Source organism: Condylostylus longicornis, unplaced genomic scaffold, assembly GCF_029603195.1.
Source record: "Condylostylus longicornis isolate FDR11 unplaced genomic scaffold, ASM2960319v2 ptg000024l, whole genome shotgun sequence".
Lineage (NCBI taxonomy): Eukaryota > Metazoa > Arthropoda > Insecta > Diptera > Dolichopodidae > Condylostylus > Condylostylus longicornis.
In genome coordinates, this window is record NW_026577993.1 from 71,784 (window position 1) to 143,872 (window position 72,089).

At 29.8% G+C, this 72,089-nt stretch overlaps 2 protein-coding genes across 2 annotated transcripts; both read left to right on the top strand.

The window, feature by feature from the left end:
• The first annotated feature begins 16,478 nt into the window (after nt 1-16,478).
• Nucleotides 16,479-23,042, top strand: LOC129607001 (uncharacterized). Its single transcript, XM_055517684.1, has 2 exons — nt 16,479-16,616; nt 22,680-23,042. Exons 1-2 carry the CDS (start codon nt 16,479-16,481, stop codon nt 23,040-23,042), a joined length of 501 nt encoding a protein of 166 aa, XP_055373659.1.
• Nucleotides 23,043-51,906: 28,864 nt separating this feature from the next.
• LOC129606997 (tRNA-dihydrouridine(20) synthase [NAD(P)+]-like) lies at nt 51,907-70,257 on the top strand. The gene is made up of 8 exons (XM_055517677.1): nt 51,907-51,996; nt 52,388-52,565; nt 52,619-52,919; nt 52,979-53,100; nt 53,159-53,329; nt 53,391-53,559; nt 53,626-53,834; nt 69,955-70,257. Exons 1-8 carry the CDS (start codon nt 51,922-51,924, stop codon nt 70,203-70,205), a joined length of 1,476 nt encoding a protein of 491 aa, XP_055373652.1. The 5' UTR covers nt 51,907-51,921; the 3' UTR covers nt 70,206-70,257.
• Nucleotides 70,258-72,089: the final 1,832 nt, after the last annotated feature.

Below are 72,089 nucleotides of genomic sequence, written 5' to 3' on the forward strand. Positions count from 1 at the left end.
GGGTTCTTAAGGCATAACAAAGTGGGTGGTTGTCCTGAGAAAGGACGACCCCAAGTGTGAAATTGCAAGCGTCGGTTGTCAAAATAAACTTTTTGAGTAATCAGAATATGCTAAAATAGGATCAGTAGAAATTAATAATTTTAAATTATTGAACGCATTTTGATATTCTATGTTCTTAATATCAATATGTATTCCTTTCTTTAAACAACTGGTTATCGGTTTTGGCAAAATTTTAATAAATTTAAACAGTAAAATTCAACTTCAATCATTTCAAATAATTAATCATAGAGGAAAAAAGAGCTTATAACAGATTGTGCCAATATATGAAAGTAGGCTGTAGCAAATATATAATTTTATGTTTTATTGTTTTGATACGAAATCAAAAGACGTTTTTTTATTTTTATTTATTCTAAATTTTATTTTGATTTATTAAAACAGTTTTACAATCTTTTTAATTTCTCAAAATTCAATTAATCACAAGTTACACTTTGAACAAAAACAAGATTCATTTTTTAACAGAATGATCTTTTACTTTTTACTTCCTAAAACGAACTGTACTTTTTATAATTTCATGATTAATAATTTTGATTCTTACTTAAACTTATTTCTAAAACGACAAACGTTACAACGACAAACGTTTTACAACAACAAATATCACGTTCGCCATTGACCTACTTATAATTACTAAATTTCAATTTAATTTTGTTGTTCTAATGTTTCAAGCAAAAAACAAAGTTCATTCGTCTTTTCGCTTGAAACATGAAGCTTTAAAAAATAAAAAAAAAAAAAGATGTTGCATTGCAATTTTAATAAAAAAAAAATAAAAAATAATAACTTTAAATGAATAAAAGGTAATTACGAAATAATTATTAGAAAGGTGAATTAAGTGCAACTTGGTTGGGTTGGCACGTGCGTTGTCTTGTTAATATAACACCTCCGCCATTAGGATTCGACTCCCGGCGATTTACAATCTCCTCCGATTGTATAAAAATATTAGGTGACTTTAATTTAAATTTTATAAAAACGAAAGTGAAAATAATGAATAAGACTGTAGTTATAATTAAATCTAATATTAAATTTGTGTTCCAGCTTTTATGATCATTGAATTTCAAGTCTTCGATGTATTTTGTATTATTTATTTGTGTGTAATACAAATCATCTACATGAAATAGATTTGAAATTTTCGCGACAGTTATGTTGCGGCCAATATATGGTGAAATTCTATGATGATATTCTTCTTCGGAATTTTCTAATTGGAAAGTTCCGAGAGAAATTTCACAATTGGTAAATTTTATCAAGTTATTTGCTCTAATCATTATATCACTTTTCTTGCCACAGTTATTATAAAAGGAAGTTCCTTTAAGTTTTCAGTTATTACGATATTTCTTGATATTAGCTTTAATTCTATTAGTAAATTTTGTTTGTAATGGCAAGTCATCAAATTCCTAGTTAGTAAATTTGAAACACATTCACCCTCAATTAGTTAGGGATAAGGTTTATTACTTTCTACATTTTTAAAATTTTTTTTTTACAACTTATAACTTTATTATAATTAGTATCTAGTTCTGAATTATTGTCTTTATTTAGTACTTTAACAATTATATTTCTATAGCAGTTTTCTTTAAGAAAGTTAGGTAGCAAAATTACAAAAACAATAATTGTATCATTAAAAAATACAGAATTTCTTATGAATAATAAAGTTTCTGCGCTTACATTATGGTTACTGATTTCTTTATTTGAAAGTACATCTTTTGGTAAACTTTCTAATCTGTCTAACAATATCATTTCTTTAATATTTTCTATTTGTTTTAATAAAATCTTTATATTCTCACTAATTTCGTTTTTTATCATAAAAAAATTCAATTTCTTTTCAAAAATTTCAATTTCTACTATACAATTACTAAAATTATTAATAGTTTCACTTATATTTCTTTGCACTAAATTTACATGTTTAGTAATTGCTTCGACTTGATCAGATATTTCTTTATTAATTGTAATTTGAGCGTTTAAATTTTCTATAGCTTTTTTGTTGTTAGTATCTATTACCTTAAAATGTTCTTCTATTTCTTCGCCTTCGTCATTATCCATGACTCCTGTAAGAAATCGAAGACCACTTCCAATCAAATTTACTAAACCTCGTTTCGTAACGTGATGGGGAATAATACTATTGAATTCGTCTTTCAAATGGTTAAAATTGTTTAAAGGTGTAGTTGGGTTGTCAGTTTTTTCGAGTAATTTGTTTATGTTGAATTCTATTTTAGTTATACTTTCTTCGTATTTTGGTAAATCTATTATATGAAAAAATTTCTTGTAATTGTATATGATCTTCAATTCTTGTTCTTGAAACAAAATGTATCCGTTACCGGACACCAATTCCGTAATTTCTATAGATAATTTTAGTGGACATGGACATAACAAGAGTAATAAAAGGATGATTGCTGAAAAAAAAGAAGGGAAATCTTAATGATTTTGGAATTTATACTTCTTTTTAAATTGATTGCTGTAGTGAGGATGAACTTCTTTATTAATTTTATAATGATCTTCGCCAGCCTGCACCGTTTCCACTTTCTTATGATATGGCTGCATTTTGGTCACTCTATTCAATTTTAGATAGCCAGATGACTTTCCGAAGTTCCTCCTTTTGTTTAAGGAATTTATGGTTTTTTTTTCAATTTGTTTTAAACGATTATGAATTTTCGAGTATTCTTCTGCGGAAATTTTTCCGTTAAGGAATTCTATTGGCCTTTTACCGGTCGAACTATAAATTGTATCATTGTACACTCGCATGCTTTTTATAAATGGGTCTTCGCCTGAGGGTAATCTCTGCTCTTTTTCGATAACCCCTAAAATTCTAAGGTGTTCATTTAGCGTGTTATGAAACCTCTCGATGTCAGCATTACTACTATGATTGTTGGGAATAGTAAAATGAACATCTATTTCTTCGTTCTCTAAATAATTTTTAAAATTAAGACTGTCAAATCCCTTTTCTTTTTCTCTGTCTGTGACAATTTTTCCGAGTTTTCCGAATGAAGCTATATATTGCATTAAACCGTTTTAAAGCGGGATAACGTTTGCATGCTTAGTAAATTTATCTATAAAGGTTAAAAAAGGATTTCCTTTACTTTGAAACTAGATGTCCATATGAACTATTTGTAAAGGCCTACAGGGTGTCTCAGTTATTTTAAACGGTAATCTTAAAGGATTTCTTTCATATTTCGCGCTATTGCAAATGTGACAACAGTTAATTATTTTTTGTATTTCCTCTGTCATTTTAGGGAAATAATATCTTTGTTTTAAATTTAAATAGACGTCGTTAATACCACGGTGGTTAGTTTGTCGGTGCTGATCTAAAATAAACTCTTGGACTTCATTACGATATACAAAGTCGTCCACCAAGCGAGAACATTTTTTTAATTTTAAAAGTTTATTTCTACAGAAATGTTTCAGATATGTGTTTTGGAATATGGTGTAAATCTTTATATTATCAAACATGACACCTACAGTTCCCTTGTGTAGAATATGTTCTCTAAAAATGTTAATAAAATATTCTTCGTCAGGGTTTGTATAAAAGATAGTTTTTCTTGTTCTTCCATAAAACTTTTCTATTTTAATTTTTGTAGTTGGCCCTGTTTTAAAAATTAATTGAGTTTTATAAAGATTAATTGGACCTTCTGATATTGGGATATGTTCAATTTTATCTTCGTTAGCAGAATGTATTGTTGCATTATTTGACCATGTATCGGCGTGTTCTATACATCATTTGTGTTGATATGGATTCGAGAAAGGACATCTGCGACCTTATTCTCTTTTCCAGAAAGATATTCTATGTCGAAATTAAATTCTTCCAATTTGATTTTCCATCTTTGCAATTTGGAGTTGGGCTCCCTTAAATTATGGAGCCACTGCAAAGGCTTACAGTCGGTTCTGATTGTAAATTTCCGACCAAACAGATAAGGGCGAAAATACTTTCTTGCCCATACTATAGCATGCAGTTCTTTTTCTATAGTCGAAAATTTTCACTCATGTTCATTGAGGGTTCTTAAGGCATAACAAAGTGGGTGGTTGTCCTGAGAAAGGACGACCCCAAGTGTGAAATTGCAAGCGTCGGTTGTCAAAATAAACTTTTTGAGTAATCAGAATATGCTAAAATAGGATCAGTAGAAATTAATAATTTTAAATTATTGAACGCATTTTGATATTCTATGTTCTTAATATCAATATGTATTCCTTTCTTTAAACAACTGGTTATCGGTTTTGGCAAAATTTTAATAAATTTACGATAGTATCCGATAAGACCTAAGAACGATTTTATTTCTTTTTGTGTTCTTGGAATCGGAAATTGGTTTATGGCATCTAATTTGTTGGGATTTGGCTTAATACCATTAAGTTGTTACAATATGGCCCAAAAATTCTGTCTCCTATTTCATGAACTCGCTTTTATTTAACTGAATTTTCAAATTAGCACTAAATAGCATCTTTGTAAAATTTTATGTAAAGTATCAAAGTGTTCCTCTTTACTAGTGATAAATGCAATAATATCGTCTAAATAGACATAACAGCTTTTGCCGATGAAATCTTTTAAAACAGAATTCATCAGCCTTTGGAAAGTGGCAGGAGCGTTTTTGAGACCAAACGGCATCCTGACAAATTCAAAATGGCCATTGTTCGTACTAAAAGTTGTTTTTTTATATCGTCTTCGGCTACCTCTATTTGGTGAAAACCTTTCGCCAAATCTACAGTAGTGAAATACATTGATCTACCCAATTTGTCTAAAATATCCTTCTATGTTTGGGATAGGATATTTATCGTCAATTGTGATATTGTTTAATTTACCATAATCGATCACGACTCTCCATTTTTGTTTGCCCGATACGTCTTGTTTCTTTGGGACGACCCATAATGGCGCGGAATAAGGAGAATCACTATGTCTGATAATACCTTGTTTTAACATGTCATGAATTTTATCGTTATCTTCTTGACGATGTACTTCGGGGTACCAATAAGATTTTGTACAAATGATTCACTCATGCTTAATAGCATGAGTGAATGTAAGATCGTCGCTGTTATAATATGCATTGAATATAAATAATATAATCTAGTACAATTCTAGTACTATTTCATGTACTGTACATAATATTAAGTCTGTTATATGAATAAATAGAATAAAGTCTTTAGTCTTGATATACCTACCAAACCTGTAGTTTAAAATCATAACATGGTGTCAGAAGTTAAAAAGTAAAACTTAAAAAAAAAAAAAAAATAAAAAAAAAAAATAAAAATAAAAAGGCCAAAATAATAAAAGTAATGTCTAAATCGGAAGATTTGAAAAATTTAGAAAAACAAAGTAATAATTTACAAATAAATAAAAATTCAAGAAAAATTAGTGAATTTAAACTAAATAATAATACTCATATGGATTTTCCATCCACAAATTTGTCAGACACGTGCAAATGTTGGATTCTACAATTTCAAATATTCTTGACTGCTTCAGATTTAAATGGGAAATCTGATACTAGAAAAGTAGCAATGTTTTTACACTCTCTAGGACCAGATGCCATTCCAGTATTTAATTCATTTGGTTTAAATTTGGAAACAACAAAATATGACGAAATAGTCAAAAAATTTGATGAATATTGTTCACCGAAGAAAAATATTGCTATGGAAATACATAAATTTTTCACGCGGACGCAGCAACCGGGTGAAACTGTAACTGAATTCATTACAAATTTAAAAAATTTAAGCAAATCTTGTGAGCTACGAAGTTTACAAAATGATATAGTAAAGAATATATTCATTTGTGGGCTTAATATTGGACATCAGAAAATACGCGATAAACTATTGCAGGATGGTAATATTACTTGTGATAAAGCATTGGAAATTGCAGTTTTAATGGAGCATACAAAAAGCCAGGTCAAGCAGTTGGAAAATAGTTCAACTTTAAATATATCAAAACTTACAAAAAAGCCATATAGGTCTACAGCACAACCACAATACTACAAAACTACAAATTCGAACAATTATTATAAAAAAGGTAATTTCAACGGTTCTTCAAAGTCACATGAAAGTCAGCAACGATATGGTGAAAATGCAGAAACAAGAAAAAATTGTCAAAGATGTGGTCAAAAACATACTCATAAGTGTCCATCAGAGGGAGTGAAATGCAGGAAATGTGGTAAACTAAATCATTTTGCTATGATGTGTAAAAGTAAGTTACAAGTAAAAATTTTATCCAAAGAAGAAAATTCACAATTATTTTTAGGTTCATTATACTTAAATTTTGTTTCAAATAAATTAAATAATTTATGGACAGAAAAAATATTTATTAATAACAAATTTGTTGAATGTTTATTGGACACAGGTGCTCAAGCTAATATTTTACCTTTGAATATTATCGAAATTTTGAAATTAAATAAAAAACTAATTGAAAAGACTAATCAAAAAATTATTTCTTTTACGGGTGAAAATATTAAAATATTAGGAAAATGTAAATTAAGTTGCAAAATAGCTAAAAATAAACATTCAATTGAATTTTATATAGTAGAAAAACAAAATTGCTTACCAATTATTGGTTTAAAAACATGTATTGAACTAAATTTAATTAAAAAAGTATACACAATTAATGAGAAAATGCATAGTAAAAAGCATATTGTTTTAAATAGATTTGTTGATGTTTTCTCAGGTTTAGGTAGGTTGCCAGAAAAAGTTCATTTAAAAATAAATCCAAACGTAAAACCAAAAATAGATTCACCACGAAAAGTTCCTTTCAAACTTCTGGACAGATATCAAGCTGAATTAGAAAGAATGGAAAATCTTAAAGTTATAACAAAAGTTTCTGAACCAACAGAATGGGTAAATTCAGTAGTTCTAGTAGAAAAACCCAATAAAACTCTAAGAGTTTGTTTAGATCCTAGAAATCTAAATGAAGCAATAATGCGTCCACATTTTGAAATACCAAACTTCGATTATATAAGGTCAAAATTAGCAGGTTCGAAATACTTCAGTTTATTAGATGCAAATTCTGGTTTTTGGATGTTAGAATTAGATAAAGAAAGTTCCTTTTTATGTACTTTTAATACTCCATTTGGAAGGTATAGATTTTTAAGGTTGCCATATGGTATAAATGCCGCATCTGAAATCTTTCATGGATATATGATTCGCTTATTTAGTGATATGCCGAATTTATTAATTTATATTGACGATTTTCTAGTTTATGGTTCAAACAAAGAAGAACACGATAAAACTCTTAATAAATTATTAGAACGGGCAAAATTTTTAGGATTAAAATTTAATAAAGAAAAATGTAAAATTTGTACTACTAGTATTAAATATTTAGGTCATATTTTTTCATCGCATGGTATTTCATCAGATCCAACCAAAATTGATGCGATAAAAAATATGTCGACTCCTAAATGTGTGAAGGATCTCCAAAGGTAAAAAGGTTTTTTAGGCATGGTAAATTACCTTGGTCCCTATATAAAAAATTTGTCAATTGAGACTTCTAATTTTATCGTTATTGAAAAAAGAAACTGTTTGGAACTGGAATAGTTCACATGAAAGTGAATTTAATAAAATTAAAAGTTTATTATGTAATTCTCCAATTCTGGTTTATTTTGATCCAAAAAAGGCTCTTACACTTTCAGTAGACTCGTCAAAAGACGGAATGGGTGCAGTTTTAATGCATGATAAAAATGCAATTGCTTATGCTTCAACAACTTTGAATGACGCACAAAAGAATTATTCCCAAATAGAAAAAGAATTGTTAGCAATCAAAAATGGTTGGCCTGAAAGAAGTAGTTTAGCTCATGTAGAAGCTCAAACATATTTTCATTTTAGAGGTGAAATTTCAATAAATAATAATTTATTGTTTAAAAATAACAGCTTGATAATTCCCAAAAAATTAAGAAAAAGTATTTTAAATATAATTCATGAAGGTCATTTTGGTATAGAAAAGTGTTTAAATCAGGCTAGAAATATTGTTTTTTGGCCTAATATGAAAAACGATATAAAAAATGTAGTTTTTTCTTGTAAATATTGTCAGAAATATCGTCAATCAAATGCAAAAGAACCTTTAACAACACATCCAAATTCTGATTTACCATGGGAAAAAATAGGTATAGATTTATTCTCTTTCAATAATGATACTTACTTAATAGTGGTAGATTATTATTCAAAATTTATAGAAATAGCTAATTTACATAAAAATTATACTGCAAAAAATGTCATTCTACACTTAAAGTCTATTTTTGCTAGGCATGGAATCTGAAAAATATTAATTTCAGACAATGGACCTCCATTTAATTCAGTTGAATTTAAAAATTTTTTAAATAATTGGGATGTAAAATGTATAACGTCTAATCCTCATTACCCTAGGTCAAATGGTCTTGTTGAAAGAAGTATCAAAACAATTAAAAATATTTTAATTAAATGTTCAGAAAGTGGTACAGATCCATATTTAGGACTCCTTCAATACCGAAATACAAAAAAGGGTCAATTTGAGTCTCCTGCACAACTCTTAATGTCACGAACTTTACGTTCATTATTAGCAATAAACTTAAAACCAAAAGTTGTCAATCGTAGGCTTCATAAACAAAAAACTGAAAAATATCAGGAAAATATGAAACAATATGAAACAATATGAAACAATGAGCACAGGACATGTTGTAGACACTCCTAGAGAACCTAGTTCTTTCATAATACAGGATTCAGAAAATGAATCACAATATAGACGAAACCGTCAACACATTTTATTTAATGATTCATTAAATTCCCAGTCTATTAAAAATGAAAATGATTCGATTGATACTGCCGAGAATTTTGAGGAAATTTCTAATAATGTTTTAACACCTGGCAACCCTACTAAAGAACAAATATCATCTAATAATGAAAATAAAATATATTATAAAACTAGATATGATAGAAAAGTAAAGCAAACAAATAAATTTGTATCAAATTGAATTTACCTGAAAATATAGCTATTAATATTATACACTTTGCTTAAACATAAATTAAATACATACATAAAATGTACATGAAATACTACTAAAGAACAAATATCATCTAATAATGAAAATAAAATATATTATAAAACTAGATATGGTAGAAAAGTAAAGCAAACAAATAAATTTGTATCAAATTGAATTTACCTGAAAATATAGCTATTAATATTATACACTTTGCTTAAACATAAATTAAATACATACATAAAATGTACATGAACTTTATTTTCATATTTGATATGAATTTTGATAATTAAAAATGTCACATGGATTATATACATATTGTAAAAAGAAACAGGTATAAAAAAAAAAAAAAAAAAAAAAAATTAAGAAAGAGAGATGTTATAATATGCATTGAATATAAATAATATAATCTAGTACAATTCTAGTACTATTACATGTACTGTACATAATATTAAGTCTTTTATATGAATAAATAAAATAAAGTCTTTAGTCTTGATATACCTACCAAACCTGTAGTTTAAAATCATAACAGTCGCCTTCGTGGTAAAAGGCATTATCAAATTTTTTATCAAGTTTAAAAGCTCTTTCTTCGTACTTGCGTCTAAATGACCTCATCTGATTTGATTTTCTGCCAAGAATATTTCCTGGTGAAACAATTGTAATTATTCAGTTGGGAATGGAGTGTAGTAGTCTTTTTCTTCATTTTCGTTGAAGAAAAGTGGAATCACATTGCCGGTGTTTAATTTTAGGGTGTTTTCAACTCCCAGTTCGCGTAAAATATTATTTCCTATGATTCCATAAAACTTGTCATGAAAATCCAATTCAAGGAAATTCATTTTATTGTTGGAATCAAATTCAACAAAAGAATCAATATTAGCTATTATATCGCAAATTGTTGAATTCGTCAAGGTTGTAATGGTCGTCGATTTAATTTTTTTGCGTGTATTGGGTTATATATTCCCGTATTTATAATGCTCATTGACGCACCCGTGTCAATGATGAATATTAAAGGCCTAGTTTTTGATTGTACTTTTATATAAGGATTGTTGTCCGAGGCTTGTAGATGAAAATTTTGAATTCGATTTCTGTTACTAATTCTAGAGTTAGTTGAAGGATCTGCTTCCATCGGTTCATAAAATGGGGTACTGTTATTATTGTTATTATTATTATGATTATTATTACTATTACCATTATTGTTGTTATAAAAACTATTACCGAATCTATTATTATGGTTAGAATTATTATTTCTATTATTAGTATTTCTGTTAAAATTATTGTTAGTATTTCTATTAATTGTTACTATTATTAGGTTGTAAATAACTATTACGACTATGTCGGTTATTAGTTCTATTATTTATTTCTGAAGGATTATAATATGTATAATTTCCTTCATGTAAAATATCTAAAGCCTCTTTAAGAGTTGAAGGGTTTCTACTAAAATTTATCGAACGCATTGGTTCGGGTAATTTATTTTTAAAAATTTCTAACGCAGTTTTTATATTTGCGTCTACATTAAAACTAGAATTAGGTTTTTCTTTTAGTTTATTATTAAGCTTTCTTAAAATGTTTTTGATATTATTGTACAATTCTACACTATTCGACCTAAACGTTACGTCCAGTAGTTCATTATAAATTTGGAGTGAACTTTTCTTTTCTCCAAAATTTTTTAATAAAACTTCGCGTATTTCAGACCAAGTCTTAGCATTGTTATTTATTTCTATTATTGCCCTAGAACTATTAGTTAATTAACTTTTAATTCTACTAAACAAAATATTTTGACTACTTATATCATATTTAATTATTGCTGGTATATTTAATTCTACTAGTTCTATAAAATTGTTTAAATCATTACCTTTCCCTTCGAATTCCGGTAACCTTTCGATGTACCTTTCGTTAAGGGATCGATCTGCAATGTGATTGTTAGTTCTTGTTCAACAGACATTTCGACAGCTTCCTCTTCTTCTTCTTGAATTTTCTAGTAAAATCTGTCTATTTTCTTTTTTTCTCTACGTAACTTTTCGTAAGTGTAACTTTTGTTGAATGTTATTCTTTAATGCGTCATTAAAAGATTTTAAAATTTAAGTGTAAAAAAATTTTCACAATTTTAATTGAACTAATTTTTTATTATTACACTTTTAGAGTTTTTATTTTTCTAAACAAATTTATTTAACATAAATTTTTATTTATTACACTCGTGTAATGTTTTTACAAAATTGTCAATTTAAACTTTTATTGTTATTACACTTGACGCATCCTACTGAATGCGCCAATTTTATGTTTTACTGTTTTGATACGAAATTAAAAGACGTTTTTTTATTTTTATTTATTCTAAATTTTATTTTGATTTATTAAAACAGTTTTACGATCTTTTTAATTTCTCAAAATTCAATTAATCACAAGTTACACTTTGAACAAAAACAAGATTCATTTTTTAACAGAATGATCTTTTACTTTTTACTTCCTAAAACGAACTGTACTTTTTATAATTACATGATTAATAATTTTGATTCTTACTTAAACTTATTTCTAAAACGACAAACGTTACAAAGACAAACGTTTTACAACAACAAGTATCACGTTTGCCATTGACCTACTTATAATTACGAAATTTTAATTTAATTTTGTTGCTTTCAAATTTACTTACTAACTTAATGCGTTCTAATGTTTCAAGCAAAAAACAAAGTTCATTCGTCTTTTCGCTTGAAACATGAAGCTTTTAAAAACAAAAAAAAAACAGATGTTACATTGCAATTTTAATAAAAAAAAAAATAAAAAATAATAACTTTAAATGAAAAAGTAGTTACGAAATAATTATTGGGAAGGTGAATTAAGTGCAACTTGGTTGGGTTGTGTTGTTACTAATTATTAATAAACATAATTACAATATTTTTGGAGATATTTAAAAAAATCTTTTGGGAAACTTTAAACGTGTTTTCTGGCTAAACTAGAAGAGATAAACGATTGTAAGTATTTTTCGTGATCACTGGGATTCCACAGACTCTGCCAATATATGATAATAGGTTGTAGCAAAAATATTTTGGAGCTATTTATTGTCTTCCAGGAAAATTCATTAACATGACTGATGATATGCTAATATATCTTAGTACAGGAGACTGTGCTTTAGTATGTAATGGTTTAAATAATGATGGAACGCAGATCTACAATTCTTAAGTTCTAAAGAGATAACATTTAATTCAAATGATTATGATATAACAAATTATGTACTATAAATTATGTTAATAAAAATATATAAATGCATTAAATAAGAAATAAGAAATTAAAAAAATAAATAATAAAAAAGAAATCAAAAAAATATATAAATGCAATTTGTTTTGTTATAATTTTTATGATAAATAACTAACCCCCTTCCCATAGAATTATTACATTCTTCAGAAATAAACAAAAGTAAATTAAAAAGAAATTATCTTTCAATATCTTGTTTATTGAAAAAATGAGTAAAAGAGAGGTTGTTGAGGATTTGCTTAAGCCTGCGAGAAGAAATTTTCCAAGACGAAAAGTAGTCATTGAAGGTATTGATGATCTGTGGTTAGCTGATTTAATTGAAATGGGAACTTATGCTAGAGAAAATGATGGTTACAAATTTCTATTAAATTTGATTGATACCTTCTCAAAATATGTATGGGCTATCCCAATAAAGAATAAAACTTCAAATAGCGTCATGCAATGCAATCAATTTTTAAACATTCCAAACGTCAACCAAAAAATTTTCAAATAGATGATGGACAGGAGTTCTTCAACAAGATTTTTAAAAATTTAATGATGAAGTATCAAATAAATCATTACTCACCATTTAGCTGATTGAAAGCCTCAATCGTGGAACGCTTTAATCGAACTTTAAAAGAAAAAAGGTGGAAAGAGTTCAGCTTCAATGGAAATTACAAATGGATAGACATAATAAGGAAATTAGCCAGCCAATACAATAATACAAAACATCGAACCATTCAAAGAAAACCTGCTGATGTAAACAAAAATAATGTTAAAGAGCTGTTGTCAAGTGCATATAATCATATTAAAATTTCACCACCAACAAAATTTAAAGTTGGTGACTCAGTTCGCTTAAGCAAATACAAACATGTTTTCGAGAAAGCAAACCCCATTACATACTTATTAGAAGATTATGAAGAACAACCCATTGAAGATGGTTCCTATGAACATGAGTTACTGAAATCAAAGCAAATTATATTTATTTAAATTATAAATATTGTAAAAGATAAAGGTGACCAAGTATTTGTGAAATGGCTTGGTTTTCCATCAAATCATAATTCTTGGATAAATAAAACAGATGTAATTTAATTTTGACTTCTTTTATTTGAATCATATTTTCAGATAACGCAATGATAATTTTTTTATTTAAGATATTTCCATATGTAATCTTGCTTTACTTTACGTAAATCTAATATAGTATCTGCTGAAGATTGATAGTCCTTATTAAAAGCGGTATATGTTTCCAATTCACCGCTACTTGTAAGTCCTTTACCATAAGTTATGGCATACTCTTCACAATTAATTTTTAATGTTTTTTGTTGAAAATTGCAATCATATGAACATTGTATTTTAATATCATCATCCTCTCCGTAATCTAATCTAAAATGTCTGCAGAATACGTGCGTACTTTGTATTAATCCACCGATAGCAAGATCTGTTGCAATTAAATCTTTCTTAAAAGCTTCGATTGCTTCTGCTACTGTTACATATTGCGGAACTGAATCAGCTTTTAAATAATTATCCGGCTCAAAAGATGTATTAGTTGTTGTTTTTTCTGTTGTTGTTGTTGCTATTGTTTCTGTTATAGCTCCAGTATCAGGCACATGCTTAAGAAATGGCACTGATAGATTTACTTTTATAGTTTCATTACGAGTATTAGGTAGAACTATATCGAAATCAGCACTTCCGTAAGCTGACTCATCTAATCTTTTATTGGGGGTATGTGCAGAATAAATTGTAATTGTTAGAAAACTCAATATATAAAATAATTTCATGTTGCTTATGAAAAATTTTTCATGTGCGGCTAATGATAATGATGTTTACGCTTTTAACTTTAATGTACGCATGTTTTAACTTTAAATTTTAAGATCTTCCTTCAACATCTACTTTAATTAATCATAATTTTTCTTCAATTGCTCTCTTTTATGTGCTTTTTTGATTTTTTCTTTGCTTCTACTATTTCCAGGAGAAAGACAGTCGATGGGCATTATTAAAAATTATTGGTATGCAACTAAGTATTAATGAGTATGAACCATTAAAAACATCAGGATATATCAGACTTCCAGCAAAAATAGAAAATAAAAAAGCCTGTATCAATATGAAAAATTTTGATATAATTACAGTTTTAAATGGGCAATAATATCAGCATTACAACCAGCTAAACAGCATACATCAATACCTGGAACATATAAAATAAATAATATTAACGAATCAAAAATAAAACTAAATCATGGTTTGGTTCCGGTGATAAATTTTGATGAGATAGAATTTAAAATCAAATTTACACAATTTAACACATTTGAAGAGCAAAATAAACAATTAGCTTTAACGTTTTTGGATTGGAAAATAATGAAATAGTAGGACCTTATTATTTAACCAAAAATGAAAAGAAACATCATATTAATTTACTCTTCATTGAAAATGGAGAAAAATGCCATTTCGTATTATTTTTCAGTAATTTATGTAAATATAAAGCTCGAAAACATATACATATGTAACAGCTGTTTATAACATTTTTAAAAATCTGCAAACGTTATAATCCATAAAAATGAATGTAATATGGTTGTTACTATTTTGCCAACGAAAGATGATAATATTTTAAAATTTAAAAACTTTCAGCAACAAATGGAAACGCCTTTTGTGATATATGCGGATAGTGAAAGCTTATTAAAACCCATTTCAACATGTCAACCAAATGGACAAACATCATACAACAAATATACAGGAACATATTCCAGCTGCGTTCTCCTACTTTATAATGTGCTCGTTTGACACATCTTTAAATAAATTTGTAGAATGTGTTGGCCTAACTTATGCAGATGATTTTATTAAAAGGTTAGTAAATAATTATTATATTTCAGATAACATATTTTTAATTTTTAACTTCTTACTGATTAATAGAAGACTGTTCATATATATGTTTGAAATATTTCCAGCGTATAAAACTAATGAAGAAAATGACACTAGATGAGGAACTATCACAGTTAACGGAAGCCATCTGTCACATTTTTGGTAAGGATTTGAATTTTAGCGATAGAGTAAGAGTCCATTTTAGTAGTAAATATCGAGGACCAGCTCACTCTGATTGTAATATTTTATTTAGGAAACCTTCATATTTCCCCATGTTTTTCCATAATTTTTCTGGGTATGATTGTTATACTCTATTTAAATCAGGAGAAGTATATACATATCTCAAACTAAGAAGATTACACTTCCCAAAGAAAACTGTGCTTTCAATATTAGATTTTTGGATAACTTTCGTTTCATGGTAGCTAGCTTAGATAGCCTTGCCAAGGATATAGATAAAAGTAATATGAAAAATATTTTAAATTGTTTTGGTGATAAATCCGATCTAATGATCAGAAAAGGTGCTTTTCCCTATGAATATTTAATAGTCGGGAAAAAATACAAGAAGATTTACCACCACAAAAAGAATTTTTTAAAACAATGACGAACAGCTCTTGTTCCAATGAATATTACCAAAATGCGATTACCGTGTGGATTACCTTCACTTTTCGAAATTTGTCTGATTATCTTGAGTTGTACTTAAAAACAGATGTTTTATTATTAGCGAATGTTAAAAATTTTAGAAAAATATGTAGAAAAATCTACAATTTAAATCCGGCTAATTTTTACACTGCTCCAGATCTTTCATGGCAAGCGATGATTAAATACACCGAGATAGAGTAAGAGCTATTTATAGGTATCAACATGTATAATTTTGTAAGGTCAGGAATACGGGGAGGTGTTAGCCAATGTTCTTTGCGTCATTCTGTAGGCAATAACAAATATGTAAATGAAAAATCAATTCCAACGATATTTCCAAATACATCATTTATCAAGATGCAAAAAATTTGTACGGTTGAGCTATGTCTCAAAATATCCCATATAAAGATTTGAAGAAGATTGATAACCCAATTGATGTTTCATTAATATCTGATAACTCAGATATCGGTTATATCTTAGAAGTAGATTTAGATTATGCCAAGGATCTTCATGATCTTCATAATGACTTACCCTTTTGTCCTGAAATTAGTACACCTCCAAATGGAAAAACAAAAAAATTATTAACTAATTTAAACAATAAAAAAAATTATGTAATACACTATAGAAATCTTAAGCAGTGTCTTAAAAATGGATTAATTTTGGAAAATGTACAGAGTTTTAAAATTCCAACAGGGTAATTAGTTGAAGAAATGCATTGATTTAAATACTACATATAGAACAAATATTCAAAATTATTTTGAAAAAAACTTTTTCAAATTATTGAATAATTCCGTGTTTAGTAAAACCATGGAAAATGTTGATAACAGAAGAGTAGTGTATATTGCTGATTCATGGGAAAGCAAAAGAAGACACTTAGGACTCAGAGCTCTAATAGCAAGACCTAATTTTTATAGAGTTTCAATTTTTAAATCTAATCCAGCAGCAGTAGAATTAAATAAAACAAAAGCAAATTACAATAAACCAATCTATATAGTTTTTGCAATTTTAGATCAATCGAAAATTTTAATTTATAACTTTCACTATAATGTTATGAAACCAAGGTTTCAAAGTAATTTAGTGCTTAATTATATAGACACAGTTTTATTTACACAATCACTAGAGATAACCCATATTTAACAGATTATTTTGACATTTTCCACAAGTAAATAAAAAAGTATTAGGTCTACTTAAAGATGAAATGAGTAGAAAAATTATAGCTGAATTTATAGGTTTAAAGTCGAAAATGAAACTCTACAAAATTAAAATATTAAAAAAGCGAAAGGAGTTAGGAGGTATATAGTTAATGATTTAAAGTTAGAAGATTACCAATCTGCTTTACTAAATAATTTTATAATATATAGAAATATGAAGGTTTTCACATCCAACCTAAACACTATTTATACTCAAAATCTTAATAAGGTAGCTTTAAGTAATGCAGATGAAAAAAGAAATATTTTAAGTGATAAAGCAAATACATATGCTTGGAGGCATTGTGCTTTAGAAAATTAACTGTAGAAATTATTTTATAAAAAATGTATTAAATATGAAATATAAATCACATAAGATTGTTGAAAAATATTGCATTGTGTTTTGTCATAAATCTTTTTGTTTTCAGATGAAGCAATTACACCGCGTAAACTTTAACAAAAAAAAAAGCTCTTCATAAATTAAATAGTCTAAACCTAACCTTTTGTTTTCAGGAGGCAATATTTTTCAGTGTTACCAATATTTTGGAGTTTTCAGTGTTACCAATATTTTTAAAAAATAATTCTAAACTGTATTATCAATATTAAAAACTAATTCTACTCGTAACGTGGTGCTGTGTTATCAATGTTTAAATTGTTATCAATGTTAAAATAATTCTAAACCCACCTTTCAAGCTTTAAGAACTTTTTTAATTTTAAAACGATTTTAAATTAAAAAAGTTTTAAAGTCTTTTTTGAAAAACTTACAACATTAACCGAGACAACAACCCCTCTACAAATTTTGCATACTTCATTTTAAATATTGCATACTTCATTCTAGATATTAATTACTTCAATCAATATTTAAAATAAAAAAATATTTCTTTCTTACAATTTTACCTACTTTTAACCGAGACAACAACTCCTCTACAAATATTGCATACTTCATTTTAAATGTTGAAAAACTAATTCACGCTCGTAACGTGGCGCTGTGTTATAAATACGACTAATTCTACTCGTAACGTGGCACTCTACTATCAATCATACTTCAGAATGCTTACTTCCATTTTCATCATTGATTACGCTTAGGGTCACACTCCCGCTTACTTTTACATTAAACAACAACCACAAGTGTTATCCTAAACGTCCAATAAGGATATAAACATGATCAGCGCTTAATCCGGGTTACGTTGGTTAGGAAGCGCGCGGGCGGTAAATCCAGAAGCGTCTGACCTAAAATAGGCGGCTCCCTGGTCTGCGTCTGATCCCTGAGAGACGGCAATTTTTGAATCCTGGCAGTAGGTATAAAATGCAGAATTTAATCAATTGTGCAATGGACGCAACAAATGGATTTAGTATCCCAGGTGGTTATTCAACAACGTTCGAGAATTCACCCTCTTCGGAGTTCGGCTCTACGGATTCTGAGAAGAGCCATTTATTGCATTTGATTGATCCGGTCGTCGTGTATTAGAATAAAAATAAAGATGTTTTATTATCATAAATTAAAAGTCTCTATTTACAATTTTATATTAGTTTATATCAACCACTCAGGAACCTGTGTCTTTATACAAGCACTTTACAGTTCTGAATGACTTATGCGGATACTATTATACATTAGAATTGATTCTTATTTCTACATTACTTTTTAGCACTTTTCCAAAAAATTTAAAAAAAAAATGCCTATTAGTTTCACTCTGTCCGTCCGTCCATCCGTCCGTCCGTCCGTTCGTCCGTGTATCCGTGTGTTTGTTTACAAAACTTCTACACCCTTGAAGATAGAAACCTGAAATTTTATATGTTCATAGATCTTTACTAGAAACTAATTCCCGTAGAACATAATTTTCACATATCTCCCCGCCTCTAAAAGGTATTCCCCCTTAAAACCCTAAAAATTCAATTTTTAACTACTTAGTGTAGTAGAATCATATGCATTTTTCAAATTTTACAAACGCAAAAAAGCAGTAGTGTTTTTCTTCTAGACCTCAGGTTGAGGGAGCTTGAAATTTTAGCAGCTTTTGGGCATTAACAAATAATTTATTTCGTTACAAGAAAATTTTTTTCCATCTCCACCCACTCTCAAGTTATCGCCTCTTGAAATTTGAATTTTTGACGCCTTATATTTTCGAAACCCTAAGCTTGTTCAAATTTCAATAAACGCAAAAAGCTAACGGTAAATTCCATGACATTAAAATATATAATTATTTTTCTTAACTCACGCAATTAATTCTTAAAATTGAAAAGAGCAATTATGTTAACACCTTTTCAAATTAATTTTTGTTTTACTTCAAAGACTGTATAAATCGCTCGTCCTAAATATATGCAATCCTAGAAATAGTTTCATATATAAATGAAAATAATTTCAATAGTGTAGTAGGTATACTTGTGGGCGCTAAAAACTGACACACTCTGTTTTTAATTCACCATACATTTTTTTGATTTCATTATACTTATCGTATTTCATATTTTTTTTATTTTATTATTTTGATAAATCTCTTGTTTTCTATACAAACAATTAGAAATTAAATTTGGAGTCTTTATACATCATATTGAATTGGCTCTCAAATAATTTTGAAACAATTAGAATATGTGTAGAGGTTTTTATAAAGAAATTATCAAAAAAAGAAATGATTTTGCTTTTTCTTCTTAACCTTTATGAAGTTAAAGTAAAGAATAATTAGTATAGCTAATAATAGCATTATAACCATAAACAATATCGTAAAATAAAAAATATATATTAAACATTCTACTATTAAATTAATTTTTTTTTATTTTTGTACAATCAAAAATTTCTAAATCCCACACACATATATTGTTTTTCAAAGCAGTATTTTCACTTGTTGAAAGGAAAAGTGCTACAATACAAAATATTGGTTTAACCCAGCCTTATTGTTGTATATTCTTATTGCAATTGGAACACTTAGGATAAGCACAACCGTTGGAAAATAGATAACTGTTGGTTCAAATTACATTTTAAATGTGCTAACCCAAAAATATAAATAAACGTAGGTTAAAATGTAGGTTAAAATAATAATAAAGTTGCAGTTTGATCCGAGTTCTACCATGTAGGTCACAATAATATGTTGCAATATATTTTGTTTATTACACAATTTTGGCAATAGTTCTAAGAAAATATTATAAAGCCGTGACCTATTGTTACGCGATTCAATAAATTTGATTACTGAATGGCTGAATAAAAAATTAAAATTAACACATGCAGAAAAAAGAATGTAAGTTTCTCGGATAGGAGAATCCCAAGCAGACGTGAAGAATAGAATTTATACTGAGTTGAAGTCAATAGAAGGAACATTTTCTGCACGGACAGGGGCCAGAATAATAAGGAAGATTTCAGACCTTCAATCACAGAAATGAATTACTATACATCCCTACATGGAATTTACCTCCAAATGTTAAACTAGCTGATCATAACTTCAACAAATCCCACAAAGTATATAATATTACTGGGAGCTGACATGTCCCGTAAAGTGAGGAGAAGCGGACAAATAATATTGAAATCAAATGTTTCAATAGTACAAAAATCAGTTTTTGATTGAATAGTAATTGACTTCTCCGGATGCACATAAGTAGAACAACTTTATTGATTTAAAAGCATCATTAAAAGATAAACTTGAGAGATTCCGAGTAGTAGAAGAAGTTAAAAAAGAAAGATCGTCATGCGTTACAGACAGAAAAGGATGGAAGTTTTATCGTTAATCTTCCAATTATAGCGTCAGCTGAAGTTTTTGAAAATTCATGCAACATAGCTCTATGAAAATTCATGAATTTGGAGCAAAGTTAATAAAAAGACCAAATTCTGAAGAGAGAATATATTAAGCTCCTAAAGATGAATAACCTCAACATTCGCAAAGTTCACTCCTTTTTGACTCAAAATTAAGAGTGATTTTCGATACTGCTTGCGAATGTCATGAAATTTATTACAGAACGATTGGATGCTTAATGGCCCTAGAATTTAAAAGGATTTATTTGACATCACACCCAACTTTCGGATGTACCGATACGTCATGACGATAGATATCAGACAAATGTATCGGCAAATTAAAGTTGGAAAAAATTTACCTCAACTAAAGTTCTATGGTTCTAATACTAAAGATAAAATAAAATATTATAAACTAGCAACCGTCTCGAGATGTCTTACCCAGTTAAATGCTTAAGAATAGACGAAATATATTTTAACGGTAAGAGTAATCAAAAATTTTTACTTAAGCGACATCATAACAGATACCCATTCATTGAAGGAAGCGGTCGAACTAAGAAGACCATTATTGGGCTTATCAGACACACCATACAAAGAACGGAAAGAAAAACAAAATAACCAAGGAAGAAGAACCTCAACATTAAAACTTTAGGTTTAGTATAGCAGCTGACACATCGATTCACTTTAAAATCAACGGTAAAAAGTAATACCGAAAGGTAAATAAATCGGAAAGTTGTGTCTGGAGTAACTCTGCTTTTCGGCATAAAAACAAGAGTATTAACCCAATATATTAACCAGTCAACTAGCTGTGGTACCTATCAATCATTAATTTCCACAAAGTATAGTGCAAATTAAAGATTGGTTGGGATGATGACAGTTTAACATCAGACAGATAAATTTCAAAGAAGACTTGATGAAAGTAAGCAATATTAAAATAAATAGACAGGTGTTCGGGACTCATTTAAAGATTCTTACCGAGCTGCATGCTTTTACAGCAAGCAATATAATCATAAAGGTATTATCTCTAGTAGGATAAAAGGTATTATCTGGGATGGGTAGTAGGATAGCCTCGGTTCAAGAGAAGAAAGCAGCAAAGCAATGGAATTACGTAAAATCAAAATCCAGCTGACGTATTATTAAAAGGAATATTCCCAAACTTGGAATTATGATTCTGAATTCTGAATTCTGTAATCCCGAGAAACAATAGTCAAATAAAAAATTTATCACCAGGCTACAATGTGGAGAAAAAGGATTGCATTGTTGAGTGGAAATGGAAAGAGGGTCCTGCATATTAAGAAACCATCGTCATTCTTCATACTCTTTCAAAGATTAATAACTGATTTGCTAAGAGCAAAAAACAGGTTTCAAAAACAAATTTTTTAAAAAATGGCTACCTGTGAGTGAACTTAACTTAGTAACGCTAGGAATCATCAAAGGTATTCAACGCAAATATTTAAAAGAAGAAATCACCCAAATAAACAAAAATAAAGTTGAAAAGAGCAACAAGTTAGCGAGCTTATCACCCCTCTTAGATGAAGAAGAAATAATATGAGTTAAAGGAAGGTTAGAGAATACCGCAATTAGCTTTGGTGTAAAACACCCATTGAAGCTGTCAGGAACAAATCTTTTTTTCTACTTTAATACTGGAACTGGAATACTAAAATATTTACGTGTTGGGCCACTAGCTCTTTTGGCAAGCACTCAACAGCGTTTTTGGATAATAATTTATGGGAAGCTAATAAAAAGAACTGCTTTTAACTGTGCCCAATACTCAAAAGGGAAACAAGAAATATTGCAGCAATCGCTGGACAGTTTATCAAAGAGCAGGGTTTAGCTCTTAAACTATTCTAGTCTTCAGACTCACTATTACCTTAGAGGAAAAAGACCTACAAAAAATTCCATAACAGCATTCGTGTGTTTCACAACAAAGATAATTCACATGGAAGTAGCATCTGATCTCACTAACAACGTAACCGCTTGAAAATTTTTTATTGTTTGCAGAGAATTTTGCAAGAAATTATATTGCGAATTATCTTTGTAATTAATAATGCAAAAGACTTTTGTATTTAAGTAATAAGCAGAAAAAATTACAAAGCTTCCTGTCTATTTAAGAGGAAAAAGAAAATTATAAAAATTCGTAGTACAAAAGGAGTGCAATTTCATTTTATACAACACAGGTCTCCCTATTTCGAAGTACTCTGGGATACAGCACTCAAATCAGCAAATTTGCTACAGCATACTTTGACGTCCTTATTATTGACATCCGAAGAATTAAGCACATTCGTTGCGGAGGATGAAGCGATTTTTAACTCCAGACCGTTGACGCCTTTGTCATCAAGTCCAAGCGACTATGCAGCCTTAAATCCATGGAATTTTTTGGTTGAAGAATCGTCGTTGTCAGTACTAAGTCCACAAAATCTTCAAAAAAAAGTGACTCAGTTGTCAAGATTAAAATTAGTTACCAATGCTCTGTAATCTACTTGCTATTAAAATGGCCAGTATGTAGAATAGAAGAGAACGTTGAGAGTGATGATGAATTAGTTCGAGTAGTAACAATGGAGACCGCAATAGGGGTCTTCAAAAGAGAACAAAAATTTATATAACATCGGCATATAATATAACTGAACCCGCTCAGCAAGAGCTCAAGAGCTGCAGGATTTCCGCCCCCCTCCCTCTCTTTGGATGGAAAATCTGCGAAAGGACCTGAAAAAAGAGTAAGGATCTGAAAACACAAGCAAGTAAATCTAAGATTGAAAAATGCAGTTTCAATTGGCACCGAAAAAGGCAAAACAGGTGTGGTTAGAGTTCGTTAGAGAAACCGATTGAATTCCTAAAACCAAGGGAAACTCAAAGAAATGGAAGCACCACTAGAAATGAACAACATTAAAGTGGATAAATCTCCACCAAGAAAAACGGCCCAACTTAAAAAAAAAACTCCGGTAATAGTGATTAAAATAACTGATTACGGGCATTTATTAAGGATCTTCAAAGAGGAAAGTATTGACGTAAAGGTAAACATTATGAACAATGGCCAACTAAAAATTAATGTGGAAAATGAAAATGAATACTTATGAAAATAAATTGACGAGACCTGATACAGTAATGGTCAAAAACCTACATCCATCATGTGAGCTAGAGGATATTAAGTGTGAACTTATCTAAATGGGAACTCAAATACGGATTCAAATGTCATAAATAAAATTAGAGAATAAAAGAAAATGGTGTGCATACTTTAAAAAAGTCGCTCCTTTTCGTGTTGTCCTTCGATTGTACCGAAGACATAAATAAAATATATATTATGTAATAAAAAAGATAATCTTGTAATAAAAAAAAATAATTTTCAGACCAGGTATGCAAACTGCAATGATGCACACCCTGCTAGTTACCGAGGCTGTTTAGGAGTTAAGGAATTTCAAAAAATGATAATAAAGAGATATCGGCCAAATCATGAAAGGACCCCAAGAACGATAAATCTTATACCAAGGTTATATAGATAAAAGACCTAAGTAAGATACCAAAACTTAAGAAATTGACAAAAATACAATCCAAAAACCTGAAGGAATTACTCGTAACAGTTGCATAATGCAAATGATGCAAGACGTTTACAAAGAATTGACTAAACTTCAATGAGAGTAACTACTATGTTGACTACTATGTCAGCAAAATAAAGTACGAATTGGTACATAAAACGCTAATTGCGAACGAATTGGGGTTTTTTCTTATAGCTAAATATATCTATGTATATCTGCTATCAAAAACACACTTGGGGAATGATTTGGATGAGCTGGGTTATAGATGCTTGAGGGAAACTAACTCTGGAAAAAGATTCTTTCTTGGGGGTGACTATAACGCCTAAAGTATAGATTGGGGCTCCATATTAACCCCAAGAACATGTACAGAATTAAAAAAAACTGTGCGGGAGATATGATGTTTCCATCATCCTACTCAATACATCACCGACTTATTGGTGTACTGATGTCAACAAAGTCCCGAATCTTATTGAACTTTTTATATCTTAAAGGATTTTAGCAAATTTTTGAATTTGGAGGACGAATTTAAAAAACGGAACGGCTCTACTTTAGTCTAAACAACAAGAAATTGGGTTATTCAACCATGATGTAATAAGAAATTTAAATTTTAATGCTGAGCTACAGACTAGAAAAGAATTAAATTCTGTAATGGAGGGTTTTATTAAATTGCTACAAAAAGACGCTTTAAAAAATACAAGATTCTCTAAATTCAAACCTCAATAAAGTAATTAACGTAAGGCTATAACCGATTCAATAGTACAGAAAAGAAGGGCCAGACATTAATGGCAAATATCGCGTAACCCAGACTATAAATCGATTATGAATATACTCTCAAATACACAAAGGAAAAATAAAAAATCTTAAATCAGTATCATACAAGAATTATATAAAGGGCTTATCAGCAATTAAAAAAGAATTATTAGTTGTGGAAAGCAACAAAGAGTGCAAAAAAACCGATAAAGCGAATCTGCCTATCGAAAATAACAAATGAATCATTGGAAAAATGATAAAGTCGACCTATTTGCTGATCACTTGGAAGGAACGTTTCAATCAGATGAACTGATTCATCTAGAAAAAAAATTCTAGTGTTTGTTTGGTAGACGATTTTGCTACGGATAAAATCACCATGATTCTATTAACAAAGAAGGAAATTTGAAAAGCAATAAAGTCTCTTAAATCGAATATAGTCCTCGGTTTTGATATCATTTCTGCTGCGATATTAAGTGAATTTCCGAGAAATTAATCGACATCTTTGAAAAAAAAAAATTATGAATGCAGCAGTGAACCAGGGATGTTACTAATGCTTGGAAAACAGCAAAAGTTATCATGATGGAAAATTGAGTCAATGTCATATAGGCGGATTTTACTGCTATCCATAATATCAAAACTTTTTGAAATATTACTGTGGCTGCATTTGCCGGCGATGTAGTAATATTGGCAGTAGGATCTAATGTTGAAGAATCAACAAAAAAAAACGAAGCAAGTAACAATATAAGTGAATGGACAAATAAATGGAAAATAAAGCTCAGTGAAAGTAAATCCGTACATGTAAATTTCACAAACAAAAATTTAGTAAACTTGGCACAATTGAATTTGAATGCTGTCATAGTATCAACCTAAAACATAGCGAAATACGTGTGGATGTCAAGCTCAAATTTAAATAAACCTCAGATAGAAAGAACACGTATTAAGAAGGATTTCAAGCTCAGATAGAAAGAACACGTAAAGAAGGAAGTAATAGAAATAGAAAACAAATACAGGTATCCGTTGATTTACGCCCCCTATTTCGATTTACGCTATTTTAATTTTTAATACCACTAATTTACATAACGTCGTTTCCCTCGTTTTAAACTGTTTTTTTCCGAAGTAAATTTCTGCCAAAAATTTTTTTTTTCATTTTGACAATTAAATCTGACCCTGAAAATCGATTTTTTCAATCCAATTCATTATTTTATGTACCTAGGTAATTGTCATTGTTTTTATGACATTTTTTTACAAGTGACAGCTGTTTTTAAAAATCAAAATTCTAATATGCGACAAAAAATTTAAATAAATTTTTAAGTTTATAGGTCATACATAATTGTTCTTTATTATTTTATAGATAAAAATTAATGTGTATGTAGGTGGTTAATATAAAAATTTTTTTATATGTACCTCGAATAACGTCATTTCGATTTACATCGTAAGTTTTCAGTCCCGAAAACGTTGTTAAACAATGGATACCTGTATAGAGAAAACTTTTTGCTTCTAGATTGTAAGCCTAGATTGGCAACAATAAGGAATAAATGTATAACATATAAATAAGGTGTTGGTATATAACCAAATGATAAAGCCTATATGGACGTGTGCCATGCAGCTATTAGTCAATTTGACTAGTTTTCAAAGTTTATGACCATCCAGGTGTCTTTTAGGTTGGGTTAAAGTTCCTCATTATTGATTGACCTACTGACAGTTTGGGTCCACCTATCTTTGTCTTTCGATAATTTTTAACATCCGTATTAAAAAAAATGTGAACGTTAGTATTCTTACCAATAATAGTGCTAAGTTGCCCAGTACTGTTTAAAATCTTAGTTAATGCAGCTGGTAATCTTAATTTAATAAAGAACTAGCAATCTTCGCTTTAAAAATATCGCTATTATAAGGAATCGAATTTGACACTTTAAAATTAGCACCATTTCTTGTAAAAATTAGTAACACATACGTTAGCGTCTAACCTACTTACAGATATTTCATAATGAATCGGCATCGCTACGTAGCTTAACCGCTTTACAACTTAGAGTTCGAGAAATGTCAACAAACCGAAACAAATAAAATTGTCTGTCGTCAAACCCACCGATGTTGAAACATGTCAGAAAAATTCATTTTCATAATTCAAAAATTAAACTATATTCAAAATTGAAAATGCGATGCAATTTAATTTATCTAAGAAACTTGTTTTTCTAACAATAAAACCATTCAAAACTATTTTATATGTCTTATAAGTTTCTTTTGTATTCCATTTGTATTCCATTTGTTTGAACAAATTTGAATCCCGCACAAATTTTGTAAAAAGTATTTACACATACAAGTACATATGAATGTTTTTCACTGGCATTAGTTTAAAAAAAACCAATGCTTTTGCTTTTAATTTCTTTTACAGATAGTTTCAATAATTTACATTTACAAACGTTATTGTAAAGTTTCACTTACATATAATCACTTATAAACAATGCTCATAACCCCAACGAATAAGAAATACAAAAGGAAAGAGCATTTAGAAAAAACAATGAAGGCTTATTCTACCTACTTGTCTGCATTTTTAGCACTTTTCCAAAAATTTTTTGAAAAAAAGTGCTTATTAGTTTCCGCCCGTATGTCCGTCCTTCCGTGGACATGTTTACAAAACTTCTACACTCTTGAAGATAGAAAGCTGAAATTATATGTGAAATTCTTGTGAAAGCTGAAATTATATGTGAAATTCTTTAGCTCTTTCAAGAACTATTTGTTTGAAACTTCTATGCTTTTTGGAAATTACGAGTATAAACAAAAAAACTTAGTTATGTAGGATTTTGTCAAATTTTCTTAAAATTTCCGTAGCTCGGGAGCGGCTCCGATTCAACAGTCTGCTCCGAACATATATTTTACTCATTTTCGACCTTCTGTCCGATAGTATATGGCTCCAAACTTGTTGGTGAATCACCGTGTATGTACATACACACTTAACGGTTATACGCAATTTTTTCTTTATAAATTGCTTTATTTCTATACCTTGTCTATATCACGGCTTGAGTATTTGACGTAAAATCAGCTGGAAACTCAAGCCGCGTTTTTTATGTCAGTCTAAAAAATCAAAAACAACATTTATCTTTTAAATTTCGCGCGTTCAGCTAACCTAAGCATTTTGAAATTACTAAAAGCGCTTCGAGCAATTTTCGGTTGAACGCATCGTATTTTAATCACTTTTGTCTATCTTTTTTTTTAAAATGTAATTTTAAAGTTGTACAAAAACGCTCATCTCTATTGCGCAACTCATATCAATAAATTTTGTTGTTATCAAAATAAAATAACAAAAGTTTTAAATAACTTAATTTAATTTTATTTCAGTTCGATGTTTTTGATACGCTCTGTAATCTACTTGCTATTAAAATGGCCAGTATGTAGAATAGAAGAGAACGTTGAGAGTGATGATGAATTAGTTCGAGTAGTAACAATGGAGACCGCAATAGAGGTCTTCAAAAGAGAACAAAAATTTATATAACATCGGCATATAATATAACTGAACCCGCTCAGCAAGAGCTCAAGAGCTGCAGGATTTCCGCCCCCCCCCCCCCCCCTCCCTCTCTTTGGATGGAAAATCTGCGAAAGGACCTGAAAAAAGAGTAAGGATCTGAAAACTCAAGCAAGTAAATATAAGATTGAAAAATGCAGTTTCAATTGGCACCGAAAAAGGCAAAACAGGTGTGGTTAGAGTTCGTTAGAGAAACCGATTGAATTCCTAAAACCAAGGGAAACTCAAAGAAATGGAAGCGCCACTAGAAATGAACAACACTAAAGTGGATAAATCTCCACCAAGAAAAACGGCCCAACTTAAAAAAAAAACTCCGGTAATAGTGATTAAAATAACTGATTACGGGCATTTATTAAGGATCCTCAAAGAGGAAAGTATTGACGTAAAGGTAAACATGATGAACAATGGCCAACTAAAAATTAATGTGAAAAATGAAAATGAATACTTATGAAAATAAATTGACGAGACCTGATACAGTAATGGTCAAAAACCTACATCCATCATGTGAGCTAGAGGATATTAAGTGTGAACTTATCTAAAGGGAACTCAAATACGGATTCAAATGTCATAAATAAAATTAGAAAATAAAAGAAAATGGTGTGAATACTTTAAAAAATTCGCTCCTTTTCGTGTTGTCCTTCGATTGTACCGAAGACATAAATAAAACATATATTATGTAATAAAAAAGATAATCTTGTAATAAAAAAAAATAATTTTCAGACCAGGTATGCAAACTGCAATGATGCACACCCTGCTAGTTACCGAGGCTGTTTAGGAGTTAAGGAATTTCAAAAAATGATAATAAAGAGATATCGGCCAAATCATGAAAGGACCCCAAGAACGATAAATCTTATACCAAGGTTATATAGATAAAAGACCTAAGTAAGATACCAAAACTTAAGAAATTGACAAAAATACAATCCAAAAACCTGAAGGAATTACTCGTAACAGTTGCATAATGCAAATGATGCAAGACGTTTACAAAGAATTGACTAAACTTCAATGAGAGTAACTACTATGTTGACTACTATGTCAGCAAAATAAAGTACGAATTGGTACATAAAACGCTAATTGCGAACGAATTGGGGTTTTTTCTTATAGCTAAATATATCTATGTATATCTGCTATCAAAAACACACTTGGGGAATGATTTGGATGAGCTGGGTTATAGATGCTTGAGGGAAACTAACTCTGGAAAAAGATTCTTTCTTGGGGGTGACTATAACGCCTAAAGTATAGATTGGGGCTCCATATTAACCCCAAGAACATGTACAGAATTAAAAAAAACTGTGCGGGAGATATGATGTTTCCATCATCCTACTCAATACATCACCGACTTATTGGTGTACTGATGTCAACAAAGTCCCGAATCTTATTGAACTTTTTATATCTTAAAGGATTTTAGCAAATTTTTGAATTTGGAGGACGAATTTAAAAAACGGAACGGCTCTACTTTAGTCTAAACAACAAGAAATTGGGTTATTCAACCATGATGTAATAAGAAATTTAAATTTTAATGCTGAGCTACAGACTAGAAAAGAATTAAATTCTGTAATGGAGGGTTTTATTAAATTGCTACAAAAAGACGCTTTAAAAAATACAAGATTCTCTAAATTCAAACCTCAATAAAGTAATTAACGTAAGGCTATAACCGATTCAATAGTACAGAAAAGAAGGGCCAGACATTAATGGCAAATATCGCGTAACCCAGACTATAAATCGATTATGAATATACTCTCAAATACACAAAGGAAAAATAAAAAATCTTAAATCAGTATCATACAAGAATTATATAAAGGGCTTATCAGCAATTAAAAAAGAATTATTAGTTGTGGAAAGCAACAAAGAGTGCAAAAAAACCGATAAAGCGAATCTGCCTATCGAAAATAACAAATGAATCATTGGAAAAATGATAAAGTCGACCTATTTGCTGATCACTTGGAAGGAACGTTTCAATCAGATGAACTGATTCATCTAGAAAAAAAATTCTAGTGTTTGTTTGGTAGACGATTTTGCTACGGATAAAATCACCATGATTCTATTAACAAAGAAGGAAATTTGAAAAGCAATAAAGTCTCTTAAATCGAATATAGTCCTCGGTTTTGATATCATTTCTGCTGCGATATTAAGAGAATTTCCGAGAAATTAATCGACATCTTTGAAAAAAAAAAATTATGAATGCAGCAGTGAACCAGGGATGTTACTAATGCTTGGAAAACAGCAAAAGTTATCATGATGGAAAATTGAGTCAATGTCATATAGGCGGATTTTACTGCTATCCATAATATCAAAACTTTTTGAAATATTACTGTGGCTGCATTTGCCGGCGATGTAGTAATATTGGCAGTAGGATCTAATGTTGAAGAATCAACAAAAAAAAACGAAGCAAGTAACAATATAAGTGAATGGACAAATAAATGGAAAATAAAGCTCAGTGAAAGTAAATCCGTACATGTAAATTTCACAAACAAAAATTTAGTAAACTTGGCACAATTGAATTTGAATGCTGTCATAGTATCAACCTAAAACATAGCGAAATACGTGTGGATGTCAAGCTCAAATTTAAATAAACCTCAGATAGAAAGAACACGTATTAAGAAGGATTTCAAGCTCAGATAGAAAGAACACGTAAAGAAGGAAGTAATAGAAATAGAAAACAAATACAGGTATCCGTTGATTTACGCCCCCTATTTCGATTTACGCTATTTTAATTTTTAATACCACTAATTTACATAACGTCGTTTCCCTCGTTTTAAATTGTTTTTTTCCGAAGTAAATTTCTGCCAAAAATTTTTTTTTTCATTTTGACAATTAAATCTGACCCTGAAAATCGATTTTTTCAATCCAATTCATTATTTTATGTACCTAGGTAATTGTCATTGTTTTTATGACATTTTTTTACAAGTGACAGCTGTTTTTAAAAATCAAAATTCTAATATGCGACAAAAAATTTAAATAAATTTTTAAGTTTATAGGTCATACATAATTGTTCTTTATTATTTTATAGATAAAAATTAATGTGTATGTAGGTGGTTAATATAAAAATTTTTTTATATGTACCTCGAATAACGTCATTTCGATTTACATCGTAAGTTTTCAGTCCCGAAAACGTTGTTAAACAATGGATACCTGTATAGAGAAAACTTTTTGCTTCTAGATTGTAAGCCTAGATTGGCAACAATAAGGAATAAATGTATAACATATAAATAAGATGTTGGTATATAACCAAATGATAAAGCCTATATGGACGTGTGCCATGCAGCTATTAGTCAATTTGACTAGTTTTCAAAGTTTATGACCATCCAGGTGTCTTTTAGGTTGGGTTAAAGTTCCTCATTATTGATTGACCTACTGACAGTTTGGGTCCACCTATCTTTGTCTTTCGATAATTTTTAACATCCGTATTAAAAAAAATGTGAACGTTAGTATTCTTACCAATAATAGTGCTAAGTTGCCCAGTACTGTTTAAAATCTTAGTTAATGCAGCTGGTAATCTTAATTTAATAAAGAACTAGCAATCTTCGCTTTAAAAATATCGCTATTATAAGGAATCGAATTTGACACTTTAAAATTAGCACCATTTCTTGTAAAAATTAGTAACACATACGTTAGCGTCTAACCTACTTACAGATATTTCATAATGAATCGGCATCGCTACGTAGCTTAACCGCTTTACAACTTAGAGTTCGAGAAATGTCAACAAACCGAAACAAATAAAATTGTCTGTCGTCAAACCCACCGATGTTGAAACATGTCAGAAAAATTCATTTTCATAATTCAAAAATTAAACTATATTCAAAATTGAAAATGCGATGCAATTTAATTTATCTAAGAAACTTGTTTTTCTAACAATAAAACCATTCAAAACTATTTTATATGTCTTATAAGTTTCTTTTGTATTCCATTTGTATTCCATTTGTTTGAACAAATTTGAATCCCGCACAAATTTTGTAAAAAGTATTTACACATACAAGTACATATGAATGTTTTTCACTGGCATTAGTTTAAAAAAAACCAATGCTTTTGCTTTTAATTTCTTTTACAGATAGTTTCAATAATTTACATTTACAAACGTTATTGTAAAGTTTCACTTACATATAATCACTTATAAACAATGCTCATAACCCCAACGAATAAGAACTACAAAAGGAAAGAGCATTTAGAAAAAACAATGAAGGCTTATTCTACCTACTTGTCTGCATTTTTAGCACTTTTCCAAAAATTTTTTGAAAAAAAGTGCTTATTAGTTTCCGCCCGTATGTCCGTCCTTCCGTGGACATGTTTACAAAACTTCTACACTCTTGAAGATAGAAAGCTGAAATTATATGTGAAATTCTTGTGAAAGCTGAAATTATATGTGAAATTCTTTAGCTCTTTCAAGAACTATTTGTTTGAAACTTCTATGCTTTTTGGAAATTACGAGTATAAACAAAAAAACTTAGTTATGTAGGATTTTGTCAAATTTTCTTAAAATTTCCGTAGCTCGGGAGCGGCTCCGATTCAACAGTCTGCTCCGAACATATATTTTACTCATTTTCGACCTTCTGTCCGATAGTATATGGCTCCAAACTTGTTGGTGAATCACCGTGTATGTACATACACACTTAACGGTTATACGCAATTTTTTCTTTATAAATTGCTTTATTTCTATACCTTGTCTATATCACGGCTTGAGTATTTGACGTAAAATCAGCTGGAAACTCAAGCCGCGTTTTTTATGTCAGTCTAAAAAATCAAAAACAACATTTATCTTTTAAATTTCGCGCGTTCAGCTAACCTAAGCATTTTGAAATTACTAAAAGCGCTTCGAGCAATTTTCGGTTGAACGCATCGTATTTTAATCACTTTTGTCTATCTTTTTTTTTAAAATGTAATTTTAAAGTTGTACAAAAACGCTCATCTCTATTGCGCAACTCATATCAATAAATTTTGTTGTTATCAAAATAAAATAACAAAAGTTTTAAATAACTTAATTTAATTTTATTTCAGTTCGATGTTTTTGATACGCTCTGTAATCTACTTGCTATTAAAATGGCCAGTATGTAGAATAGAAGAGAACGTTGAGAGTGATGATGAATTAGTTCGAGTAGTAACAATGGAGACCGCAATAGAGGTCTTCAAAAGAGAACAAAAATTTATATAACATCGGCATATAATATAACTGAACCCGCTCAGCAAGAGCTCAAGAGCTGCAGGATTTCCGCCCCCCCCCCCCCCCCTCCCTCTCTTTGGATGGAAAATCTGCGAAAGGACCTGAAAAAAGAGTAAGGATCTGAAAACTCAAGCAAGTAAATATAAGATTGAAAAATGCAGTTTCAATTGGCACCGAAAAAGGCAAAACAGGTGTGGTTAGAGTTCGTTAGAGAAACCGATTGAATTCCTAAAACCAAGGGAAACTCAAAGAAATGGAAGCGCCACTAGAAATGAACAACACTAAAGTGGATAAATCTCCACCAAGAAAAACGGCCCAACTTAAAAAAAAAACTCCGGTAATAGTGATTAAAATAACTGATTACGGGCATTTATTAAGGATCCTCAAAGAGGAAAGTATTGACGTAAAGGTAAACATGATGAACAATGGCCAACTAAAAATTAATGTGAAAAATGAAAATGAATACTTATGAAAATAAATTGACGAGACCTGATACAGTAATGGTCAAAAACCTACATCCATCATGTGAGCTAGAGGATATTAAGTGTGAACTTATCTAAAGGGAACTCAAATACGGATTCAAATGTCATAAATAAAATTAGAAAATAAAAGAAAATGGTGTGAATACTTTAAAAAAGTCGCTCCTTTTCGTGTTGTCCTTCGATTGTACCGAAGACATAAATAAAATATATATTATGTAATAAAAAAGATAATCTTGTAATAAAAAAAAATAATTTTCAGACCAGGTATGCAAACTGCAATGATGCACACCCTGCTAGTTACCGAGGCTGTTTAGGAGTTAAGGAATTTCAAAAAATGATAATAAAGAGATATCGGCCAAATCATGAAAGGACCCCAAGAACGATAAATCTTATACCAAGGTTATATAGATAAAAGACCTAAGTAAGATACCAAAACTTAAGAAATTGACAAAAATACAATCCAAAAACCTGAAGGAATTACTCGTAACAGTTGCATAATGCAAATGATGCAAGACGTTTACAAAGAATTGACTAAACTTCAATGAGAGTAACTACTATGTTGACTACTATGTCAGCAAAATAAAGTACGAATTGGTACATAAAACGCTAATTGCGAACGAATTGGGGTTTTTTCTTATAGCTAAATATATCTATGTATATCTGCTATCAAAAACACACTTGGGGAATGATTTGGATGAGCTGGGTTATAGATGCTTGAGGGAAACTAACTCTGGAAAAAGATTCTTTCTTGGGGGTGACTATAACGCCTAAAGTATAGATTGGGGCTCCATATTAACCCCAAGAACATGTACAGAATTAAAAAAAACTGTGCGGGAGATATGATGTTTCCATCATCCTACTCAATACATCACCGACTTATTGGTGTACTGATGTCAACAAAGTCCCGAATCTTATTGAACTTTTTATATCTTAAAGGATTTTAGCAAATTTTTGAATTTGGAGGACGAATTTAAAAAACGGAACGGCTCTACTTTAGTCTAAACAACAAGAAATTGGGTTATTCAACCATGATGTAATAAGAAATTTAAATTTTAATGCTGAGCTACAGACTAGAAAAGAATTAAATTCTGTAATGGAGGGTTTTATTAAATTGCTACAAAAAGACGCTTTAAAAAATACAAGATTCTCTAAATTCAAACCTCAAAAAAGTAATTAACGTAAGGCTATAACCGATTCAATAGTACAGAAAAGAAGGGCCAGACATTAATGGCAAATATCGCGTAACCCAGACTATAAATCGATTATGAATATACTCTCAAATACACAAAGGAAAAATAAAAAATCTTAAATCAGTATCATACAAGAATTATATAAAGGGCTTATCAGCAATTAAAAAAGAATTATTAGTTGTGGAAAGCAACAAAGAGTGCAAAAAAACCGATAAAGCGAATCTGCCTATCGAAAATAACAAATGAATCATTGGAAAAATGATAAAGTCGACCTATTTGCTGATCACTTGGAAGGAACGTTTCAATCAGATGAACTGATTCATCTAGAAAAAAAATTCTAGTGTTTGTTTGGTAGACGATTTTGCTACGGATAAAATCACCATGATTCTATTAACAAAGAAGGAAATTTGAAAAGCAATAAAGTCTCTTAAATCGAATATAGTCCTCGGTTTTGATATCATTTCTGCTGCGATATTAAGAGAATTTCCGAGAAATTAATCGACATCTTTGAAAAAAAAAAATTATGAATGCAGCAGTGAACCAGGGATGTTACTAATGCTTGGAAAACAGCAAAAGTTATCATGATGGAAAATTGAGTCAATGTCATATAGGCGGATTTTACTGCTATCCATAATATCAAAACTTTTTGAAATATTACTGTGGCTGCATTTGCCGGCGATGTAGTAATATTGGCAGTAGGATCTAATGTTGAAGAATCAACAAAAAAAAACGAAGCAAGTAACAATATAAGTGAATGGACAAATAAATGGAAAATAAAGCTCAGTGAAAGTAAATCCGTACATGTAAATTTCACAAACAAAAATTTAGTAAACTTGGCACAATTGAATTTGAATGCTGTCATAGTATCAACCTAAAACATAGCGAAATATGTGTGGATGTCAAGCTCAAATTTAAATAAACCTCAGATAGAAAGAACACGTATTAAGAAGGATTTCAAGCTCAGATAGAAAGAACACGTAAAGAAGGAAGTAATAGAAATAGAAAACAAATACAGGTATCCGTTGATTTACGCCCCCTATTTCGATTTACGCTATTTTAATTTTTAATACCACTAATTTACATAACGTCGTTTCCCTCGTTTTAAATTGTTTTTTTCCGAAGTAAATTTCTGCCAAAAATTTTTTTTTTCATTTTGACAATTAAATCTGACCCTGAAAATCGATTTTTTCAATCCAATTTATTATTTTATGTACCTAGGTAATTGTCATTGTTTTTATGACATTTTTTTACAAGTGACAGCTGTTTTTAAAAATCAAAATTCTAATATGCGACAAAAAATTTAAATAAATTTTTAAGTTTATAGGTCATACATAATTGTTCTTTATTATTTTATAGATAAAAATTAATGTGTATGTAGGTGGTTAATATAAAAATTTTTTTATATGTACCTCGAATAACGTCATTTCGATTTACATCGTAAGTTTTCAGTCCCGAAAACGTTGTTAAACAATGGATACCTGTATAGAGAAAACTTTTTGCTTCTAGATTGTAAGCCTAGATTGGCAACAATAAGGAATAAATGTATAACATATAAATAAGGTGTTGGTATATAACCAAATGATAAAGCCTATATGGACGTGTGCCATGCAGCTATTAGTCAATTTGACTAGTTTTCAAAGTTTATGACCATCCAGGTGTCTTTTAGGTTGGGTTAAAGTTCCTCATTATTGATTGACCTACTGACAGTTTGGGTCCACCTATCTTTGTCTTTCGATAATTTTTAACATCCGTATTAAAAAAAATGTGAACGTTAGTATTCTTACCAATAATAGTGCTAAGTTGCCCAGTACTGTTTAAAATCTTAGTTAATGCAGCTGGTAATCTTAATTTAATAAAGAACTAGCAATCTTCGCTTTAAAAATATAGCTATTATAAGGAATCGAATTTGACACTTTAAAATTAGCACCATTTCTTGTAAAAATTAGTAACACATACGTTAGCGTCTAACCTACTTACAGATATTTCATAATGAATCGGCATCGCTACGTAGCTTAACCGCTTTACAACTTAGAGTTCGAGAAATGTCAACAAACCGAAACAAATAAAATTGTCTGTCGTCAAACCCACCGATGTTGAAACATGTCAGAAAAATTCATTTTCATAATTCAAAAATTAAACTATATTCAAAATTGAAAATGCGATGCAATTTAATTTATCTAAGAAACTTGTTTTTCTAACAATAAAACCATTCAAAACTATTTTATATGTCTTATAAGTTTCTTTTGTATTCCATTTGTATTCCATTTGTTTGAACAAATTTGAATCCCGCACAAATTTTGTAAAAAGTATTTACACATACAAGTACATATGAATGTTTTTCACTGGCATTAGTTTAAAAAAAACCAATGCTTTTGCTTTTAATTTCTTTTACAGATAGTTTCAATAATTTACATTTACAAACGTTATTGTAAAGTTTCACTTACATAAAAAAGTGCTTATTAGTTTCCGCCCGTATGTCCGTCCTTCCGTGGACATGTTTACAAAACTTCTACACTCTTGAAGATAGAAAGCTGAAATTATATGTGAAATTCTTGTAAAAGCTGAAATTATATGTGAAATTCTTTAGCTCTTTCAAGAACTATTTGTTTGAAACTTCTATGCTTTTTGGAAATTACGAGTATAAACAAAAAAACTTAGTTATGTAGGATTTTGTCAAATTTTCTTAAAATTTCCGTAGCTCGGGAGCGGCTCCGATTCAACAGTCTGCTCCGAACATATATTTTACTCATTTTCGACCTTCTGTCCGATAGTATATGGCTCCAAACTTGTTGGTGAATCACCGTGTATGTACATACACACTTAACGGTTATACGCAATTTTTTCTTTATAAATTGCTTTATTTCTATACCTTGTCTATATCACGGCTTGAGTATTTGACGTAAAATCAGCTGGAAACTCAAGCCGCGTTTTTTATGTCAGTCTAAAAAATCAAAAACAACATTTATCTTTTAAATTTCGCGCGTTCAGCTAACCTAAGCATTTTGAAATTACTAAAAGCGCTTCGAGCAATTTTCGGTTGAACGCATCGTATTTTAATCACTTTTGTCTATCTTTTTTTTTAAAATGTAATTTTAAAGTTGTACAAAAACGCTCATCTCTATTGCGCAACTCATATCAATAAATTTTGTTGTTATCAAAATAAAATAACAAAAGTTTTAAATAACTTAATTTAATTTTATTTCAGTTCGATGTTTTTGATACGCTCTGTAATCTACTTGCTATTAAAATGGCCAGTATGTAGAATAGAAGAGAACGTTAAGAGTGATGATGAATTAGTTCGAGTAGTAACAATGGAGACCGCAATAGGGGTCTTCAAAAGAGAACAAAAATTTATATAACATCGGCATATAATATAACTGAACCCGCTCAGCAAGAGCTCAAGAGCTGCAGGATTTCCGCCCCCCCCCCCCTCCCTCTCTTTGGATGGAAAATCTGCGAAAGGACCTGAAAAAAGAGTAAGGATCTGAAAACTCAAGCAAGTAAATCTAAGATTGAAAAATGCAGTTTCAATTGGCACCGAAAAAGGCAAAACAGGTGTGGTTAGAGTTCGTTAGAGAAACCGATTGAATTCCTAAAACCAAGGGAAACTCAAAGAAATGGAAGCGCCACTAGAAATGAACAACACTAAAGTGGATAAATCTCCACCAAGAAAAACGGCCCAACTTAAAAAAAAAACTCCGGTAATAGTGATTAAAATAACTGATTACGGGCATTTATTAAGGATCCTCAAAGAGGAAAGTACTGACGTAAAGGTAAACATGATGAACAATGGCCAACTAAAAATTAATGTGAAAAATGAAAATGAATACTTATGAAAATAAATTGACGAGACCTGATACAGTAATGGTCAAAAACCTACATCCATCATGTGAGCTAGAGGATATTAAGTGTGAACTTATCTAAAGGGAACTCAAATACGGATTCAAATGTCATAAATAAAATTAGAAAATAAAAGAAAATGGTGTGAATACTTTAAAAAAGTCGCTCCTTTTCGTGTTGTCCTTCGATTGTACCGAAGACATAAATAAAATATATATTATGTAATAAAAACGATAATCTTGTAATAAAAAAAAATAATTTTCAGACCAGGTATGCAAACTGCAATGATGCACACCCTGCTAGTTACCGAGGCTGTTTAGGAGTTAAGGAATTTCAAAAAATGATAATAAAGAGATATCGGCCAAATCATGAAAGGACCCCAAGAACGATAAATCTTATACCAAGGTTATATAGATAAAAGACCTAAGTAAGATACCAAAACTTAAGAAATTGACAAAAATACAATCCAAAAACCTGAAGGAATTACTCGTAACAGTTGCATAATGCAAATGATGCAAGACGTTTACAAAGAATTGACTAAACTTCAATGAGAGTAACTACTATGTTGACTACTATGTCAGCAAAATAAAATACGAATTGGTACATAAAACGCTAATTGCGAACGAATTGGGGTTTTTTCTTATAGCTAAATATATCTATGTATATCTGCTATTAAAAACACACTTGGGGAATGATTTGGATGAGCTGGGTTATAGATGCTTGAGGGAAACTAACTCTGGAAAATTATTCTTTCTTGGGGGTGACTATAACGCCTAAAGTGTAGATTGGGGCTCCATATTAACCCCAAGAACATGTACAGAATTAAAAAAAACTGTGCGGGAGATATGATGTTTCCATCATCCTACTCAATACATCACCGACTTATTGGTGTACTGATGTCAACAAAGTCCCGAATCTTATTGAACTTTTTATATCTTAAAGGATTTTAGCAAATTTTTGAATTTGGAGAACGAATTTAAAAAACGGAACGGCTCTACTTTAGTCTAAACAACAAGAAATTGGGTTATTCAACCATGATGTAATAAGAAATTTAAATTTTAATGCTGAGCTACAGCCTAGAAAAGAATTAAATTCTGTAATGGAGGGTTTTATTAAATTGCTACAAAAAGACGCTTTAAAAAATACAAGATTCTCTAAATTCAAACCTCAATAAAGTAATTAACGTAAGGCTATAACCGATTCAATAGTACAGAAAAGAAGGGCCAGACATTAATGGCAAATATCGCGTAACCCAGACTATAAATCGATTATGAATATACTCTCAAATACACAAAGGAAAAATAAAAAATCTTAAATCAGTATCATACAAGAATTATATAAAGGGCTTATCAGCAATTAAAAAAGAATTATTAGTTGTGGAAAGCAACAAAGAGTGCAAAAAAACCGATAAAGCGAATCTGCCTATCGAAAATAACAAATGAATCATTGGAAAAATGATAAAGTCGACCTATTTGCTGATCACTTGGAAGGAACGTTTCAATCAGATGAACTGATTCATCTAGAAAAAAAATTCTAGTGTTTGTTTGGTAGACGATTTTGCTACGGATAAAATCACCATGATTCTATTAACAAAGAAGGAAATTTGAAAAGCAATAAAGTCTCTTAAATCGAATATAGTCCTCGGTTTTGATATCATTTCTGCTGCGATATTAAGAGAATTTCCGAGAAATTAATCGACATTTTTGAAAAAAAAAAATTATGAGTGCAGCAGTGAACCTGGGATGTTACTAATGCTTGGAAAACAGCAAAAGTTATCATGATGGAAAATTGAGTCAATGTCATATAGGCGGATTTTACTGCTATCAATAATATTTCAAAACTTTTTGAAATATTACTGTGGCTGCATTTGCCGGCGATGTAGTAATATTGGCAGTAGGATCTAATGTTGAAGAATCAACAAAAAAACGAAGCAAGTAACAATATAAGTGAATGGACAAATAAATGGAAAATAAAGCTCAGTGAAAGTAAATCCGTACATGTAAATTTCACAAACAAAAATTTAGTAAACTGAATTTGAACGCTGTCATAGTATCAACCTAAAACATAGCGAAATACGTGTGTATGTCAAGCTCAAATTTAAATAAACCTCAGATAGAAAGAACACGTATTAAGAAGGTTTTCAAGCTCAGATAGAAAGAACACGTAAAGAAGGAAGTAATAGAAATAGAAAACAAATACAGGTATCCGTTGATTTACGCCCCCTCTATATACGACATTTCGATTTACGCTATTTTAATTTTTAATACCACTAATTTACATAACGTCGTTTCCCTCGTTTTAAACTGTTTTTTTCCGAAGTAAATTTCTGCCAAAAATTTTTTTTTTCATTTTGACAATTAAATCTGACCCTGAAAATCGATTTTTTCAATCCAATTCATTATTTTATGTACCTAGGTAATTGTCATTGTTTTTATGACATTTTTTTACAAGTGACAGCTGTTTTTAAAAATCAAAATTCTAATATGCGACAAAAAATTTAAATAAATTTTTAAGTTTATAGGTCATACATAATTGTTCTTTATTATTTTATAGATAAAAATTAATGTGTATGTAGGTGGTTAATATAAAAATTTTTTTATATGTACCTCGAATAACGTCATTTCGATTTACATCGTAAGTTTTCAGTCCCGAAAACGTTGTTAAACAATGGATACCTGTATAGAGAAAACTTTTTGCTTCTAGATTGTAAGCCTAGATTGGCAACAATAAGGAATAAATGTATAACATATAAATAAAGTGTTGGTATATAACCAAATGATAAAGCCTATATGGACGTGTGCCATGCAGCTATTAGTCAATTTGACTAGTTTTCAAAGTTTATGACCATCCAGGTGTCTTTTAGGTTGGGTTAAAGTTCCTCATTATTGATTGACCTACTGACAGTTTGGGTCCACCTATCTTTGTCTTTCGATAATTTTTAACATCCGTATTAAAAAAAATGTGAACGTTAGTATTCTTACCAATAATAGTGCTAAGTTGCCCAGTACTGTTTAAAATCTTAGTTAATGCAGCTGGTAATCTTAATTTAATAAAGAACTAGCAATCTTCGCTTTAAAAATATCGCTATTATAAGGAATCGAATTTGACACTTTAAAATTAGCACCATTTCTTGTAAAAATTAGTAACACATACGTTAGCGTCTAACCTACTTACAGATATTTCATAATGAATCGGCATCGCTACGTAGCTTAACCGCTTTACAACTTAGAGTTCGAGAAATGTCAACAAACCGAAACAAATAAAATTGTCTGTCGTCAATCTCACCGATGTTGAAACATGTCAGAAAAATTCATTTTCATAATTCAAAAATTAAACTATATTCAAAATTGAAAATGCGATGCAATTTAATTTATCTAAGAAACTTGTTTTTCTAACAATAAAACCATTCAAAACTATTTTATATGTCTTATAAGTTTCTTTTGTATTCCATTTGTATTCCATTTGTTTGAACAAATTTGAATCCCGCACAAATTTTGTAAAAAGTATTTACACATACAAGTACATATGAATGTTTTTCACTGGCATTAGTTTAAAAAAAACCAATGCTTTTGCTTTTAATTTCTTTTACAGATAGTTTCAATAATTTACATTTACAAACGTTATTGTAAAGTTTCACTTACATATAATCACTTATAAACAATGCTCATAACCCCAACGAATAAGAAATACAAAAGGAAAGAGCATTTAGAAAAAACAATGAAGGCTTATTCTACCTACTTGTCTGCATTTTTAGCCCTTTTCCAAAAATTTTTTGAAAAAAAGTGCTTATTAGTTTCCGCCCGTATGTCCGTCCTTCCGTGGACATGTTTACAAAACTTCTACACTCTTGAAGATAGAAAGCTGAAATTATATGTGAAATTCTTGTGAAAGCTGAAATTATATGTGAAATTCTTTAGCTCTTTCAAGAACTATTTGTTTGAAACTTCTATGCTTTTTGGAAATTACGAGTATAAACAAAAAAACTTAGTTATGTAGGATTTTGTCAAATTTTCTTAAAATTTCCGTAGCTCGGGAGCGGCTCCGATTCAACAGTCTGCTCCGAACATATATTTTACTCATTTTCGACCTTCTGTCCGATAGTATATGGCTCCAAACTTGTTGGTGAATCACCGTGTATGTACATACACACTTAACGGTTATACGCAATTTTTTCTTTATAAATTGCTTTATTTCTATACCTTGTCTATATCACGGCTTGAGTATTTGACGTAAAATCAGCTGGAAACTCAAGCCGCGTTTTTTATGTCAGTCTAAAAAATCAAAAACAACATTTATCTTTTAAATTTCGCGCGTTCAGCTAACCTAAGCATTTTGAAATTACTAAAAGCGCTTCGAGCAATTTTCGGTTGAACGCATCGTATTTTAATCACTTTTGTCTATCTTTTTTTTTAAAATGTAATTTTAAAGTTGTACAAAAACGCTCATCTCTATTGCGCAACTCATATCAATAAATTTTGTTGTTATCAAAATAAAATAACAAAAGTTTTAAATAACTTAATTTAATTTTATTTCAGTTCGATGTTTTTGATACACTCGTTTGTTTGCAATATATTGTTTCTTTCTTGTCTACACAACTCTTACTACCATCTATTTCTAAATAAAAATGGAATATTTTAAGAATTTGGAAGTGGCAAGCAAACAAAAACTAACGGAATGGAACAAGTCGAAATACTTCTTAATAGATATACATATTATACAATACAACAAAATTTATTAAAAAAATTTATTAAACAAATATTTGTTAAATATAAAATGTTAACGCTTAGATAGTAAAAATTTTAACTGGTGAACTATAAAAATTGAATAAGTTTAAGAAATTATCCTATTTCAAAAAATTCCATCAATTAGTTCTATAGATATGATAAAAAAATGTTCGGTTATCAAAATATGATAAACCCCATTTCGGTTTCCGAACCCTGATTGATCCAAAAAGTTTATATTCATTGTTTTGACATCCCAAATTTAAATTTCAAGAAAATTGGTTGATTATTTCAAAGCAAAAATCTTAATTGGCCGGTAAAAAATCCGGTTCCCATTCGATTCGTGACATAGCCTAAACAAAGTCACATATAAAATTTCATGGAAAACAGTTTAGCCGAACTTGAGATACACGCGTGCACACAAAGACAGACGGACGGAAAACTTGTTAAACCAGTTTATTTAAACTTCCCTACCATTGAGGAGTGCGTTCCTACCGAAAACTCGATATGCAAAATTTTGAACAAAAAGAAACACAATATTTTTTGTTCTCATTACACAATTATACTCGTATTTTTATACCCTGCACTTCGTGAAGGGTATATTAACTTTGGTATGGAGTTTGTAACTACTTGAAGGAGTCATCTGCGGTATGGACATATATATATATTCTTGCTCAGCGTAAAATTCTGAGTCGATTTAGACATGTCCGTCTGTCCGTCCGTCCGTCCGATCGCACGATAACTCAAAAACGCATAATGCAATCGACACCAAACTTTCACAAGTTTTTTCTTTTATGCCAAGGACGAGCCCTATTGTTATTGGACTAATTCGGACAACGGGTTCGGGTAGCTGCCATACAACTCAAAGAGTTTATTTTAAATATTTCAAAAACTAATTAAGGTATAAATATAAAATTTTGTATACATGTGTCCAATTATATTCTACACACGCTCTAAAAATTATAATGGGATAGCTGCACCGGTTCGGGTGGCTGCCATACAACTGCAACAGCAAATTTTTTATATTCGGCAAAATAATAAAGTCAGATTCATGAAACTTGGCAGTCATGTGTCCAATTATAGGTCAAATATATTTCTGAAGTTTTAGAGGAATCGCTTGACAGGTTCGGGTACCTGCCATACAACTCCAGAAGCAAATTTTAAATATTTGGAAAAATAATAAAGTCAGATTCATGAAACTTGGCAATCATGTGTCCAATTATGGCTCAAATATATTTCTGAAGTTTTGGTGGAATTGCCCGACAGGTTCGAGTAGCTCCCATGCAAGTCTAAAAGCTTATTCTTAATATTTGGAAAAATAATAAAGTCAGATTCATGAAACTTGGCAGTTGTGAGTCCGATTATAGATCTGATATATTTGTGAAGTTTTGGTGGAATTGCTTGGCAGGTTCAGGTACTTACCATACAACTCCAAAAGCTAATTTTAAATATTTGGAAAAATTATAAGGTCAGATTCATGAAACTTGGCAGTCGGATGTCCAATTATAGGTCAGACATGTCCGTGAAGTTTCTATAGAATGATTTTAGAGGTTCAAGTAATTGCTACACAATAACGAAAGGTGCAGGGTATAATTCAATCGGTTTATACCGACTGAAACGTTTTTACTTGTTTTGAATATAGTTGCGATTAACTATTATCAATGAAAGCTTCAAATTCATAAGCATGCATGAACTTACATGAAACATATCTTAAAACTGATTAAACATTAATGACACATTAAATTCGAAATTGATTACATCATTAAGCATTAAATTTTAATTTTTGCTAAAATCATAAATCTTTAATTTTCGATTAAATCATGGAATTTTGTAATTTTAATCAAATCATAATATTTTATTTTAATATGAAAAAATATAAATGTTAGAAAATTAAAATTCCGAGGAATTAAAACGATTTTAAATAAAGTTGGAACATCAGTCTATGTGTATCCACCATTAAAATTATTTTCATTCATAAACGAAATTATTTCTGGGATTGCCTATATGTATTTCCGATGAACGATTTATGGAGTCTTTGAAATAAAGCAAAAATTAATATAATGAAGGGTTAAAATAATGCTTGCTTTTAAGCGGTAATTGCGTGAATTAAGAAAAATAATTACATTTTTTAATGTCATGGAACTTACCGTTAGCTTCTTGCGTTTATAGAAATTTGAAAAAGCTTGCGGTTTCGGAAATATAAGGCGCTAAAAATTCAAATTTTACAAATTTCAAGAGGCGATAACTTGAGAGGGGGTGGAGATGGAAAAAAATTTTGTTCAAGCGAAATGAACAATTTATTAATGTCTAAAAGCCCCTAAAATTTCAAGCTACTACAGGCTGGGGTCTAGAAGAAAACGACATCAAAAATTTGGAAAAAAAGGACTTTAGATAACGGTAAATTTGAACGGCTATTTTGTTTTTCTAAAGTTTAATTATAGTATACCGCGCTAGGCAGAGGCAAGCCACTGCCTTTTCGCGTTTGCAAAATTTCAAATATGCTTATGGTTTCATTGCAACAAATATTTAAAAAAGGCCATTTTTAGGTTTTTGGGGGGATATAACTTCTAGAAGAGGGGAGATAGGTAAAAATTTTGTTCTACGGGAATAAGTTTCTAGGAAAGATCTATGTGCGTATTAAATTTCAGCTTTCTATCTTCAAGGGTGTAGAAGTTTTGTAAACAAAAAAAGTGTCCACGGACGGACGGACAGAGTAAAACCAATAAGCACTTTCTTCAAAAAATTTTTGGAAAAGTGCTAAAAACATAGTAAAAGTTGCGTACTCTTTCCCTCTCCCAATAACTCTTACGCGCATAAAAATGAAAATGAGAATCTTTGTTTCTACATCACTGCCACTTCCTGAAAAATCGTACCTTGAAAAAAACACAGTGAAGTCAAAAATTTCAGGTAAGTCTTTTTCCTTGTTACAAGCATTAAAGTTTAATGCCAAATGTTGCTTTTTGTTGATATTTCTTGGAAAAGTAAGCGAGGCTGGTGCAAAAAATAAACAAACAAAGTTTAGAAGATCTATTATTTTAATAAAAGTAATAATATTTTATAAAATGACAAATACCAAAAAATGTTTGGGGAAAGAAAAAGGTACATACATACATAACTTGAAATGCTTATTTGCATTTGAAAAAACATGAAAGTTTTTCGCCATACGTACATATATGAATATTATTTACTTATATATAAATATCATTATATAAATATCATATATTTTCATAATTCATTTTCATATCATTTATAACTATCATTCATATATTTTTTCAATAGTACTAAGTTTTATTTATAATTCGTAAATTTGTTAAATTTTTTAATTTGGAAAGAAAACATTTGTTTGTGTTTTGTTGTAAACCAAAATTATTCGGGTGACATATGTACATACATAATTACATCAGAAGGGAATTTTTTTCTAAGCAAAATTACTTTGTGTTTATTAAAAATTACCATAAATACGATATTTAAAATGGGCTCCTATTTACATATTTGCAGTTTTGCTAGAAATGATGAAAGGAATAGAAAGTGGATTGCAATATTTGAAGATTTCATTCTAAATGTTTAATCAAATAGTACTTAGTGTTTATAATATTTTAATTTAAAATACAAAATGAGATCATGTGGTAAAATTTATTTAATGGCAAATGATTTACATAATTTATATGTATAAAATATTTTTTTTTAAATATGAATTGTCTTTTTTATTTTTTCCCTTTTTAGAGTGAAGATTCATCAAAAATATATATGAAGACTCACCAATGAAGTTGAATGCAGTAAGAAATATAAAATATTAGGGTGAATTATTTATGAAATACATATGTATGTATGTTGTTTTAGAATAAATTAGTATGTGAAGCTCAATTAATTAATGAGGAAGAATACGACAACATACCAACTACTTCAGAGAGTAATAAACATTAAATTAGTTAAAATTTGTTAAAAATAAAACTGTTTTAGAGGCATTAAAATATACACATATGTACATATATATTTTATCATTAATATTGTTCAGTTGTTCACTAACACCCTATTCACACCACAGCGAATAACATGTTATTCTTGAATAACAACTGCAACTTTTATATAAAAAAAATTTGCCAAAGTAAAACATTTTTTCCAAGATAACTTGTTTCCCTATTGTGAATGATTTACTTTTGGGATTTTTTCCTCAAATTAAGGAAAATTTTGAAAGAAACTTAAAAAAATTAAAAAAAATATGTTTAAATTCATAATAATTTTTAGTAAATTAAAATCTATTGTTTTTATTAGTTTTAGTCATTTATACTCGAAATACAAAAGTACTTTTTCAAAATTTTTCAATAAATAAAATGCCAACCAAACCAAGTTTACTGTTAACATTTAACCTACGAGATGAAATTTTGTAACATATTCGTCGAAGTGGTAGTAATTTTTACACCTTATTTTGTAAGATTCAAATATATTAATATATTAAATTTATATTACCCAAATACTGAAATAAATTTAATTTTAATATTTCTAAACACATTCTTGAAAGAAAAAAAGAAAAAAATATGATTTTTTTCCAAAACTTCGTGTTTTATTTCAAAAGTTTTTTTGTTTGTACTATTCAAAACGAAATAAAAAATTAATACAACAAAAAATCAATAAGCATTTTTTCACAGCCGGACATACAAAATTTAAAAAAAAAGTATAAACATTTCGTTTATACTTTTTTTTTAAATTTTGTATATTATTTATAAACATTTATAAACATTAAATATAACTTATGATCTAAAAAATAACAAGCAGTCTTTTAGTGTAAAATATTATTCATTAATATCGACATTTGTGCAGTTAATACACATGCGTTTACTGCAACCCATGCACATTGGCTTTTCGCAAATTAAACAAGTATGTGTAGTTTTCCTTTTTAATTTAGATGGACAAATATAACATAATTTGCTTAACGTAACGGGTTTTTCCTTAGAAGGTGCAGGAAGAGAATCTGAATCAAGTATTCTGCCTATAGGGATACGTAACTCGCGGTTTATTCTTTCATTGTGCTCCCTCCCCTGTAGGTGTTTCACGATTAAATTTCGTGCTAAAGTTTTTAAAAAATTAGCTCTACAAATATTTTTATAATTTCGCAAAGATTGATGTAAAACATAGGCGTTAACAGTACTGATATGCAGTAATCTATAAAATATAGCCAAAGGCCAGCGACGTGTTCGAAGATTACATGAGTAAATTGAGCATTTTTTATCGAGCTCATCGACGCCGCCTTTCATGTTGCTATAGTCGGCTATTATTTCAGGTTTATCTGTAGTTGGATCATTGGCTTTTCCATGATGCATTGATGATATTAAAATAACAGTGTGACGTTTTCGTGGCACATATGATAAAAGAGTCATATCTTTAGTAAATCTATATGGACTTATTTGGTAAAAAGTCTGGAGGAATTTCTTTTTTATTTTTTCTCAATGTACCCAAATAAGTGAGTCCACGTTGCTTTAATTGCTGTACTAATTGTATGGAAGAAAACCAATTGTCAGCGGTAACGTTGCGGTTATTTCCTTCAATTTGCTTATATAATCTTAATACAGCTTGAGTTGGTACTGCAAGTTTTTGTTCTTCTCTACTAAGACTAATTCCATCAGAATTTTTTCCATGATAAATATAAGCATTGGCTAAATAATTGGTACGAGCATCGGTTAAAGCCATAATTTTTATGCCGTATTTTGCCGGTTTTTGCGGCATATAAACTTTAAACTTGCATCTTCCACGAAATGGCACTATCATTTCGTCAACACAAGCATGAGTCCCCATGGAATAACTATTTTTACAGTTTTCTATTATTTTATTGAATATTTCTGAAATAGCAGCTAGTGGATCATTTGGTAATTTTTGTTTTCGATTAGAAAAATCATCAAAACGCAAACATGAAAGTATGGTCACAAATCTATTTTTCGACATGACAGCTCTAAAAATTTCTCAACCCGTTCCGTCTGCTGCAAAGATGAGGTCTATTGATTCTCTGTTAGACTTAAAAATTGAAGAGTAAATTAATAAGCTTCTATACTTTTTGTTGAGTTAAATTTAATTTGAAGTTTTCTATTCGTATATTCTATAATTAAATCTTCTATAGTATCATGAAATATTTTTGCCCAATATTGATAAAACGCATTTTGTGGTTCATCCGGATTATTTGCTAAGCCCACTGAAGTTGGTAGTCTAACAATATTATGTACAGGAGTTCTGCTACACCGGGTTGGTTCTTGCACAGCCCATTCGAAACGGTTTTTTCGTATTAATAAGAAGGTGCGGAAGTATTCATTTGCATTTCTTCTTCGTTTACTTCGTCATTTAAAGCGGTTGTATATGTATTTCTTCGACAGTTTCTTCATCACTTTCCACTTCGCTTATTTCTGAATTGACGTCGCTAAGAGTTTCTGGACAAAAGTTTGGATCGATAATGTCATCATCTACTTCACTTACATCATCTTCGTCGTCATAATTTTCATCGTCCTCCAAAATTCTTTCTATTTCTGAATTGTCCGTACTATGCTGTATTCTAAAAAATTGTTTGGTAATATTATAACAATCGAAATTTTTAGCGCCTTATACATATATGGTAACTTAAATATAGACGTGGTGTAAAAATTTTTCTATTGAAAATTAACGATAATGTAGAGGTGTAGTATTTTTTTTTCATGAAGTAGTTACCTTAACTTACCCAGCATTTACACGTACAAGTTACTTGCAAGAAAGTTGCAATACATACAAAAATTTTACTAACACATTGAAATATTTCTACTTGCTTGTTTACTTGCAGTTCAACTTGCAAGAAAATTTTGTTGCCAGTAATTTGAGCAAGTAATTTGACATATTGAGAAATTCACAAAAAAAAATTTGTTGTTTTGATTTTTTTTTTTTAATTTAAAATTTTTGAATTTTGTTTTGAAAAAATTAAACTTAGCAAACTTATGGTTTCTAAAATTTATAAACAATTATATATATTGCTAGTTGTTTTCTTCTCAAAGACATTTTCAAAAATTAACTTGCTAAACGCCTACGTCATAATAGCAAGTAATTTGACATTTGGAAAAACTAATTGACAATTAATATTATACAAACTTGCTTGCAAGCAACTTGTATGTGTAAATGCTGGGTTAGATGTGGTAGTAAAATATTTTCTTTGAAAAAATCCCACAAACGCCGACCTGGTAGAAAATTTTACACCTCTCTCCTAATTTTGCCGTATGAGTTTTACACACGATAACAAAATGAACACTGAGTAAGAGAGCATGCAACAGAATGAAGGTATAGAGAATATTAAAGTGTGAGAGAGCAATATAAGGGAGTAACTACAAAATCAAAAGCGATGGTGTAAAATTTACTACCACCTCGTCGGATAAAGGTTAAGTAAAAAGAACTTATATACTTTGAATCCAATTTTCTATAACATGTAAATGGAAGGACGAAGAGCATGTTATTTTTCTGTAGTTTGATTAAAGTATAGAATTGTGAAATAAGGTTGATAATATTCGAAATTCTTTAACAAAAATTTCATTTTCAGTATTTTAATATCAAAATACATACATGTATTTAATTTCAATTTATAAAATAAGTTTATTCAAAAAGATAAAAATAGTGTGTTTTGTTTAAATTTAATATTTTTTACAGATATTTCAAATCTTCAATCTTAAAACATTATTAATTTTTACTTTAAAACGTTTTAACCTATCTTTCTTACACATATTTTAAATGAAGGCCAGATAAGTTTGACAACGCTTGGAACAAAGACAAAGTCACCTAGAAAGAATTTTGCTTTATTGTTATTTTAACATATACCTTCCTTTGGTATTTCTAATTCGTTAATTGTAATAAATTAATAGGATATCTAAAAAATTTATCGATGCGCTTATAAAATGAACGGCAATTATCGAGTTCTTTCGATATTTCCGTATTATCGTTCCTGATGTTATTTTGAATTGGTTAGATCGGTTGTCGACATCAGATATCTATCACATCAAGTGTTGCCACTTTATCCCAAACGTTGCCCATTTTTCTTATCTAAAATAATGTTAGCCTCATGGTTAATTTTTTTGAAACTTGTCGTATTTGGCCTATTTTCTAAAACTTTAAGAAAACTTTATTTTATTTTCCAAAAGTTTTTTATTTAAAATTTGATTATAAAAATGTAGTAATATGTTAAAATTGTGTTATAGCCCGTGTAGTGGCCATTTGACACGACCTTTCTCTTATCAGATTGTGTTTTTAGTTGTAAGTTACTGAAATAATTGCAAACATTTTTATATGAACCTTATTTTGTCATTTTTCATGCTTGTTAAAATGAAGATTTCACTTTTAATTTGATACACCTCCAAAATTTTTCAAACTTCATACAATACACCAACGACAAATTTCCAAGAAAAGGTTGATATTTGTATTTAATTTCAAATCAGACCACAAATAAGTCTGTGATTTCTAAAATTAAAAATATTATCTTATTTGGCTCTTTTTGCTTGAATGTGGTTTTTTTCGAAAATTTGACCTATTAATTTTTTCATGAGTGGCAACCGTAATAATATGTATGAATGTACATATGTATTTGCTTTAAAACTATATGTATTGTTAAAATAAATCTATGATATTATTGTTGAATAATGTGCAGCATACAAATGGGATGGAAGACCACAAAATCACATTTGAAAACAAAATTATTCTTGCACCAATGGTTAGGGTTGGGACTTTGCCAATGCGGTTATTAGCCTTGGAATACGGCGCTGATTTGGTATATTCAGAAGAGCTTGTAGATCTAAAATTAATTAAATGTTTTAGAACAGTAAACAGTTGTAAAAGCAATGACTTTTAATTTGCAGAGTAATTAAGATTCTTTTTGTAGGAGTCCTTCAAACTGTCGATTTTATAGATCCGTCGGATGGGTCTGTTATATTTAGAACATGCGATCGTGAGAAAAACAAGGTAATTTTGCAATTAGGAACCTCATGTGAAAAAAGAGCTGTTTTAGTTGGGAAACTAGTTCAGAACGATGTGGCTGCTTTAGACATAAATATGGGCTGTCCGAAAGAATTTTCTGTGAAAGGTGGCATGGGGGTTGCCCTATTAAGTCAACAAGAAAAAGCGATGGCAATTTTAAAGAGTTTAGTAGAACATTTGAAGATTCCCATTACTTGTAAAATACGGTACAAACTAATCAGTACTTTTAATTAATTTATTATACCTACCTTCGTTTTAATTTCAGCATTTTACCTACCATAGAAGAAACTATAGAAATTGTGAAAAAATTCGCTTCAGCAGGGGTAGCGGCGGTTGCAATTCACGCAAGAATGAAAGATGAAAGGCCGCAACATGATCCACATCCGGGTAAAATATATGTATTGATACCTACCTGTTGTAATTTTTTTTTAAATTCCAATCCTAGATTTCATTAAGGCGGTTGTAAAGGCTGTTAGAATTCCAATAATAGCGAATGGAGGGTCAAAAGAAATCGAAAAGCATTCAGATATAATTAAATTTCGCAATAAGTGTGCTGCAAATAGTGTTATGATAGCCCGAGCAGCCCAAAATAATGTTTCCATTTTTAAGCCAGATGGTAAAGATGCACGACATTATAGCATCTATTATTTTGTTTTTGAGTTTTTAAACCATTTTAGGAGTTTTATTGCCAGTAGATGACGTAATAATTCGTTACCTTAGGATTTGTGTTGATTTTGATAACACAGCTTCGAATACGAAATATTGTGTACAAAGTATGATTAAAGACCAGCAAGAAACGGCTCGAGGGAGACTGTTTTTGAATTGTCAAACTTTACATCAGATATGGTACAAAAATATACAAATGCAAAATCGTGTATTAGTAGGTCAATAATGTTACTAATTTAATTTTAGTTCAATTTGGAATCTTGGTGATTACTGTTATGAAAAACAGTTGGAATTTCAGAAAAAAGGGAATTTTGGAAGGCGTGATGTAACTCCAGGATTCATCCCAAATGATGTGATTAAAGAACCAGAAACTAAAAAATCTAAAGTTATTGACATCTGCGATGAAGATATTTTCGAAAGAAACGTAGCCTTTTATAGATCAAACTATATTAAAGGTTAGTATTCTGTAATACAAACAAAATAATATTTTCGCCTAACAATTTTAAAACTCTTCTGATTTCTCACAATATAGCTTGCTTTTCAGTATAAGTGCGTTTATTTCTTTTAAGAAGATAAATGAATTAAGCTTTTAATATTTGCAATTTTTTTTCGTTTAAATATAAGGGTTTTTGTCCTAATATTTCACAGGTATGAATAATTGCATGCAGGAATACACATTCAAAATTGGCAGTAAAGCCTTGTATAAAATTTTTGCAATCAATAAATTTTAATAGTTATCCTGTCTGGTATAAGAAAGCCACAAATATGAGGGAAAATGACTTGACATTACAAATAATTAAGGCCTGGACCCTGCTGTTTTGACATTATTGAATAACATTTCTGAAGAATCATTGTTTTTTGTTATTTGTTTGGAAAAATTTACCTATATTCTTTTTGAGCGTTTTATACGAAAACTTAATTAAAACCTAAAAATTTTTATACTAAAATGAAATTTGGAGTTTTCCGAACAACATCAAGAATTCAAATTTCAACCCAAATTTTTTTGTACCTCTATGTCAGACAACATATCTGAGAGAATTGAATAAAATATGATAATACAGCTGTCTTTACATCTAACAAGTCCCAATACCATGGTATAAAGAAATAAGGTAGGATACTTGAAGCTCTTAAAATCTCTAAACAAATTATGATGTCATCGCGTGCAATTTCATGAAAACAATTTAAAATTTTATATGGTAGATTTCAAAACATCTGTACTTTTTGACACAATTATATTAATTTTGGCATCTGAATGTGTTTGAAATGAATATAAATTAATATGGAAAGAAAAATGGAGCACGTATCTGTATATTTTAGTAACAGATGTATATAATTTTGTTCAAAAAGAAAAGAAAACCTAATTTTTATTCAATAATTTTTTTTAATTTTCGTTTTGTCTTTATTTTTGTATTTTTATAATTTTTGTCTATGCGACTTAAATATCTTATCTTAAAGTGTATTCTACTTTTAAAATATTTTTTTTTTTTACATTCTTTTTTTTTTTATTATTTATTTAGCCTATTAGAATACAAAATTCAATTATTAATTTTATAACAAGAGTTCAACCAAAAGATCTTATGAACTATAAAATTAGCAACTATTTAACAAACTTACTTATAATTACATTTATTACTTTTCATTTATTACATTTCAAATTACATTATTTTATTTCATGTACAAATATTATTTACATTGAAGAAATAAATTCAAATCATATTTAATTACTAATTATTATTAATTATTGGAGAATGGATAATAGTATATTTCTGTTTAATAAGTATTCTTTTAATCTTCTTTTAAAAAGTAATATATTATTTATGTCCTTTATAGATCTATTAAGTTCATTATATCAAATTACCCCATTGTGGGAGATATTCTGTGACGAGACAATGTTTATTGAACGTGAAGCAACAAGGTTATCTCTGTTCCTTGTATTATATGAATGTTGGAAACTCAGTATTTGAAGAGTGTTTGGAATTAAGCTTTTAGTTATTTTATAAACGTGGCACAATAATTGAAACCTATAAATACACTTTACTGGCAATATACTAAAGTTCGAATATAAATCAACCGTGTGATAACGATAGTGGAGATTGAAAACATTTTTGAGAAGTCGATTTTGCATCACTTGAATTCTATTCACGTTAGAAAACGAAGCCCAAGAATCAGCTGCATAAATTAAGTGGCAGTGTGCAAGTCCAAAATAAATTAATTTCTTTGTTTTTGTTGAAAGTTTATACCTGACCCTATAAAGTAAACCATTGACCATAGCCCACTTATTTTCAACTAAGTTGATATGGTCCTGCCAACTCAGAAGACAGTCTGTTCCTACACCAAGAAATTTAACGCAATTGACTTCACTTAATAGAACGCCATTGTGAATTAAATCAAGTTTATCAACAAGTTTTCGCTTGCTTCGAAAACAAATGAGATTAGTTTTATTTACATTTAATAACAATTTGTTAAGTCTAAAATACTCATCAAGTCCTCCATCATATTAAGTCTGATTTCATCAATGCTATCGAACAATGCCCGGATAAAATATCGAACAGTCGTCCGCAAATAGAAATATTTTACCCCTTAGGGGCAATCTTGCGATGTCATTGATAAAAATAAGGAACAATAAAGGTCCCAAGACCGACCCTTGTGGCACACCAACACCAATGCATCTCGATGCGCCCATGGTACCATTAATACAAACAAATTGTTTACGATTATTAAGATAATTGTTAATTATATTGATAGCACCCAAAGAAAAACCATATAATCCCAACTTTTCAAGTAAAATTCTATGATCAATAGAGTCGAAAGCTTTACTAAGATCTAAAAACATCCCGCCCAACAACTTGTTTTGTGCTATGTTTTTACATAATACGTCAACCAGTTCAATAAGAGCAGTTTGGGTGCCCAAACCACGACGAAATCCATATTGATGTTCATAAAGTAAATTATTATCTGTTATGTATGAATACATTTGATTATACAGAAGCCTTTCAAATATTTTACTAAGAGTAGGAGGAACTGAAATAGGCCGGTAATTTCCAAGGCAACTTTCATCTCCGGTTTTGAAAATTGGCGTTACGGTTTGGATTTTAAGGCAGTCTGGGTATATACTAGTCTCTATTATTGAATTAAAAATGTTGCAGACTAATGGAGAAAGCTCCCCATGTGATGCCTTCAGAATCACGCTCGAGACACCATCCCAACCAAACGACGCCTTAATGCTTAAATTTGCCATAACCCTCTCCACCTCTGAAACCGTAGTCCTACGAAAATCAAAGGGTTGGTTATGTGTCAGTAAACCAAGAGACCGAAAGAAATTTATATCATCCCAGGGAAAACAAACAAAAGAATGGGCTAACGATTGGCCCATGGAACTAAAATCATCTAGACCCATGGAACATTCATATCTAGGGAAATGTCTTTTGATTTTTGTATTAAAGTTTTTAAAATTCCCTGATTTAAACATACATACATACATATGTGGTTACCATTTAACTTTATAAAAATATTTTCAAGATTTTTTATCTTTTGAACAAAATCAGTTCTAGGTTTTACTAAACCGCCTTCTGAAACTTCATCTACCCAAGTAAAGCCAGTTGAATTACTTTCTGATTCTTAAACTAAATGAAGTTTTTTATTTAAATAACCAGACAAAAACTCTACTGCATCCTCTTCAATTTCATTTAATAAAGGAAATTCTTCAGAAACGATTTCTTCATGAATTACATCAGATTTCTCAGAAAGGTGCTCTAACAAGCTTTGAGAAAACTGTTGGTCTTCGGAAATATTATCTTCGGTTTCTTCCGCATTTCCATGTGGAACAACTCTTTGTAAATTATCCCTTCTCCCTAGATAAAATTAACAAAATGAAAATTATGAAATTGATTTGAATTTTTATTTTCTTTTGTACAATTTTTTTAAAACATTTTACCTTTGAAAATAATTTTATAAAAATTAAAATTAGTTTTAAAAATTAATATAAAATTAGTAGTATTGTATTTTTTTTCAGTGAGTAGTTATTTTATGAATAATATGCATTAATATTTTTAAAGCGACTGGCCTAACAAACATTTACGTAATAGATATTGGAATTTTATGGGAGTTGGATGATCATGAAGACCACCTTTGCTACGAATTATACCAAAAAACTGTTCTAGTGCATCTTGATTTAACTTACGAGTATTTGTTAATATGTACTTCATATCATATTTATTTTTTAGATATTCATGCAACAGCAATTTATGATTTGAAATTTTTATTGTTTTCATTGTTTTGGTCATTTCACATAACATTATATTTTGTTCAGTTTGTGCCAAACCAAAAGCATTTTTCCGATTCATGAAATTCAAGACCGGAACTTTGGAGTTGAAAACATCAAACCAATCATTAATTTAATTTAATAAATTTACTTGTTTCAAGGCTATTTTCTGGAGAAGCTTTTGTTATTAATCCTAATGATATACATCTTATGGCAGAAGATACTGAATTTGAAAACAGTTGAGTTGCCAATTTAACTTTTTGTCGTAAAGCTCCTTTGCATTCGATGTGAAGATCTGTCAGCTTATGTGCAAGTTTTGATTCAGTATTTTGTAGTAACAAAATTTCTTTGATAGGTTGACAGTTTATTTCAGCGTTGTCTAACACAAATCCTGTATCCAAGAAATGATTGCGCACAAGCTTGATGAGATGGGGTACGTCAGCAAAAACAAATGTTGGCTCTTGGTTGACTGTGAAAAATGGTTGTGCTTCATTTATCTCCAGTTCTTTTAGCAAACGATAGTTTGTTGAACCCATATCGCAAACTGTAGCAACAACTTTAAAATTTATATCATATAATCGTTCAATGATATTTTTTAAAATTGTTTTCGTCATTGGAGTATCAAAGTTGTAAAAAATAATTTATTTCAAATTTTTTAATTAATCCTTTGATCATAACAATTTGTGCATATCTACTCGGTTTCAACACTTTGTCGTTAGTGCTATCATACTCAAAGTAAGATTTTATACAAATTTCATCAAACATTAAAATGCACAAACGTTTGAGTTCATTATACGTCGCATTTTGCAACAATTTGAAAACAGGACTCAATATACCTGGACTTAATTTAAGTTTTTGAGCCCACTTTTTTAAAGTTGCTACAGAAGGTAGTGGGTGACTGTTGCAATAAAATTCGGTAAGCTCTACGTCCTGCCGCATATAAAGATATAGCAGATGATATATCTTCCACCGACCAGGTTACTCTGCCAAAACTTTCAATTTTTTTTACCTGCCCTGGAGTAAATATCACTTTTATTTTATCATAATTATGTTGTAGTGAATTTACTTTATTTAAGGCATCAGACTTTTCTTTTTCTAAATTCTGTATTTTTTTCCTCAAATCAAAATTTTGTTTTTGTAAATAGTTTTCCAAATTTATTCTAAAACATAAGAAAACAGCTTATGAATATTTTACCAACTTGAACTACTTATTAACTTACTCGGTTTGAACTCCATTTCCTCTGTTCTTAAAACAACTGAATCATCGTTTTCTTTGGGAATTTGCCTGCAATAAATTATACATAAAATTGTTCGAATTAGTATATGTACCTAGTAAGATAAATTTTTTCTTTTTTTTACTAATGCTAGAGACTAAATAGGGTGGTTTAGTGTACCTAACACAGTTCTTTTTTTTAAATAAAAACAATATTTATAGCACTTACTGAATATTGTCAATTGAATCAGAGGTAAATTCTGCTATAGCTTCCTGCTCGAGTTTCTCGCGATCTCTTTTGTCTTTTCTTTTCTCTCTTTCGCCTTTTTCTAGTACGTCCGGAAGACATAAAGTTGTTCAGCAGATTCCTTTAAAAGTCTTTTCCTTTCTGGGACATTTTGTAAGATATCCTGAACAAATTCCGGCAGTTCCTACACTAAATTTGGTTTTTCTCCCGCAAGCTCTTACCCATTTAGATCGAAGGACAGGATCTTTAAGGAAAGTGAAAAACCGAATCGATTGTTTTTTCCTATGATAACTTGTACAGCCACCAACTATACACTTCACCATAATTTTTTTTTACTTTTATTAACAAACGACAATAAAAGTTTTTTTTTTATTTAAAAAATAAAATCAACAAAAGATTATGCACATATGAATATCACTAAGTTTTTAATAATTAATTTTTTATCCAGTTATTTTTAAATATTTTGAAGAACGTCACACAAAAATTTATTTTCCACTCTCGTAAAATTGTACGTTAAAATAATATGTCAAACAGTTCAAATAGTAAATGCACTGAGTGACGTTTTCCTTTCTTTAAGCTTTCTAAAATCAGCTTAAATATGCTTTCAGCAGGGAATATCTTGCCTTATTATTTCTTTATACCATGCCCAATACTCAATTTTTTTTACGAAATATTACGAATTTTTGGCTTCGTTCCTGTTTTTTTCATTAAATGCCAATGATCATGTCATATTTCTTATAATTTTTTTCTTTTTTTTTACGTAAAAAAGAGTTTAATATTTTAAAAAATTTCAGGTTATTATACACATTTTTTAAAAAGCTTCCCATTTAAATACTATTGCACGAAAAAGAAAGAAAGGTAGGAGGAAAGAAAAAATGATAAAAAATTTCAAATTCATATTTCATTATGGTTTCAAATGTTAATGAGGAACTAGGCACATAATATGTACATATGTGCCTAATATTTTATAAGATAAAACTTAAAATAAAAAAAGCTCTTAAAACTAATTACGAAAAAATACAAAATTAAGCAAATAATTAGTTCCTTTGAGATCTAATACCTTTTTAGTAATTTATTTTAGAACCTCGCTTTTAGTTATGTTGCATAAAATCGTAAAATACCTTTGACAATAAGCACTTTAAGCGATAAATTACTGTATACGCATGAAATAATTCGCTACTAAAATGCTTGCACGTATGTATTTGTAGTTTATAATACATACGAATAAAATGCGTGACTATGTAGAATGAGTTAACACTAATATTAACGTATATAGGGTAATGCGTATGGCATATGATTTCTATGCAAAAAGTCCCAGGTTTGAACCATGAAAAATTCGATATGCCAGATGAACTTTTTTTAGTGATAATTTAATTTTTAATAAAAATAATAAATCCTATTTGTAAAAATATATTTATTTCCAAAATATCGTATTTGTAAAAAGTTTAATGCGATAAAATAACATTTTCTTATAAAAGTTTATTCTAAAAATATATTGTCAAGAAGTTTAATGTACCCTTATGTTTTGCTTACTGATACATTTTGCAGCAGATCGCGAAAAGAATACATAACTTAACTCGTACCTACATACCTATTATAAAAAATGTAGATTGTATTAACTTTAACAATTTTCTTGAGGAAGTGTTCACTTCTTGTTATAACTCACACTTCCAAAACACAATTTATATGGAATACTTATATTACCAAAAGAGAAAAAAAAATTCTGTAGGGGTATGCAGTACCATTCTGTAAAAAAGTGGTCGCATAGCATCTTGGGAGGAGATGAAGGGAGACGGTGAGGAATTACTGCTTTTTCTGGGACCCTAAAGCCAAACCCTATCTAATGCCTTTTGTCCCATGTTTCTAGCCCTTCTAGAAGTATCCGTACTTTTTGACACTTATATATATAGTGTAAAATAGGATGGTTTTTGAAGAGTTATACGAAATATGAATAAAATATAGAATTATAAAGGGAAATTCAAGGTACTGCGTAGCCTACTGGGTAAGGTGGTAGTCTCATAACCAGAAGCTTATTGGATCGATGCTTGCCTGGATGTTGTCGTATTTTTCTTTTTTTGGATTATTTTAAAAAAAATTTTTTTTATTTGTTTAAATTTTTTGTTTTATTTTATTTTAATATATAACAGATAAATGTTATTATAAAAGTTTAAAGAAAAAAATATTGTTCGTCCGTCCGTCCGTCCGTCCGAACGATAACTCAAAAACTAATTGAGCTAAGTTCACCAAATTTTCACAAATGATTTATTGTAGTAAGTGCCAGAACCCTATTTAAATTGGACATGATCGGGGTAGCGGTTCGGGTAGCTGCCATACAACTTCAAAATTTATTTGGCTATATCTCAGAAACTATAAAAGTTGTGGTATTGAAATTTCACACAAACGAATATATTAGTAGGGCCAATGTGTCTCATAAAAGTCGTTGAAATTACTTGGCTCCTTCTGGTACCTGCCATACAACTTCAAAAGTTATTTGACTATATTTCGGAAACTATTAAAGCTATGGTATTGCAATTTCACACAAACGAATATATTAGTAGGGCCAATGTGTCTCGTAAAAGTCGTTGAAATTACTTGGCTCCTTCTGGTACCTGCCATACAACTTCAAAAGTTATTTGGCTATATCTCAGAAACTATAAAATCTGTGATAATGAGATTTCACACAAGTGAATATATTAGTAGGGCCGATGTGCTTGATAAAATTCGCTAAAATTTCTTGGCTCTTTCTGGTAGCTGCCATACAACTTCAATAGTAGTTTGGCACAACCAGTATTTTGAAAAACACAGTACTGAAATTTTACATAAGTTAATATGGTAATACGGCAACTTAAAGTCATAGTCTGCCCCATAGTTAGTTATGGCACATTAGTTATTCGCACATAGGATAACAAATTCGTACGGGTATCACAGAGTTGACAAGGTCAACTCTATTTTTTTTCTCGTTTTTTTTTAACTTTCTATATGAATTGAATAATTTTCAAAATTGTGGTTTGGCATATAAAAACACATAATTATTAAATCATACGGGTAAAATACAGAAATAAATTTTTCAAATAAAGAAAAGGTTTAGGCATAAATAAAATAATATTTTTATTTAAATATATGTATGTATTGAATATATTAGAATTGAACATTTTAAAATTTTTCGTTCAAAAAATTAGAAATAAAATTTTAAGCACAAATCTACGTAATTATGAATGTATACCTATTTTTTTTAAACTGCGGGTGAAAATATAGAATTAAATTTTTCAAATAAAGAAAAGGTTTAGGCAAAAACAAAATAATTGTATTCAAATATATTTAGTACATATGAATGTAATTTTTCAAATAAAGAAAAGGTTTAGGCAAAAACAAAATAATAATTGTATTCAAATATATGTATGCACATATGAATCTATTAAAATTTAGCATTTTACAGTTCTTCGCTTCAAACAATAAAAATAAAATTTTAGGTACATACGTACATAAATTCTGCATGTATATTTTTTTAAAGCTTGCTGACGAAACTGGCCCTTGCTTTATTGCTCGTGCCACCGTCATCAGTTTTCGTTTGGAGAACGTCCTTGTATGTTACATCTTTTGAGACTATTCTCCAGGTGAATTGCTTCACTTGCTGGTCAGAATTCTTCTTCAAGTTGTTATTGCTGTTCTTTTTTCTACGTTTTTACAGTCCCTTAGCTATAAGGCATCCCTTATAGTTTGCTGGGTGGACCTCCAAGCAATTGGAACACTTTGCTGCAGTACTCTTTGGCTTGCTACAATCTGATGTTAAGTGCCTGCCTGCACATTTTACACAATTCGGTTCTCTCTGGCAAAATTTTTGTGTGTGACCATACCTTTGACACCTTTTACACTGCGGAATTGTCCTATCCTTTCTCTATCCTAACTTTCATCTTGTTTATGTGATCGATTTCATAAATTTTTTTCATCTCCTCGTAATTTGAGAACGTTAACATAAACAGCGGTAGAGGCACCATAATGTTCTTGCCGTTTTCTTTTATTTTTTTAATTTCTAAGATCTCATCTAAGATCTTGTAACCCCTAGAGCTTAAGTCTTCTTTTATATCGTCCGGTTTATAACTGGGGTGAAGATTTCTTACCATGACTTTTATTGGTCTGGCCTGTTTGTTTTCATAAGTATGCCATTCTAGTCCAGATCCATTCATGGCTCTGATAAGATTCCTGTAATCCATTTTGGAACTTACAAAAAGCTTAAATTGATTGTTATTCATCATTTTAACCTTATAATTGATGTCCTTATTTTTTAATGTTGACTCTATTTAATTGTAGTCAACCACATTACTTTTGACTACTGGAGGCGGCCTAGAGTTTTTCGTGACATCGCCACGACTTTTAGAATCAGGAACATCCGCTTTCTCAGCGTTGATCGTCACTCGGACCACTTCCGGAGATGATTCCGCTTTTTTTTTTTGCTGGACCTCTTTTGCTTTAGGATCCAATCTGTTTCTCTGGCGAGTTCTTCCTCATCTGTTGAGTAGGCGTCTAAGATTGACCTCACCTTCTTTGCTTGTGGTGCAGCGTCTTTTTCTTTATGACTACTATCATTAGACTTATTGTTTGTAATTTGTACATGTTTCTCTTTCTCAGCCCTCAGTTGAAGAACATCGTTTTTCAAAGCTACACAGAGCTGTTCTAGTTGGCTGATTCTTTTATGTATGTCAGCATTCTAATCATCACTTTTTTTGGCTTGAGCTTTACTCATGTTTATATCCTTATTGGTCTGTGGAGCTTGAGTGTTTGGTAGCCCACCTTCTATATTTTTATTCTTTTCTAAATAGCGCACATCACATGTAGGTGGTGAACGCCGGGTTTTTGCGTTCCTCCTAAATGTATCAATCAAACGCAATAAATGGCTCTCCCCGGAATCCGTAGAGCCAACTTCCGAAGAGCGTGGATTTTCCAACGTAGTTGGATTACCACCTGGGGTACTTAATTCTTTTGTTTTCTCCATTGCGCAAATGATTAAATTTTGCATTTTATACCTACTGCCAGGATTCAAAAACTGCCGTCCCTCAGGGATCAGACACAGACCAGAGAGCCGCCTATTCTAGGTCAGACGCTTCTGGATTTACGGCCCGCGCACTTCCTAACCAGCGAAACCCGGATTAAGCGCAGAGTGTTCGCTTTCAACCGCTCTCGTCAGCCTTACTAAGTAAGTTGCCCAGGAGACACCCGGCAGATAACTATGTTACCTACCTTCTGGGAGATGAGAGTTGGATTTATTGGCAAAGCTGATGTTTTCAGAGGGCATTTCCTAGCATTTTCAGCTTCACATGTTTGGAAAATGTGAAACCGACTAGGACCCATGCCAACCTTTGCCCCCCCGTTCAAAACAATAATAAATGAAGCATTAATATTCAGATGCCACAAAACATCTGATGTCTGAACTAAAAATATGTGAGATCATTAGATTGTCAAATATTATTTATTTCTCGGTTTGTGGTTCTAATAATAACGTAAAACGTATCATTTATTTCTTGGTTTGTGTTTCTAATTATATAAAGTGTAAAAGAAAACCGTGCTGTTATACAAAAATTTTTTCAGAAAATCTTAAAATAGAGCTATTTCGGGGCTAAAAAGTTCTAATGTCAGATTTTTGTGGGACCCTAGAGGCAAAACCTTATCTAATGCCTTTTGTCCCATTTCTCTAGCCCTTTTAGAAATACCCGTACTTTTTGACATCTGAGAAGTAGCTATATATGTATAATATAAAAAGAATCACATATGCAATAATTTTTATGAATTATGAAGCATATAAATTTAATTTATATAGTATACACATAAAAAATATATAGATATATACGTGATTACATCAGAAGTATGCATTTTGGCAGGCATATCATGTAAAACTAAAAAACTCGTTAATATTAAATTTACATTTTAATTTTGAAAAAATACACCAAAATAAACTAAATACTTCGAAAAAAAAAAAAATAGCTTCTAAATCTTTTTACCGACCGTATTGTGTAAACAAAGTAGGGAAGTGTAAATAAACTATTTTTAGCAACCTGTCGGTCTGTCGGTCTGTCGGTCTGTCGGTCTGTCGGTCTGTCCGTCTGTCGGTCTGTGTGTGCACGCGTGTATCTCAAGTTCGGCTGAACCGATTTTGATGAAATTTTATATGTAAGTTTATTTCCACCATGGCACGGATCGATCAACTTTTGGTATATATCAGGCCTCGGGAACTGCACTTTTTAGCGGGCCTGTTTTGCATTTTTGAGCATATTGAAGAACATATTCAACCGATTTATTTGAAATTTCATATATAAGTTTTGCTCTACCGGCGATGAAACCTCCTAACTTTTGGAAGAAATCAGGCGTCAGCAACTGGACGTTTACTACGGGCCAAATATACATTTTTGTGTATATAAAGAGAAATAATCAACCGATTTCATTGAAATTTAATATTTGAGTTCCTCGTATTAAAACAATGAACATGTAAATTTTTTGGAAAGATCAGGCATCGGCAACTAGACGTTTACTACGGGCCAAACATACACTTTTGTGTATATAAAGAGAAATAATCAACCGATTTCATTGAAATTTAATATTTGAATTGCTTGTATTAAAACAATGAACATGTAAATTTTTTGGAAAGATCAGGGCTCGAAAACTGATCTGCGGGCCGATTTTACATTTTTCACCATATCTACGGAGCGAATTGATGGAGTTTCTTGAAATTTGATATTTGAGTTCTGGTTGTTATCGAAACTAGCTGGCGAGCATTTCAGGGAATTCGGGTAGCACAAAGCGAAACTCTACTAAGAGTCAAATTTACATTTTTCTAGGTATGCTAACTATAAGCTTACTAATGTCCTAAAAATTGGAAAGAATATTCTGTAACACTTTCACTTAACTAGACAATACACATTACGGTCGGTTATGCGCTGACCACATCAGATTTTTTTTTCTTGTAGTGTAACATTTATTGAAATCTTAAAAAAATTAAAAAACTTCGAAGTTTTTTTTAAATCAATATTTTAATGTTTTAATAACACAAAATTATAAGAATGTAAGCACTAGGAAAGTAGAAAAAGATTGAATTTTAATTTTTTCTAATTAAAAATTTCAAAAAAGTTGTGGGAGATTTATAATGTTAAAAAGGGTCCTCTATAGATCGCATAAAAATACGTGTAAATTCGTCAGCTGTGAACTGTCTCTCTCTCTCTTAGGGTGCAGGACTATATTTCTATCAGTCGTGGAAAATGATGATGCTGTTATTTTCTCAATGTTTTAAATCTTACAGCTATCGAAACATGTTTTTTTTTGCCTATGTCAAAAGATTTTCTAAAAAATATTTGTTTGCTTGATAAATACTTTGAATGATAAATACGTTTATTAAATATTTAAAAGTTTTTAAAAGGTTTTTCAAATTTTCCGTCTGGCTTATTTTTTTCTTTTAAATGAGAATTTTTTTCCTTTTAAGCTTTATGCCAGATAGGCCTAGTATGAGCTTACCAATGAGTCTTTTTATAATGAATGGCTATCAAATAGAGAGTAGTTTATTTATTGATCTTAATAGTGTAGCTTTTTTGTGAGAGTTTATTCACTCATAATTGTGTGAATAGGCACTCATAACTCCTGGAAAAATTTATTCTAATTTTAATGGAATTTATTGATTCATTTATTGAAATATTGTTAGAATATGTCAATAACGAATCAGTGGAATCTATCTCTCCTTTTTCTGTATTGGGATTTCCGACCTACGTGGGATTATTATTCGATGACCATCTACTTATAACCGAAAGAATTTTTCTAACAATCATCTCGGCTAAATTTTTACTGACCGCATTGTGTATACAATATTTAGGTTATTTGATGGCAACAAATTTTGCATATCGAGTTTTCGGTGGGAATGCACTTCTCCATAGTAGGGAAGTGTAAATAAACTATTTTTAGCAACCTATCGGTCTGTCGGTCTGTGGGTGCACGCGTGTATCCCAAGTTCAGCTGAACCGATTTTGATGAAATTTTATATGTAAGTTTATTTCCATCATGGCACGGATTCATCAATTTTTAGGATATATCAGGCCTCGGGAACTGCACCTTTTTGCGGGCCTGTTTTACATTTTTAAACATTTTGAAGAACATATTCAACCGATTTACTTGAAATTTCATATATAAGCTCAGCTCGACCGTCAGCAACTAGACATTTACTACGGGCCAAATATACATTTTTGTGTATATAAAGAGAAATAATCAACCGATTTCATTGAAATTTAATATTTGAATTCCTCGTATTAAAGCAATGAGCATATAAATTTTTTGGAAAGATCAGGACTTGAAAACTAATTTGCGGGCCAATTCTACATTTTTCACCATATCTACGGAACGAATTTATTGAATTTCTTGAAATTTGATATTTGAGTTCTGGTTGTTACCGAAAATAACTGACGAGAATTTCAGGGAATTCGGGTAGCACAAAGTGAAACTCTACTAAGAGCCAAAGTTACATTTTTCTAGATATGTTAAGTATAAGCATACTAATGCCCTAAAAATTGGAAAGAAGTATTTAACAGACATTTTTGTAATATTCTGTAGAACTTTCACTTAACTAGACAATACACAATGCGGTTGGTTATGTGATCACCCATATTCTGTTTGTCGTGTCAAGTCACCTCAAATATGCCTTTCCTGTAGTCGTGTCTATAGACGCGATAAAGTATTTTAAGGTTGGTAGATTAGCACCTGACATAATGTCACTAAAGAACGTGACATGGTTATTTGCATTTAAACCACGGCTGTAAAAATAATATTAAGTGTATTATAATTTTTTACTTCTAATTTTCTTAGATATGATGCCTGACGAAGCGGTTGAAAACAAATGCGGGAAAATACATATATATAAACAAAATTATAGTTAAAATTTCGATTTGAATTTTGAATTTTTGATATGTTGCTCAGAAAACTACAAATAACATTTTAATATGAAAATTGTTAGGTCTTATTCAATATTGTTCATAGTAAGTTTTAACACAAACGTTCACAAAACAAGAAAAGCTCGTCCAGGCCTTAATATTTTTGCTATGTCAATGTTTGCAATATTAATTTAGGGGCCTTTTTAATTCCTTGCATTGCAACTTTCCACAGCATTTTAAACAAATTTTGTACATCTTATTGCAAATATATTGCATATCAAATTTTAAAATTTTTCAAAAGAAATTTCCTATCTTAAAATTGTATAGATAAAATTATGCTCTTTTTGAAAGCACTGCTTTTCAAAATAAGAACAGCAAATTTTATAATAATTTTTTATTATAAAATTTTATAACATAAATTTTATAATAAAAAATTAATAATTACTAATATTCTGCTGTTTCCACGTTCATATTATAGACTTTTTACCTACATACTTATGTAAAGAAATTTTTTTATAAACTCTATCACCCATATTCTGATAGTGGCATCGCTAGACGCGAAGGGTTGTTATTCAAAAATTTGTAGTTTTGCAGCATAAAATCATTTCCAAAAGTTGAAATATACTGAAAACTAAAATACTTTTCAATAATACCCCATCACCCCAAGTGAATTTTTAATTAAACAAATAATATAAGTGTATATTTTTTAACACAAAACTTAATTCTTTTATGGGAAATTAAATCATTCTCAGCTTTTTTAAAAATTTACTTTTAAATTATTTAAGTTTATTAATTTTAATTATAATTTTTTCTAGTTTCAATTTTTATTTTCACAAAATTCTTTCTTATTATTTTTGTGATAAATAAAGTGTACTCATTACAAAAATAATAATGAGAAAGAATTGTCATCCTAAAAATACTAAATTTTTAGCGTATCATGTACATTCTCTATGGGGACTCAACTGTTTTTCAATTTGGACGAAAATTTTTTTTTGTATTGCTTGTTTGTATTGCTTATTCATTTTCAAATGTGTGAACGATAATTGATGAAAAAGTGAACTATTTGAGAAAAAAATATAGTAAATTAAAGAAAAATTTTTGTGACGTGACTTCATTTTTAACAAAACAAATTTAATAAAAAAAAATTGGATAAAAAATAATATCACAAATTAAAGTTTTTTAAAAAATAAAGCATACCCCAAAATAAGAATTTCTCTTGGAATTTATATATTTATATACATTTTTTTTTTTTTTTTTTTTTCCTTTGTTCACTCCTAGAAGGAGCATAGGGCTAGTGCATGATTTCTCATGCACTAGTTTCATAGCGTCATAGGGTTTAACTAGGTAGGTGACTAGCCTGCCGTAGTTTTTTATTTATATATTAATTATTTGAGGTTATTAATATTTACTATTTATTTTTCTTAGTTTTTTTTTTTTTAATATCGAATATTAGGAATATTTGAAAATTACTTGTATAACATTTTTATTAGTATTGTATATTAAGTTATAATAATATTGAATATAATTTTTATAGTGACCTGACCGGGGTTTGAACCCGAGACCCTTCGGTTAAAGGACCGGTGCCATAACCACTGCACCAATGGTCAGATATATTTATATACATATGTAATTACAATTTTGTAGTTTTATTGCTAAGTAAATTTAAAACAGTGAAAGCAAAATTAAACATTTTGCGAATTTTGTTTAAAATTTTGTTAAAATGTTTTAAATGGAAATAGTACGTACTGAATTTTGTATGTAAATGTACGAACTAATTTTCATACGCGTATTCCAATTTGTTTCGTACTGCAATGCAACATTTCTGTAAATTATGAATTTAGTATTTTCTGTAAATTATATTTTTGTACAAAATTTATTACAAAGTATATTATATTTATATATTCACCTAAATATATTCACCAGGAAAACTCTATAAAATTATGATGTTTATTTCCAGATCCAGATCTACCAAAGAGTATTCTTCATAATTACGCAAAAAAGAATAATATTCCGATGCCTATATATGAAACGTTTCAAAAAGATAAACTATTTCGAACGAAATTGAAATACAATGGGAAAAGGTATGCGAGTACTTTTTGGGAAAAAAACAAAAAATATGCAGAACAAGGAGCTGCTTTAGTTTGCATTTTGTTCATAGGATTAGTAAGCGAAGAATCATTAATAAAAAATGGTAGTATTTTGAAGTAGAAATTATTTGTTTTGATTTCCAATTTTCAAATAAAACGCAAAATAGGAGAAATTTATTATTTTTTTTACGAGCAATAATTACGAAATAAGGAAAGAACTTCTTATTCTTGGCGTAAGAAAAAGGCTTGTTTGGGTAAGAAGCAGTCCTTATTGGAACCTTTCTAAAACATTTGATCTGAATTGTTAATATGCTGAAATTTTGGGTTAAAAGTTAATTGTTCATTATTTATATGTATATTTATCAATTTTATAAAGCTATTTATTTTTCTTTTTTAAAAGGAAACCAAATATGTACGCAAGTCATGTTCTACAGATTTTATGTAAGTTCTACATAATACATTTGTGTGTATCTATGTACGTATGCTACTAAAAATTTTCAAAATTCGTTTGAATTTACGAAATTTTTTGTATTGACTGAAACTTTTTGAACACTTATTTTTTACATAAATCAAATTTATATTTACAATATTCAAAATTTATTTCACTATATCTTAAAAGCTATATGTAAACTTCGATATTGAAATTTGGCGTAAGTGAATATATTAGTAGGGCCGATGTGTTTGATAAAAGTCGTTGATATTTCTTGGCTCCTTCTGGTAGCTGCCATACAACTTGAAAAGTTATTTGGCTATATTTCAGAAATTATAAATTCTGTGATATTGAAATTTCACACAAGTTAATATATAAGTAGGGCTCATGTGTTTGATAACATTCGTTTAAATTGCTTTTCTCTTTCTGGTACCAGAAATACAACTTCCATAGTTGTTCGGCCATATCTTAGAAAATATTGAAAAAACAGCACTAAAATTTTGCACAAAATAATATGGCAGCTAAAAGTCATAGACTCTTCCATAGTCAGCTATAACATATTACATACTTACATAGAATAGTAAATTCATACGGGTTGTCACGGTCAACTCTATTTTTTTTTGTTTTTTTTTTAAATATATGTATTTGTTTTTTCTATATCACAAATAAAATAAAAGAAAATAACTTCATAATACTTCAAAGAATTTTAAAAAGAATTTGTTGGACATATGAGGTGACATTGCTGAATGTAACATTTAACCCTTTCGCGACTCTTAGCACCCATATGTACCAGCAAAATTTAAAAAAGACTAGAAGCCATTAGATATCTGTTTAGCTTTATCAAATATGTACCATATCATTTTTTATAATGTTTTTAAAAAGGGAAAACCCGTTTAGATTAATTTGTTTGACAATGCCGCAAAAATTTTCTCATTTGTATATGTAGTCACAGTAAGACAAGTACGAAATCGAAATTTTTTTATAAAACTGATTAAATAAAGCCTTTTAATATTTATTAGTGGTTTATAATAGTTTACAATAATCTTGTTAGTTAATATTACTGTAAGTATAAAAATTAGTGTATATAAAACTAATTCTATGAGAATTTTGGTAGTGGTACATATACATATATAATCCAAAAGCGTATTTGATTTCTGCCTAAAAAACCGCTTCTCGTATTTGTTCTATGTATGCAAAAATAAACTGAAATTCTTCATTTATGCAAATTTTCAAAAAATTTATGCCTCATTCGCTGTTTGCGCAAATTGCTCATTATACAAATGAACGAATAAACAAATATGGGCATAAGAACCTAAAAGGGCAGAAAAATCAACCAACAAACCAATTACAAATACGGTGTAATGGAAGTAGTTATAGGATGCTCTGCTAAAGTTCCATGGTTTAAGAATTACTGGTCAAATCATCCTTCGCAAAGTAATAAAGCAGTACAAGATACGATAGCTCGCAATCGTTTCAAACTCATAGCATCAAAATTGTACTTTACATCTCCCGAAAAACATGACGAATGCCGTAAAACATATATTGGTGACGTAGTGGTTTGTTTGAAAAAAAATT

Coding starts and splice junctions, on each gene's coding strand:
- LOC129607001 (XM_055517684.1), top strand. CDS start 16,479: ATGGAAAATGTTGATAACAGAAGAGTAGTGTATATTGCTGATTCATGG. Junction 16,617..22,679: donor TTAAATCTAATCCAGCAGCA/GTAGAATTAAAT, acceptor TGTCTATTTAAG/AGGAAAAAGAAAATTATAAA.
- LOC129606997 (XM_055517677.1), top strand. CDS start 51,922: ATGTTAAAATTGTGTTATAGCCCGTGTAGTGGCCATTTGACACGACCT. Junction 52,566..52,618: donor ATGTTTTAGAACAGTAAACA/GTTGTAAAAGCA, acceptor TTCTTTTTGTAG/GAGTCCTTCAAACTGTCGAT. Junction 53,101..53,158: donor GCAACATGATCCACATCCGG/GTAAAATATATG, acceptor TTCCAATCCTAG/ATTTCATTAAGGCGGTTGTA.